The 69,480-nt window shown below is 36.4% G+C and overlaps 2 protein-coding genes and 1 long non-coding RNA gene across 6 annotated transcripts; all 3 read left to right on the top strand.

Annotated features, from left to right (window-relative positions):
- The first annotated feature begins 34,555 nt into the window (after window positions 1-34,555).
- Window positions 34,556-48,606, top strand: LOC145160598 (serine carboxypeptidase-like 11). Of its 4 annotated transcripts, XR_013738165.1 has the most exons (15): window positions 34,561-34,787; window positions 34,893-35,038; window positions 35,109-35,248; window positions 35,875-35,997; window positions 36,863-36,965; window positions 37,046-37,083; window positions 37,165-37,260; window positions 37,344-37,436; window positions 37,527-37,652; window positions 37,726-37,797; window positions 46,435-46,556; window positions 46,632-46,745; window positions 46,835-46,880; window positions 47,009-47,162; window positions 48,263-48,606. XR_013738165.1 is itself a non-coding variant. In XM_079079868.1 (14 exons), the coding sequence occupies exons 1-14, from the start codon at window positions 34,669-34,671 to the stop codon at window positions 47,090-47,092; spliced, it is 1,422 nt and encodes a 473-aa protein (XP_078935994.1). In that variant the 5' UTR covers window positions 34,561-34,668; the 3' UTR covers window positions 47,093-47,289. The 4 variants fall into 4 exon arrangements, 3 of the variants coding, with proteins under 3 accessions (XP_078935996.1, XP_078935994.1, XP_078935995.1); XM_079079868.1 differs by lacking the exon at window positions 48,263-48,606 and having other exon boundaries at window positions 47,009-47,289; XM_079079869.1 differs by lacking the exon at window positions 48,263-48,606 and having other exon boundaries at window positions 34,562-34,787; window positions 35,172-35,248; window positions 47,009-47,289.
- Window positions 48,607-48,977: 371 nt separating this feature from the next.
- Window positions 48,978-60,025, top strand: LOC145160599 (serine carboxypeptidase-like 2). The gene is made up of 14 exons (XM_079079871.1): window positions 48,978-49,192; window positions 49,272-49,417; window positions 50,138-50,214; window positions 51,816-51,938; window positions 56,686-56,788; window positions 56,885-56,922; window positions 56,994-57,092; window positions 57,179-57,271; window positions 57,361-57,486; window positions 58,502-58,573; window positions 59,054-59,172; window positions 59,244-59,357; window positions 59,638-59,683; window positions 59,766-60,025. Exons 1-14 carry the CDS (start codon window positions 49,065-49,067, stop codon window positions 59,847-59,849), a joined length of 1,368 nt encoding a protein of 455 aa, XP_078935997.1. The 5' UTR covers window positions 48,978-49,064; the 3' UTR covers window positions 59,850-60,025.
- On the top strand, window positions 52,870-53,637 carry LOC145160600 (uncharacterized). Its single transcript, XR_013738166.1, has 2 exons — window positions 52,870-52,999; window positions 53,131-53,637. It is a non-coding gene; the product is annotated as an uncharacterized LOC145160600 (long non-coding RNA).
- Window positions 60,026-69,480: the final 9,455 nt, after the last annotated feature.

Raw genomic sequence — 69,480 nt, 5'->3', positions numbered from 1 at the left:
AATCTTTGGTAGTGGAAGGGTGGAGTGGTGGAATGAAGGACCAATAGCATTACAACAACATTTACGCGGGTGGAATTTTCGTCGCGCGGGTACCCGCGCAACTGCCCAGTTTGGGCATTTTGGTCATTTAGCTCACCATAACCTTGGGGGATCAGATCTAGCAGCCATAACTTCGATTTGACACCATTGGAGACCTAGAGGAGGCGATTTTTGAAGCTCAAGACTCATTTCTCTTCATCTTTCCAAGATTTTTGGTAGTTTCTTTATGCAATTAGACTTTTGTGATTGTTGTTCTATTGCCATGAGTGGCTAAACTCTTTATTTTGGTTAACTTTGGTTAAAACCTTTGAATGTTTGTGGGTTTTTGAAGGATTCATGCTAGATTATCAATTATCTTATGTTTATGGTTCTAGATCATATTTCTTATGCTTGTTTAATGCTTTGATCATGAGCTTGGCACTTGAATGATCTATTGTTAGTTTATTTCTTTGGTTTTGCATTGAATCATTGAATTAACTTAGAACAAGGGCTTTATGATGGTAAAAATCATCTCTAGTTTATGAATCATAGCTCCTTTATGGATGTGTAAGCATTGACATCCTCTAGGAATTGGGGATTCCTTCTTTCTTAAGGCTAATTAACTTCTTGGGTTCAATTGCTTCAATTAAACCCTTGATCTTGATTAAGAAGGTGTGTTGTGGGCTTCCCCAACCTCCATACTACCTAAGAGGAATCTTGGCATATCATGCTTCATGATTGCTATAACCAATTTGGGATGAATGATAAGCTTCATGTTGAATCCTAATGATAAACACACAAATGTTCATTATGTTGAATTGCCTTGGTTAACCAATTGTTCCCAACATTTGAGCATCTCACTATCTTGCTTAATTGCAAGTTTTTAGTTATTCAAGTCTTTTAGTTTTCAAGCAATCATAACACCTCCCCCCCCCCTTTTTAGTTTAATTGTAGTTAGTTAGTTTATTTACAATAGTTCTTTTAGATTGCATTGGTGATTGAATACAACCATTTCCCCGAGGATCGATACCCCTTTTTACCATTATATTACGTTTTATTTGCAAACAAAGGGTGTAATTTGCTTGGTGGACTTGACATCCCATCAAGTTTTGGCGCCGTTGCCGGGGAAATTGGTTATTGTTATTTGATTGTTTATGCCTAGGTCTACAAGAACCGGTGAACTACTCTACAATCCGGAAATTGAAAAAGAAGCAAAAAGGTTGAAAAAGTTAGCCAAACAAGCAAAGCAACAACAACTAGTTCAAGCTTCTTCCTCTTCTCCACTAATCAACATAGAAGATCAAGTTCACACTTCAAGTGATACCGACACCGAACCGAGTTCTCCAATTGTTGGTCATTCCTTTGAATACATTCCGTTTGAAAACTACATAGCCATGAATCACACTCCACCTCACAATCCTAACCCAAACCCAAACAATCAAGATGCCAATACACCACCCCAACAACCAAGACAACAACCACAAAACCAACAATTCCACCAAAACAACCAACCTCAAAAAAATGCTTTTCAAGTTCAACAAGTACATTACCCAAATCAACCCAATTACCAACACCCTCCAATGTACCAAAACCCGATGTACCCACCACAACAACCTTCCTACAACCAATACCCTAATTACCAACCTTATCCACCACCAATCTACAATCCCCAACAATACCCATACCCACCTTACCAACAACCACCCAATCACTTGCAACAATATCCCAATAACCCCAATCCACCCAACCCCCCTCAAGAGTTGACACTTCGACAAATGATGGAGACGGATGTTACTCATACACCTCTTGGTATTGTTTATCCCGCAAACCGCCGAGGGATTGAATTGAAGTCAAGTTTCATACATTAACTCACCAAGTTCCATGGTTTGGATAGAGAAGATCCTCAAAGGCATTTGAAGTCCTTTCATATGATATGTGTTAGCATGTTGCCCGAAAATGTGACATTGGATGATTTCAAGCTAACCGCCTTCCCGCTCACCTTGGAAGATAAAGTTAGAGAGTGGTTATTCAACTTACCACCGGGATCTATTCACACATGGGAAGAGTTACTCAAAGCCTTCAATAGCAAGTTCTATCCCACCTCCCGAATTTCAAGCCAAAGAAGTGACATTTTGGGGATTCGTCAAGGGGAGAATGAGACTTTTCATGATTTTTGGGAGCGATTCAACAACTTGTGTACTAGTTGTCCTCAACACAACATTCCCGAACAACTACTTCTTCAACAATTTTATGAGGGTATGAATGAAAAGGATCGAAGGATGATTGATGCTTCAAGTGGTGGTGACATCTTCAACAAGACACCTCAAGAGATAAGATCACTTTTTGGAACCATTTCTCAAAATCAAAGGAACTTTGGGACTAGAAATGACACGAAGAGAAATTCTCCACAAGTGGTTGGTGAAGTTAGCAACACTCAACACTTGGAATCAAAGCTCTTAGATTTGACTAATGTATTAAGTCAAATGGTGGTGGGAAGTGGTCAACAATTGATGGTATGCGGTATTTGTGCCATGACGGGGCATTACACGGATAAGTGTCCCACACTTGGAAGTGAACCGGAAGATGTGAATGCAATGGGCGGATATCAAGGTCAACCAAGACCCACGGGATTTCAAAACAATTTCAACCCAAATTTAAGGAATAACCCAAACAATCCATACCCACCAAAGCAAAATCCACCAAACATTTTGATGAGACCTCAACATCCGCAATATCCATCCCAAGAACCTCCATATCCACAAACCTCTTATACCCCTCCAAATTACCAACCATATCATCAACAAGGCCAATCAAGTGGTAACCATCAAACGAGCCTTCAAGAACTCGTCACTTCTCTTGCTCAAAGCCAAACCCAATTTCAACAAGAGACCAAGAACACTTTCTCAAACATTCAAGCACAAATTGGAAACTTGGCCACCGCTCTCAACAAGATGGAACAAAGGGGAAAACTTCCATCTCAAACCGAGAAGAATCCCAATGTGAATGCCATAACTCTGAGAAGTGGGAAAACACTTGGAGAAAGCAACCCTAAAAGAGTTTCAAGAGAAGAAGAAGATGAGGTTATTGTTGTTGAGCCTTCAAAGGTTGTAGTTCCTCCAAAGGAACTGGTTGTTCCAAACATTGAGCAACCTGAATATTCCAACAAGCCTATCAAGCCATTGGTCATACCACCACCTTTCCCTTCCCGGTTAGCCTTTTCCAAGAAGATAGAGGAAGAAAATGAATTATTTGAAACTTTCCGCAAGGTCCAAATCAACATTCCACTATTGAATGCTATTAAGCAAATTCCAAGTTATGCAAAATTTCTCAAGGATTTGTGCACCAAGAAGAGGAAATTCAAGGCAAATGAAAATATTCAAGTCAATGCAAACGTGTCTACAGTTATCCAAAAGAAGCTACCTCCCAAATGCAAGGATCCGGACATGTTTGCTATTCCTTGTACCATTGGTGACTTACATGTTGAAAGTGCCATGTTAGATCTTGGAGCCTCAATCAATGTAATGCCTTACTCGGTTTTTCAATCTCTTAATGTTAGACCTTTGGAAGAAACCGGAGTCATCATTCAATTAGCGGACAAGTCAAGTGTGTCTCCAAGAGGAGTGTTGGAGGATGTGTTAGTACAAGTTAATCACCTTGTTTTTCCCGCGGATTTTTATGTCATTGATCTTGAAGAGAAGACTCCTTCCACATCATCTATGATCCTCCTTGGAAGACCTTTCATGAATACCGCTCACACGATCATTGATGTCCATAAAGGGAAAATTACTATGGAGTTTGATGGAGAGATCATTCACTTCAACATCTTTGAGTCAATGAGGTACCCTAGCAACATTTCTCCATTGTACCGGGTTGATGTGATTAAGCCAATAAACGAGATAAGCCCTAATGTATGCACACACAAGATTCTTATGGAAGATTATTGCAAGCCTAGGAGAGAGGCTCAAAGAAGATTGAATCCTCCAATGATGGAAGTGGTCAAGAAGAATATAATTAAAATGTTTAAAAGGTGCAAAGAGAAGATAAAAGCGTTTCATGACAAGCACATAACCCAAAATCACTTTGTTTCGGGTCAAAAAGTTCTTCTTTATCATTCGCATTTAAAGTTATTCCCGGGAAAATTGCGATCTCGATGGCATGGACCTTTTATTGTTATAAACGTGTTTGATCACGGTGCGGTTGAAATAAAGAGTTTGGACACAAATCAAATATTCAAAGTGAATGGGCACCGCTTGAAACCGTTCTATGAAGGCTTCGACATGGGAGAATTCGACAAAGTAACATTGGAAAACCCGAATTACGAAGATTGACGGAGGCGGGGCTATGTCTTGGCAAAGACGTTAAATAAATGCATTGTGAATAAATAATCTCCGCTTGAAGTTTTGGGTGTTTCTAAACTTGAAGTTGGCCTAAAAATAAGCATATAGAAGTCTTCCAGTGATTTTGGTGAAGTTTGAAAAATTCCAAAAATTTGACTTCTGTGCGGGTACCCGCGCAACCTCTGCGCGACTTACCCCAGCCGCGCAGGTTCCGAGTTCCAAATTGCACCAACATGGGATGCAAACTGTGAGTTGCGCGCGGCCGGTTCCTCACCCGTGTAAATGTTTGCGCGACTGGCTGCCACCCTCGCAACCTACTTGCGCGGCTGCCTTCCACCCTCGCAGATTTTTGCGCGGCCAATGCCAAATCCTTCCCCTTCTTTGCGAGACCAATGCTGCTAATTCTTTATTTGCGTGACCCAGCAATCGCCTGCGCAAAGTTTGCGAGGGTACCCGTGCAAATTTGCAACTTCATAAGAAAATTTTGAGCCATTTCATATGCTTCCTTTGCGCGACCAAGCTTTCATCCATGTGTATTTAGGCATCCAAGAACTCCATCCACACATCATTGTACGACCCATGTGTTGCTTCCATACCGTCCTCGCGGGCCTCCTCCATCTTGATCCCGGTATGATCATTCCTTACTCTCATCCTAAGCATTGAGGATAATGCTAAATTTTAAGCTTGGGGTGAGGTATTCTCATATTTTATTTTTATTGCATTTAGGTTGTATATAGTTGCATTTAGAGTAAGTCATTTAGGGCATTCATAAAAATTGCATAAAAAAAATTTCAAAAATATTGCATATTTTATTTCTTTCTTTTCTAATTTTCATGCTTTTCAGGTGCATCCTAGTTTAAGTTCATGCATTTCTGTTCTCTCTTTTCTTCTCATCCCTACAGGTACCAGAGCACCGAGTCATAAGTATTGAATCATAGATTGGTCTCGGGTCTTGATATGGAATTCCTTGTATTTGATAAGTGGGACACGTTTCGAGCCTCACAGACCATTTTAAGACCGCTTGTGTGGGGGTCAGATGCAGGTAGCATGATTGGGTCTAGGTGCGGAGGGATGTGGTTGGTCAAGCCAATGTGTGCGAGCAAAGATTAGCCCGGTAAGGTATTTTGAAGACATTGAAGATATTGAAGACTCGCATCTTGGTTTTGGGGGGAGTACCCCTTAGTACTCCCGAGTCTCGTCCGAGCCTTACTTAGTTAGATTCTCACCACCTTTTTAAGATAGGTTATTCTTTTAGGAGTCTAGAGTAGATAGTTAGATAGATTTTGTTTATCACACCTTGCATTAAGGTGCTTGATGAACTTTGAAGTGGGTCCCCGAATTCACATCTTTTGGGACCAAGTCTTTTCGGTAACACCCATTTTTGAGTCATTTCCCACCCTTTTTAGTTGATCTTGGCACATTGTCAATGATCATTTGGCGTTCATGTTAGCCTCCATCATTTGTTACATGGTGAAATTCCTTAGACCTTCAAAGAAGAAAACACAAAAAAAATGAAGAAGTTGGAAAAGTGAAGACAAAAAGAAACAATGAAGAGGATTAAAGAAAAGCAACAAAATCAAAGAAGAAAAAATGAAGAAAAAGAGCAACACAAAAAGAAGAACAAGAATCCAAGTTCAAGGCTTTAGTTCAAAAAAAAAAAATTTTTTTGAAGATTTAAGAAGACTGAATATCAGGCAGCAAAGAAGACTGAAGACCAAATAAAAGAAGTTCAAGATTGAAGATTTAGGTTGTTAGGTTTAGATTTAGGTTAAGTAGAATTTTTATTATTTTATTTTATTTTTGATTTTTGGTGAGAAAAGGCCCCGACGATGAGACGGTAAACTGTAAAGGACAGTACAAGGGAGAAACTTCTGAAACCGGATGTTTGCCCGGAGGCCGCGCTGCAAAGCCCTATTTCGTACTATACACTTTAGCCTGACAAATGTAGGAATCATAGTGTGTGAAGATGCGCCTTTCCTTCGTGCACTATGGTCTACATTGGTGATTTAAAGTGCCCCCACTGGGCGCATCTCTGTTTCCTTTGTCTTGCACACCGCGACTACATCCAGCCGTGATCTATTCGCCCATCAAGTGGTTGAGAATGTGGTTTATGGCTCTAAAGCGGGGAACATTTTTGAGGATGCGTAGGGTCCATGAAGGACTAATTCTGACCATGTTGACTGATGTTGACCAAGTTCTATGGTACCTTTCTTTTTTCCTTTTTAGTTTAGCTCATCCCGAGCTTATTTTAGTCTTGTTCTAACTTGAGGACAAGTTAGGTTTAAACTTGGGGTGGTTTGATAGCTTATTTTATTTCCTTATTTTTATTAGTTTATTTTAGATTTTTAGATCTTTTTATCATTATTGCATTGTATTTTATTTATTCTTCTTTAGTATGGATCGTACCGGGTGTTTTTTATGTTGCATGAGGAATTTTGCAGGGTTTTGGAGCTTATCGCGATTGTGGATTAGAGTGAAGACGGACTTGTGGGCTCTCGAGGCGCTATTGGGCTTGGCGGATCCACCAAAGAAGATTTGGGCTTAAAAAGATAAAGGCTTGGATGAAGTGGGCTTGTGAAGATGGATCATGGATAATTAATTTTGGGTTTGGAGCATCCACATTTGAAGCTAAAAGATGATTGATTGATTTGAATCACATGGATATGGAGGGGACCAAAGGAATCTTTGGTAGTGGAAGGGTCGTTGTAGTAAAGCCTATTCAAATGAAGATTCATCTAGCCGACAAAACGATAATACATCCAATGGGAGTATGTGAAGATCTCCTTATCAAAATTGATAAATTAGTATTTCCGGTTGACTTTATAATATTAGACATGGAGGAGGACTCTAAAGTACCAATCATTCTTGGGCGGACATTCTTGAATACCGCTTGTGCCTTGGTAGACATGCGTGAATCTACACTAACATTAAGGGTGGGAGATGATTCGGTAGTTTGTGAAGCAGTGCAAAAGGAGAAGCCCAAAGAGTCAAAAGAAGATAAGGTTTCCTCAATAATTTTAGGTGATGAAGTATTAGAGAGAGAACTTGCTTACTTGCAAGAGGTCAATCCAAACCAATTCTTATTATCCTTGGAAGAGAATTCTGATGCCGAGGGAGATCTGGAGGAGATAGAAAGGCTGATCAAGGAAGCTGACTACAAAGAAAACCTCAAAAGTGTTGAAAACTCTCTGACTCGCCGAGTCGTATCTGCTGACTCGACGAGTACCTGCGAAAATTCCCAATCTGATGGACATGATAGTCTGCAAGCCATTAGTACCCTTTGTGAACCAGATGTGCAAGTTTTGCATGATTACTTGAAGAATCCTCTTAAGAGAAACAAGGCTGTTAAAGATCGTATCAACTTTGAGGATGCATATTTGTCTTTTCTTGAAGCAATGGTAGAGAATGATGCGGCTGTTCAAGAAAAGGATGGAGGGAGTTTGGAAGATAAAGGGGATCTTAAAAATGTGAATGGTGATACTCATACCTCTTCTATTAAATCACATATGCTAGATCGAGAAGAGATGACAATCAAAAGCAAAAGAACCAAGCCTCGTGCCATTGTCTCTACTACATGTGAAGTTTTCAATTTCAAAACACCGTATTCTGTAACAACCAAAAATGCAATCAAGAAAGATAAGAAAGGAAGGGAAACGATGGAGCGTGAAAAGGAAAGAGTGGAGAAAAATAAGCACGATTGTAACATCCCAAATTTCGAGTCCAAAAATTTCATTTTTAATTAACTGATTATAAAAACATTCATAAGAAAACTACGAAACAATATATCATTTTGTGAATCAATGTATCATGTTTGAAAACCCAAAAAATATAATAGCGACATGTCAGCGTACAATCCAAAAATATCTCAAGTGCGGAAAATTAATGTATGTGTGTATGATGTACTGCTACCGCGCCAGCTCCTTCCCCTTCGCTGAAGAGGTACCTAAAACCAAAACTGTAAACTGTAAGCACGAAGCTTAGTGAGTTCCCCCATCGTACCGCATACCATACAATCACATAACATACATATACTGTCAGGCATATCTGGGTGCCCGACCTACCCCTTCGGTCCTCTCGACCGGATACTGCCTAGCATATCTGGGTGCTGGCCTCCCCTTCGGTCCTCTCGACCGGATACTGCCTAGCATACCTGGGTGCTGGCCTCCCCTTCGGTCCTCTCGACCGGATACTGCCTAGCATACCTGGGTGCTGGCCTCCCCTTCGGTCCTCTCGACCGGATACTGGGGACTATTTCACCCCACTACTACTACCACATAACTCATATTCTATCTAGCATGACTGGGTATGACTACCCCCTTCGGCCCTATCGACCGGAAATCTCAGGGACTATCTCCCCTACTGCTAACATCATATCATACTAGCACATAACATAACAGGTAGTAGCAAACCTAGATGAATATCACAAAGACAATCATCTATCATACAACTCCTACTGGTGGACCGGCATTGTGGCCGTAGACCCACCGCTACTGGAAGGTAACTCACCTCGTACGAGTAGCTGCTGATAATCTGTGTGGGAAGTCTCTGTCTGCGGCTGCTCCGGAAATCCTCCGACTAAAATCCCCACAAAACACCCAGTCAGAATCTGATATCTACTTTTAGGGTAAAATGACTGTTTTACCCCTGATCAAGTCCAAGTCAAAGCCAAAGTCAACTTCCAGTTGACCCGACTCGCCGAGTTAGGCCGCCAACTCGTCGAGTCCCTATCTCTTCCACTGTCCTTATCCACGACTCTACTCGTCGAGTTTAGCAACGACTCGACGAGTTCTCCTTCTAACACCACCCCGGATGAACCTTCATCCGACTCGCCGAGTTGTATGAACAACTCGTCGAGTCCAACTTCATCCTATGAACACGTCCTGTCCTCGACTCGCCGAGTTGTATGAACAACTCGTCGAGTTCATCTTCAAGGGTTGGGAGATTGCCTTGGACTCGCCGATTCAACTCATGCACTCGCCGAGTCCTATGAACTCCGGGACTAAGGCTTATCCCGATATGTTTGGGTCACTCTCCTGGACCCTCTAAAACCTTTCTTTCACTCAACTGGATCTCTTGGACCATAACAGAAGAAAAGGAAGTCAAGCCTCGGACTCGCCGAGTCCCAAGAATGACTCGCCGAGTCGATACAGTCCCAGGTCTATTCCTTCAATTTCTGGTGTACAACTCTTGTCCAAATGATAGATCTAGGCCCCTAAACTCGATCTAACACGTAAAGTTACGAACTTTACGTGCATGCATGGGAATTTGAGCCAAAAAGGCTCTAAAAGAGGCTCTTAAGTTGCATGGGGCTTCCATGGGTGCAAAAGCAGCCCTTTTCTGCCTTGTAACTCTTCCATGGGCCTAGATCTGAAGCCTCAACCCCCAACCATGCTTGCAATTATGGTTGGTTACCAAGAATGGCTTATAAAAGCCCTAAATCTCCCCAAAAAGGGATCAAACGAATAAGCAAGCAAGGTACAGACTTTATACCTTTCAAACACTACAAATGATGCACCAAAATCGAATCCTTCAGTCTCCTCTTGATCCTTCTATGCTCTTCCTTCTTCCTTGTGGTCAAAACCCACAAAATCACTCAAAAGCCTTAGATCTTGCACCAAAACACTTAGGGTTTTCTATGGAGGGTTTCTGGGAGCATAAAGGGGCGATGGAGGCTGTATAAGGTTGTTTAAATAGGGTGCAAACCCTCAGATTAGGGTTTTGTCCAGACAGAGCCTACTCGTCGAGTCCAGGACCCGACTCGACAAGTCCCATACTTAAATCCCGCGTCTCATCCCGCTTTTACTCGGCGAGTTGGGCCTTCAACTCGCCGAGTCCCAGGCCAAAAATGCAAAATTACTTAAATAAAATACATACCAGGAACCAAGTGCTACAAATCTCCCCCACTTATTTTAGACTTCGTCCTCGAAGTCTGCTGCTCGTTCCTGGAAAATCTCTGGGTATTGCTCCATCATCTCATCCACCGGCTCCCAAGTCCATTCCGAGCCCTTCCGGTGCTGCCATTGCACCTTTACCAGCTCGACCCTCTTGTTCCTCAGATCCTTCGACTTTCGGTCGAGAATCGCTACAAGCCGCTCGATGTAATTCAGGCTGTCATCGACCTGAATATCCTCTAATGGTACCACTGCCGAATCGTCCACCAAACATTTCCGTAACTGGGAGACGTGAAAAGTGCTATGAATCTGACTGAGTTCGGCTGGAAGATCCAACCTATATGCCACCTTGCCCACCCGGGCTATAACCCTGAAGGGTCCAATATACCTGGGACCCAACTTGCCCCGCTTCCTGAATCGGATGACGCCCTTCCATGGCGACACCTTCAGGAGAACCATATCCCCGACCTGAAACTCCAGGTCCGATCGGCGCTTGTCGGCATAACTTTTCTGCCGACTCTGAGCAGTCTGAAGTCTGCTCCGAACCTGTTGAATCCTCTCTGTCGTCTTGAGCACCACTTCGGTGCTCCCCATGACCCTCTGGCCAACCTCACCCCAACATATCGGGGTTCTGCACTTCCTCCCGTATAACATCTCGAAGGGAGGACGGTCAATACTCGCATGATAGCTATTATTATACGAGAACTCCGCCAACGGAAGGTAGGTATCTCAGCTACCTCCGAAGTCTAAAACACATGCCCGCGACATATCTTCTAGCGTCTGGATGGTCCGCTTGCTCTGACCATCCGTCTGCAGGTGAAAGGCGGTGCTAAAATGCAGACGAGTACCCAGCTCGTCATGAAACTTCTTCCAAAACCTGGAAGTGAACCGCACATCCCTGTCGGAAATCACTGAAACTGGCACTCCGTGCCGAGCTACCACCTCTCGGATATAGATGTCGGCCAACTTTTCGGCCGAAATGCTCTCCTGGATCGGTATGAAATGGGCACTCTTGGTCAACCGATCCATGATTACCCAAATCGAATCCACTCCCCGTGCAGTCTTGGGAAGCTTGGTAATGAAATCCATGGTAATATCTTCCCATTACCACAAGGGAATATCTAATGGCTGCATCTTGCCGTGTGGCCTCTGGTGCTCGGCCTTGACCTTCCTTCAGGTCAAGCACCGCTCCACATACTGTGACATACCCATTTTCACGGCCAGAAAAGACCGATTTTGTTTATGCTTTATAAAAATCAGAGTACCTCTTTTAATAAAAATGTTGCGGAATTTGTTCCCAGAAAAACATGATAAATACGTTATCAAATCATTTCCGAAGAAATGTATTTCATTCATTTTCAAAACATCGGGATGTCATCGTCAATACAGAAACATAAGCATAAACAGAACTTACATTCATTTACACTAGTGATCTACATCTCTTTTAAATCTCTCAGTTTAAAGTAGCTTCATATCGACACCTGTGATACAAATAAGCTTGAGTGGGTCAGGTTGGGAAACCTGGTGAGTACATAGGGTTTTCAACCCACAATAATATAATTATTATGTTTAAACAATCAAACAATCAACCCAAACACCATCCCCATTTTCTTCATTTAATATTCCCTAAAGAATTATCTTAAGGGTCATCTCCTATGTCGTATTTACCTCTCATCTTTTTACATCACATTTCCTTATATGCTCGTTCCTAAGGCATGAATACGTAGTTACAACGTCGCCTGGACTCGTAATTCATAGTAAGGGTTAGAGTATCATCACATGAATATACAGTCACAACATCACCTGGACTCGTAATTCATCACCTACAGGTTATAAGTCTGCTGGTGTTTCCACGCGTAGGTAAAAATAAGATCTACAACTTTCATTTTGACTCCGTCGGCTAATTCTCGACCGATCTTAAATTTAACAGTACGAGGAGATTATACTGTTAAATGTCCGCGTAAAATTCATAACTTCTACATACAGACTCCGTTTTCGTCTGTCTTTTTACCGTTGAGTTCCTATTAATGAGATCTTCAATTCTCCTTTAGGTCGCGTAGGCCAAAAACCGCTCGATCTAAAATTCGAGTTTCGGGCCGTGCACTGCTATGCCAAATCTTAGAAAAATCATAACTTCCTCATACGAAGTCAGATTTGGGCGTTCTTTTTATGGATGTTCTCGGTTTAACATATACTACAACTTTTGTTTAGATCACTAAGGCTAAAAAGTCCTCTATTGTAAATTCACTATTTACGTCTCCCGGTGCCGTGCCGGTTTTGCCGAAAAACTTCGACGCGCCATAACTTCTTCGTTATAACTCGGATTTCTGCGTTCTTTATATGTACGGAACCCTTGAGACATATTCTACAACTTGGTTAAGATTATTTATTCTAAATAATCTTTTGTCGAAAAGTCATTTTCGACCCCTATTATCTCTAAATTGACTAGCCCGGATCTACGGGAGTTACACATACCATGCTACGTCCCGCTTCATGCAGGGCCACCAATAATCAGGACGAAGATCTCTATACATCTTCGTCGCTCCGGGATGGATAGAAAATCTGGATTTGTGTGCCTCCTCCATTAGGATCTGGCGCACGCTTCCATGATAAGGGACCCACACCCTACGGTGAAGAGTCAATAACCCTCGGCTATCATAGTCGAAGGAGGAAACCTGGCCCACTATACGCTCGCTCTTCTGATGTTCCTCCTTCATAGCCTCCTACTGAGCCTCCCGGATTCGCTCCAACAGTGGAGTCACCACTGTCATCCTCAGACAGATGTCCCTGATTGGCGCTGCCTTGCGGTTAAGCACATCGGCCACGACATTGGCCTTCCCCGGGTGGTAGAGGATCTCGCAATCATAATCCTTCACCACATCCAGCCACCGACGCTGCCTCATGTTCAGGTTCGGCTGATCCATGAGGTACCTCAAACTCTTGTGGTCCGTGTAAATGGTACAACGAACACCATAGAGGTAACGACGCCAAATCTTGAGGGCAAAACAACAGCCCCCAGCTCCAAATCATGCGTCGGGTAATTCGCCTCGTGAGGCTTCAGCTGCCTCAAAGCGTATGCAATAACATGCCCTCTCTGCATCAGTACCGCGCCCAAACCTGAGATGGACGCATCACAATATACCATAAAACCCTCCATGCCCTCTGGCAGGGCTAAGATTGGCGCCTCGCACAATCTCTGTCTCAGTGTCTCAAATACGGCCTGCTGCTCAGGCCCCCAGCGAAAGACCACGGCTTTCCTCGTCAGCCTGGTCAGGGGCACGACTATCTTGGAGAAGTCATGAATGAATCTCTGATAGTAGTCTGCCAATCCCAGAAAGCTCCGAATCTCAGATGGAGACCTCGGAACTTCCCACCTCATCACGGCCTCAACCTTGGCCGGGTCCACCGATATCCCGTTCTGGTTGACAAGGTGCCCGAGAAACTGCACCTCGCGCAACCAGAACTCACACTTGGAGAACTTAGCATACAAGCTCTCCCTTCTCAAAGTCTCCAGAACCTCTCGCAGATGCTCCTCATGCTGCTCTCGCGTCTTGGAGTAAACCAAGATATCATCAATAAACACTATCACAGACCGGTCTAACATCGGTCTACACACGTGGTTCATGAGGTCCATGAACGCGGCAGGAGCATTGGTGAGCCCGAAAGGCATCACCACAAACTCATAGTGGCCATAGCGCGTCCGGAACGCAGTCTTCTGTACATCCTCCTCTCTGACCCTCATCTGATGATACCCTGATCGCAAATCAATCTTGGAGAACCAAGATGCTCCCTGCAGCTGGTCAAAGAGGTCATCAATCCTCGGGAGTGGGTAACGGTTCTTCACCGTTACCTTATTCAGCTATAATCTATACACATCCGATGCGACCCGTCCTTCTTCTTCACAAACAGAATCGGGGCTCCCCAGGGTGAACTGCTCGGTCTAATGAAACCCTTGTCTAACAGCTCCTGCAGCTGTGTAGACAACTCCTGCATCTCAGGAGGAGCCAACCGATACGGTGCCTTGGCTATCGGAGCCGCACCAGGGACTAGTTCAATCCTGAACTCTACCTGCCTCTCCGAAGGTATCCCAGGCAACTCCTCGGGGAATACGTCCGCAAACTCTCGTACCACGGGCACATCGCTCACCGTTGCCTTACCTATCTCCCGGGTATCCATCACATATGCAACAAATCCTGCGCAACCCTGCTGAAGGTAACGCCTAGCTGTCGCTGTTGAACATAAAGCTGGTCCTTGCTGTGGCCTCTCGCCCATAATCACCAGCTCTCCCCCACTTGGGGTCCTGATCCGCACCAACTGCTATGCACAGTCAATCACCGCCCCATTGGGGCTTAGCCAATCCATGCCAATAATAACCTTGTTGCCCCGCAAAGGTATGGGAACCAAATCTACCAGGTAGCGCTCCTCGAATAATCTCAGCACACAATCTCGGAATACCGCTGATGCTCGCACCGATCGATCATCGGCAATCTCTACCTCTAAAGGGAAATCCAACATGCTCGAAGACTCGGGAAACCTCTTGCTGAGCACAAGAGAAACAAAAGATCGAGTGGCACCTGAATCAAACAACACCTGCACTGGAATACCGTTCACATGGAACGACCCTAAACATGTATATACAGAGCATATATCAATATCATAAACATCATATAAATAGATCAGATGGGAAGAATCATACCCGTCACCACATCGGGTGCGGCGCGTGCCTCCTTGGTAGTCAACTGGAAGGCCCGGCTCCTCACCACTGGAGCCTCTGCCTTGCCCTGCCGGCCATCAGTAATCCGCAGGGTCGCTGGAGCTGGCGCCTTCACTGGCGCTGCTGCTGCTGTCAACTGGGGGCAATTGGTCTTCTTATGGTCCCTCTGGTTGCAGTGAAAACACAGCAACTCGGATGTCTGAATAGTGGGTGCAGGGGAGGTACAATCCCTGCTGAAGTGCCCCGTCTTTCCGCACTTGTAGCAGCCCGACGATCCCAACCGGCATGCTCCCTCATGTGACTTGCCGCATTTCCTGTAGCGGCCTCGGCCTTGCTGGCCTTTTGGCCCAGCGTCTGATCCCTTGGGCTTCTTCCCCGAAGCCCCGGTCGTCTGTCCCTCCTCTACCTTCCTCTTCCGGATATGCTCCAGATCAATCTCCCTCTCCCTTGCCCTGGCAATCATAGAATCCAGGGTAGGGCAAGCTGAAAAACTAACATGCTCCCGAATGTCAGCTCGTAGCATGTCATGGTAGCGGGTCCTCCTCATATCCTCATCTCCCGCATACTAGGGCACCAGTAACGCCCTCTCCCGGAACTTGGCGGTGATCTCCGCCACAGTCTCCGTAGTCTATCGCATATCCAAAAACTCCCTGGCCAGCTGCTGAAGCTCCACAGCTGGCGCGAACTCACTCCTGAACCGGGTCACAAAGTCCGGTCATGTCAGAGCCTCAACAGCCGAGGCTCCCAGAGAATCACCAACCGACTCCCACCAATCCCTGGCCCTGTCTCTCAAGCACCCTGCTGCATATCTCACCTTCGACCCCTCGGGGCAGAAGCTGGTCAACTGTGCAGACTCAATGTCTGCAATCCACCGTCTGGCCACAATGGGGTCCTTCGCCCCATGGAAATCTGGCGCACCACTGCCCCTGAAGTCCTTAAAGGACAGTGTGTGTGATCCCGACTGGCTGGTCGCCATGTCGCTCCTGAACGCTCGGAGGCGATCCTCCATCAGCTCGACAATCCCTTCCTTGATCGACCCAAAGATGACCGGGGTCGCATCAAGGATGCCTCTAGTGATCTCGGACACGATGAACTCGCGTAGCCTCTCATCCCACTGGTTCGGATCCTGAGCCCGAACCCGATCCCTCTCCTGAACTGCCAACTGTTGGCCTCGAACGTAGTACCACCATTCTGTAATACATAATGGCAACCGTCAGTGATACTGATACATCTAGAGGGATCACACCCATCACAAGTTCCCTGGTCTTGCCTCAGCCTTCCTCGATTCAAGTACAGATCCTCTGCTTTCAGTAGTATGGGCCCATACTACCTTCCACATCTATCCGTACTTTCCTCAAGAACCGCCTCGACTCCACCAAGTCCCTTCTACTACTACTGATCTCTGCTACTCTCATCCTAGGCTTGCCCTAGGGAAATCTCTGACTTTACCCAAACCAGTCCTCAACTGCTAAAGGCCTCCTCGTAATGCAAATTAGTCATCACCTGAATACCATCGCATGTAATGAGGCTCAGATAATCCTTCGAGTAAAAGACTCGTCCCTACAACGGTTAGACTCAGACAAGAGCTGCGCAATAGGGCCAAATCCAACACTCTGAGATTATTCAACCCTGATCACATGTGACGTGACGTATCCACCTAATGGCTAACTCCCATCACTCAGAGTCCCACAAAGCACAAAGCAAGCAGCATTCGGACGCAGGAAACTACTCAAACAAACCTGTCCTCATAACGAGAAACTGTACTAGCATACAATGCTAAGCTCATACTATCAGGCATAACCTAAACAGGCTATCCTACTACTGTCTACTCAATACTAGCATACAATTCTCATAAAGCTCAAACACATATAACAGGCACATAAGGCATCATTCCTAGATCCTTAGTCCTACTCTAGCATGTTGTTCTACTGAAGCTGATAAACATAACATAAACTTGTATGGGTACTTTAGGGAATACTTACTTGAGCTCGGTCGGTCGCGCACATCACACACTTCTCTCTTTCTCAAAACTCTTTTAACTTATCTTTTAGAAAACCATTTTCTTGTAAAAAGCTTTTAATCCCTCGATTTGAGTCCAGACACCCCCGAGGGTGTGTACGAATCCCTCAAACCAGGGCTCTGATACCAACTTGTAACATCCTAAATTTCGAGTCCAAAAATTTCATTTTTAATTAATTGATTATAAAAACATTCATAAGAAAACTACGAAACAATATATCATTTTGTGAATCAATGTATCATGTTTGAAAACCCAAAACATATAATAGCGACATGTCAGAGTACAATCCCAGAATATCTCAAGTGCGGAAAATCAATGCGTGTGTGTATGATGTACTGCTACCGCGCCAGCTCCTTCCCCTTCGCTGAAGAGGTACCTAAAACCAAAACTGTAAACTGTAAGCACGAAGCTTAGTGAGTTCCCCCATCGTACCGCATACCATACAATCACATAACATACATATACTGTCAGGCATATCTGGGTGCCCGACCTACCCCTTCGGTCCTCTCGACCGGATACTGCCTAGCATATCTGGGTGCTGGCCTCCCCTTCGGTCCTCTCGACCGGATACTGCCTAGCATACCTGGGTGCTGGCCTCCCCTTCGGTCCTCTCGACCGGATACTGCCTAGCATACCTGGGTGCTGGCCTCCCCTTCGGTCCTCTTGACCGGATACTGGGGACTATTTCACCCCACTACTACTACCACATAACATGTAACACGTAATCATATTCTATCTAGCATGACTGGGTATGACTACCCCCTTCGGCCCTATCGACCGGAAATCTCGGGGACTATCTCCCCTACTGCTAACATCATATCATACTAGCACATAACATAACAGGTAGCAGCAAACCTAGATGAATATCACAAAGACAATCATCTATCATACAGCTCCTACTGGTGGGCCGACATTGTGGCTGTAGACCCACCGCTACTGGAAGGTAACTCACCTCGTACGAGTAGCTGCTGATAATCTGTGTGGGAAGTCTCTGTCTGCGGCTGCTCCGGAAATCCTCCGACTAAAATCCCCACAAAACACCCAGTCAGAATCTGATATCTACTTTTAGGGTAAAATGACTGTTTTACCCCTGACCAAGTCCAAGTCAAAGCCAAAGTCAACTTCCAGTTGACCCGACTCGCCGAGTTGGGCCGCCAACTCGTCGAGTCCCTATCTCTTCCACTGTCCTTATCCATGACTCTACTCGTCGAGTTTAGCAACGACTCGACGAGTTCTCCTTCTAACACCACCCCGGATGAACCTTCATCCGACTCGCCGAGTTGTATGGACAACTCGTCGAGTCCATCTTCATCCTATGAACACATCCTGTCCTCGACTCGCCGAGTTGTATGAACAACTCGTCGAGTTCATCTTCAAGGGTTGGGAGATTGCCTTGGACTCGCCGAGTCGACTCATGCACTCACCGAGTCCTATGAACTCCAGGAATAAGGCTTATCCCGATACGTTTGGGTCACTCTCCTGGACCTTCTAAAACCTTTATTTCACTCAACTGGGTCTCTTGGACCATAACAAAAGAAAAGGAAGTCAAGCCTCGGACTCGCCGAGTCCCAAGAATGACTCGCCGAGTCGATACAGTCCCAGGTCTATTCCTTCGATTTCTGGTGTACAACTCTTGTCCAAATGATAGATCTAGGCCCCTAAACTCGATCTAACACGTAAAGTTACGAACTTTACGTGCATGCATGGGACTTTGAGCCAAAAGGCTCTAAAAGAGGCTCTTAAGTTGCATGGGGCTTCCATGGGTGCAAAAGCAGCCCTTTTCTGCCTTGTAACTCTTCCATGGGCCTAGATCTGAAGCCTCAACCCCCAACCATGCTTGCAATCATGGTTGGTTACCAAGAATGGCTTATAAAAGCCCTAAATCTCCCCAAAAAGGGATCAAACGAATAAGCAAGCAAGGTACAGACTTTATACCTTTCAAACACTGCAAATGATGCTCCAAACTCGAATCCTTCAGTCTCCTCTTGATCCTTCTATGCTCTTCCTTCTTCCTTGTGGTTAAAACCCACAAAATCACTCAAAAGCCTTAGATCTTGCACCAAAACACTTATGGTTTGCTATGGAGGGTTTCTGGGAGCATAAAGGGGCGATGGAGGCTGTATAAGGTTGTTTAAATAGGGTGCAAACCCTCATATTAGGGTTTTGTCCAGACAGAGCCTACTCGTCGAGTCCAGGACCCGACTCGACGAGTCCCATACTTAAATCCCGCGTCTCATCCCGCTTCTACTCGGCGAGTTGGGCCTTCAACTCGCCGAGTCCCAGGCCAAAAATGCAAAATTACTTAAATAAAATACATACCAGGAACCAGGTGCTACAACGATAAAGGGAAAAAACGTAAAGTTGAAGAAATCACTGCAAGGACGAGAATGGAGGAATTGAATAGGGCATACAAGAGAAAAATCTGCTTGTACAAGACAAAATACAAAGTACAAAAATTAAAGAAGGAGATCCCAATGGAGGAAGAAGAAGAAACGTAAAGCGGGAAGGAGTCCAGCTATGACTCCTTAAAAAGAAGCGTTTAACGGCAGGCATGATGGGTTTTAGGTAAAACAAATAAACTAGAAAACAATTCCTAAGTTCACATGCAACCTACTTTGGATCTATGTTTTAACTATTGAATATATAACTTTGAATTACAAAACAAGAACCCTAGAGGAGAGAGGCTAATTTCGAAATTAACAAACTAGGGTTTAGGAGTTACATACCTTTCAATTGTTATAGCAAACAATTGATAATCCTCTTGATCTTGATGTTGATCTTCTTGGAAGCTTAGCACCACAAATGTAATGCCTCTAATGGAATCACACCCAAGAACTAGCAAGAAGGAAACTTGGAGGAGAGAGGATGGAGAGAGTATGCAATTTCGGCCTTAGGGTTTCTTCCAAAGAAATCAGTGACCTCAAATGTGAGCCAGGAGGCTCCTTAAATAGCTGAGGGATCTAGGGTTTAGGGAAAACCCTAGTTATCCTTTGCTTAGGGCCTAAGCAAGATCCAAAGGCCTTATTTGGACCCCTTGGACGAAATCTCTAGGGTTTCCCCTAAGAATTTCGTCCACCTCCTTCCAAGGGGGTTCTGGAACCTTCCACTCAACTATTAGTTAATTGCAAACTAGTCCCTGCACTTTATAATTAATTCTTTTAACCCCAAAATTAATTCTGATTAATTTCTGGCTAACTATTAATTAAACATAATGATTTCTAATTAATATATTAATCTTTTAACATATTAATAAATCATTTATATTAATTCATTAATCTTATAAATTAATATCTCTCCTTTCATAATTTCCTTGTCCAGTTGCTAGGTTAAGGGCAACCCAAAAGGACTGTGCTGCTATCAATTCAAGTACATACCAATTATAGTTATGAGCTTAGACACCTAATCCAACAGTCTCCCACTTAGATAAGTCTGTAACTATAATTGCTAGTATGCCTTCTAAATTTGACCAGAAAATTGTAGCTTCCAAAAAGCTGCTGCCGAACTCTGACCCAGTCAGTTACGTGTCCTAAGATAAGTGATCATATAATCCTTCGTTCTGCCAGATATCCCTAGACAAAAGACATGGGATGTAATCAATCTCTTTGTCCAGAATCTATGTTTCCCGATTTCTGATTTGTGATAATGTAGGACTTCTAATCGAACACATCAATCTAGTCCTGGCTGGGACCAGCACATAAGTCAACACCAAATCATCGAGGGGCCCACAGATATCACTTTTCCTATTAGGGAAAAAGGAACGAATAAACGTTGACTCATATGCTTGTATCTTTTACTCATCAAATTATACATGACAATACGTTTTATAACACCAAGTTACTGATGCGTTTTCGTATCACCAATGCATGACCGACTTGTAAATTGCAACTCATATATCTTCGTTTCAAGATTAAAAGATATTATCGTCTCAGTATTACTCGTGATGAATTCCATGAAGTGATACTCTGAGCGAGGGTTTATCCAGTACTCAAATCTCAATTTCTGAGTACTCATGAACGTTGCAGCAATTCTATTGCCATGTCTATCCTTAGACAATCTACAATCCAGTTCATGACAGTCTTAATTCACTACTTACTTCCAAAAGTATGAGTGACTGTGGAGTTTGAATAATCTTATTATTCGGGAAGTAAAACATGCAAAAAGGAAACACAATAATAAACAATTGACAAAAGGCAAAAACCAAACTTATAATAATACTTTATTATTTAATCACCAAAAGTCAATTACATTTACTTTGTTACAAGTTTCAGAATAAAACTAATCTAACTACTAAAACTAATATCATCTTTCAGTCCTATGCTCCGAGCATGCTGAATATGCTTAGCCCTACTCAGACCCTTTGTGAGGGGATCTGCTGGGTTATCTTCAGATGACACCCTCTTTACTATAAGATGGCCTTCTTCAACTCTATGTCTGATGAAATGGTACTTTCTGTCGATATGTCTGGTCTTACCATGATCTCTCGGTTCCTTTGTCAAGGCAACCGCTCCTTCATTATCGCATAACAGTTCCATAGGCTCCTGGATGGTTGGAACAACTCCGAGATCCCCGATGAAGTTCCTCAACCAAGCTGCTTCTTTCGACGCTTCACTTGCTGCTATGTACTCTGATTCACAAGTAGAATCAGCCACCGTATTTTGCTTGGAACTCTTCCAAGTAACTGCTCCTCCATTCAGTAAAAACACCCAACCCGACTGAGAACGGAAGTTATCTCTATCCGTCTGAAAGCTGGCATCACTGTAACCATCTACTCTCAAAGTATCACTGCCACCAAGCACAAGGACCCAGTCCCTTGTCCTTCGCAAATACTTGAGTATATTCTTAACTGCTATCCAATGAGCTCTACCTGGGTTTCCCTGATAGCGACTGACCATGCTCAAAGCAAATGCCACATCAGGGCGAGTACATGTCATAGCGTACATGATCGATCCGACAGCGGAAGCATAAGGTACACGACTCATGTCATCTATTTCAACATCTGTACTCGGGCATTGAGTCTTACTCAATTTGGTATTGCTCTGGATAGGTAGCTCTCCCTTCTTGAAATTTTCCATACTAAACCTCTTTAGTACCTTATCCAAGTATGTGCTCTGACTAAGTCCAATTAGTCTCTTCTTTCTATCTCTCAATATTCTAATCCCAAGAATATAGGCAGCTTCTCCAAGGTCTTTCATGGCAAAACACTTTCCAAGCCAAGACTTAACTTCTTTCAAGGTTGGAACGTCGTTACCAATGAGTAATATGTCATCGACATACAACACCAGAAAAGTTACTATACTCCCACTAGCCTTGATATACACACAGAACTCATCTTCACTTCTAGAGAAACCAAACTCTTTGACTTTCTCATGGAAGCAAAGATTCCAACTGCGAGATGCTTGTTTCAATCCATAAATGGATTTCTCAAGCTTGCACACTCTATTGGGGAACTTTGCATCAACAAAACCCTCTGGCTGACTCATGTAAACATCTTCAGCCAACTTCCCATTAAGGAAAGCAGTTTTGACATCCATCTGCCAGATTTCATAATCATGAAAGGCAGCTATGGCGAGCAATATCCTAATAGATTTAATCTTAGCCACTGGCGAGAAGGTCTCATCATAGTCAACCCCTGGGGTTTGAGTGAAACCTTTTGCAACCAGTCGAGCCTCGAATGTGTGCACATTTCCATCCATGTCTGTCTTCTTCTTGAAGATCCATTTGCACCCAACTGTCTTACGACCTGGTGCACTATCAACCAAATTCCAAACTTGGTTGTCATACATGGACTTAATCTCACTGTCCATTGCCTCTTTCCACTTGGAAGCCTCTGGGCCTGCCATTGCTTCCTTATAAGTGACTGGTTCATCTAAGTTTACCAGTGTTCTGTCACTTATGAATGTGTCACCATCTAAAGTAATATGAAAACCATACAACTCAGGTCGCACATTCACCCTAGTGGATCTTCTAAGAGGTAATGAGTTATCGATTGGTTCAACAGGAACTGTTTCCTCTGGTTGAGTGCTAGTGTCATCTAAGGTTCCTTCATTGGCTGACTCTTGAATTTCTTCAAGGTCAATAGTGCTCCCACTGTCCTCTTTGAATATGAGCTCTCTTTCAAGAAAGATTCCTCTTCGTGCTACAAAGACCACGTTCTCACTAGGCCTGTAGAACAAATATCCAAAAGACTGCTTTGGGTAACCAATGAAAACACATTTCTCACTTCTAGCTGCTAGCTTGTCGTGAGTCTCTCGTCTTACGAAAGCTTCACAACCCCAGACTTTAATATGTGCTAACGAGGGAACTTTCCCTGTCCACATTTCGTGAGGTGTTTTGGCAACCTTCTTTGTAGGGACAAGATTGAGGATGTGGGCGGCTGTCTCTAAGGCATACCCCCAGAAGTGAATGGGAAGCGAAGCCCAACTCATCATAGAACGAACCATGTCTAACAAGGTTCGATTACGCCTCTCAGCTACACCATTTAACTGTGGTGTCCTAGGAGGAGTCAACTGCGAGACTATCCCACATTCTTTCAGATAGTCGTTAAACTCGATACTAAGATACTCCCCGCCTCTATCGGATCTAAGTATCTTTATCTTTCTGCCCAATTGATTTTCTACTTCATGCTTAAACTCTTTGAACTTTTCAAAAGTTTCTGACTTATGCTTGATCAAGTAGATATATCCATATCTGCTATAATCGTCAGTGAAAGTCACATAGAATCGATTAGCATCTCTTGTAGTTGATCTGAAGGGTCCACACACATCTGTGTGTATGAGATCCAACAAACCTTCACCTCTTTCACAAGACCCTGTGAATGGTGATTTTGTCATCTTTCCCAAAAGACAAGATTCACACATATCATCTGATTTTAGGTCAAATGATTCCAACACTCCATCCTTTTGGAGTTGGGCTATGCGTTTCTTGTTAATGTGTCCAAGACGACAATGCCACAAGCATGCCTTGTCTACACTATTAGACAAGTCAATATTAAGTACACTATTTCCTAAGTTATCAACACAAGTCACTGTTTCATACACACCATCACAAGGTAAAGCTTCAAACATAAAAACACCATTCTTATAAACAGAAATTGAACCATTCAAATCATTAAAAGAATATTTGAAACCTTGTCTGAACAATGCATGAAATGAAATAATGTTTCTCGTCATCTCAGACGAATAGCAACAATTTATTAAATCTAATCTAACATCATTGCTAAGCAGAAGCTGATAAACTCCGATCTTGGTCACTGGTGAAGACTTTCTGTTTCCCATGATCAAGTTTATCCTTCCTCGCTCTATCTCCTCACTTTCCTTTAGTCCCTGCAAATCAGAACAGATATGAAAACCACATCCTGTATCAAGGACCCATGAACGAGAAGATAATGAGTTATTAGCAGAAATAGTGTAAATACCTGCCGAAGATGGCTTCACTTTGCCATCCTTGATATCTTGCAGATATTGTGGGCAAGATCTCTTCCAATGCCCCTTTTGATTGCAGTAAAAGCAAACGGCCTCTTTTGGATCAGAAACATGGGGAGTGGAACCATTGGGCTTAGCCTTTGGGCCATTACTAGACGACCCAGCTTGAGCCTTGCTCTTCCAGTTTTGCTTGGGAGGACCTTTCCTCTTTTTCCCCTTTCCCTGTCCAATAGCCAACACAGGGGCACTTGTAGGCGTAGAGGGTATACTTTTACCCTTCATTCCTGCCTCAGCTGTCTGCAACAAGTTGTGCAATTGGGCCAAGGTTTGCTCAGTATTGTTCAAATGGTAAGTTAGAATAAACTGACCATAACAATCAGGTAGTGAGTTCAAGACCATGTCAATGGCCAATTCCTCATCAAAGTGAATGTTGAGCTTGACCAAACGCTCTATGTAGCGTTGCATTCTTTGCACATGTGACACAACCGATTCCCCTTCTTTCATCTTGCAAGCCATGAGTGACTTGACTACTTCAAAATTTTCTTGACGAGCTCGCTTATGGTACTTTTCCATAAGGTCCTTGTTCATCTCAAAAGGCCAGTAGTCCTCATAGTACCTCTGCAGTTCTGGGGACATGGTTGCCACCATGATGCACGCCACTTTGGTAGCATCATCGTAATGTTTCTTGTAGGCAGCAAGATCTTCAGGAGTAGCTTCAGACTCATCAAGCTCTTTGAGCTCCTTTTCAAGAACATATTCTTTGTTCTCAAAACGAAGAGCCATCTTGATGTTGCGCATCCAATCGTTATAGTTTGAGCCATCCATAACGACTTTGGAGCAGATATTGAGCAAAGAGAAGTTCTGGTTGGAGGAGGATGAAACAGAAGTGTTTCCAGGAGTAGACATCTGAAAAGAAAGAAAGTTTTAGTTAGATTTCAAGATACCTCAATATAATAACCCAAAGATAAAATATCAAGGTTAGGATCCAACTATGAAGATTCACAACTTAGAAATGGGATGCCGAGATCCAAGTGTAAATTTCATAAAGGTAGGTGAATGACGATTCACCAATTCCACCATTAGCGAAACAAACGAAGTGAAATTCCTAATTCTTTTGAGATACATTGAAACTATTCAATGACATGTTTTAATCTCAGATTATGATCTTCTATTTGTGACTGGGATGCCGAGGATCACAAACAAGATGTGAATAACCATGCAAATGTGCTTGGTAACCTCATTGTCTTTATCATTAACTATTGATGTGCTGGTAAACCACACACGCTCCATCAAAATGACAATTATGAGATACCCATTACTACTCTTTATTAGTGCCTTTTAGTGTGCTGGTTAACCACACACGCTCCACTAACGACCAATAAAGCATAATGTGCAATTTCATGGATTAGCATACTTTTCACATTTTTCCTAAAGTAACTAGAGTTGGGATTTTAAAAATAATGTTCTAGTACTTTCTTTAATGTCATTATACTTTTAATGAGAAGTAGTTGTCCTATCAAATTCGTTCTGCTAACGACCCTCCACTAATCAAGGAAGCGGTGGGTGAGAGTGGACACCCATTCAACTACTATTTTATAGGCAGTTTCCTTATACCCCCCTTATAGATTAGCTTCGTGAATGAGGCATACTAGCGATTTGACTGACCATATTCTTATACATATATAATATTAAACTTTTAATCATAATACATATATAGGGTGTGTTTTAAAATATTTTAAAACTTCAAGGGTTTATATAAATTTCGAAATTCAAACTATTAAATTTAAATTTAAATAAACCAATTAACTAGATTTAATATTTATCTTTTAATTAACTATTAATCAAATTATTAAATCTTGTAAGGATTATCTAATTAAATTAATCAATTAATTTAATCCTAATCCTTATCCCTCTAAATTTCGAAAAATAGGGTAAGGATAATTATCCAATTAATCTAATTAAGTAACAATTATCCAAAACAAGAAACCCTAAAACTTCTAGCAATTTCAAAATTTACAAGGGAGGAGGCTAGGGTTTTCAAAACCCTAACCCTAATTTCGATTAGGGTTCTTTGGAGGCTAGGGTTTTCGAAAAAAAAACCCTTTTATCCAAAACCCTAGAAATCGAAAATTTGGCCTTTAGGGTTTAATAGCTATAAACCCTAATTTGCAATTCAACAATTATAGCAATTCAATTTAAAACAAACAATGGCTCTGATACCACTGATGGGTTTTAGGTAAAACAAATAAACTAGAAAACAATTCCTAAGTTCACATGCAACCTACTTTGGATCTATGTTTTAACTATTGAACATATAACTTTGAATTACAAAACAAGAACCCTAGAGGAGAGAGGCTAATTTCGAAATTAACAAACTAGGGTTTAGGAGTTACATACCTTTCAATTGTTATAGCAAACAATTGATAATCCTCTTGATCTTGGTGTTGATCTTCTTGGAAGCTTAGCGCCACAAATGTAATGCCTCTAATGGAATCACACCCAAGAACTAGCAAGAAGGAAACTTGGAGGAGAGAGGATGGAGAGAGTATGCAATTTCAGCCTTAGGGTTTCTTCCAAAGAAATCAGTGACCTCAAATGTGAGCCAGGAGGCTCCTTAAATAGCTGAGGGATCTAGGGTTTAGGGAAAACCCTAGTTATCCTTTGCTTAGGGCCTAAGCAAGATCCAAAGGCCTTATTTGGACCCCTTGGACGAAATCTCTAGGGTTTCCCCTAAGAACTTCGTCCACCTCCTTCCAAGGGGGTTCTGGAACCTTCCACTTAACTATTAGTTAATTGCAAACTAGTCCCTGCACTTTATAATTAATTCTTTTAACCCCAAAATTAATTCTGATTAATTTCTGGCTAACTATTAATTAAACATAATGATTTATAATTAATATATTAATCTTTTAACATATTAATAAATCATTTATATTAATTCATTAATCTTTTAAATTAATATCTCTCCTTTCATAATTCCCTTGTCCAGTTGCTAGGTTGAGGGCAACCCAAAAGGACTGTGCTGCTATCAATTCAAGTACATACCAATTATAGTTATGAGCTTAGACACCTAATCCAACAAGGCAGCCCGTCAAAAGAGTTTGCTTTTCTTTTCTTTTTCGTTTTTCGTTTTTTGTTTTCGTAAGGATTACTTAGTTTTTTTTATTTCAATCTTCATTCTCATCCATAATTAATTGCTTGAGGGTAATTAAGGCCTAAGTGTGGGGTGCGACGTTATTTTTAATAAAGAAATTTTATTTTTTAGAAAATGAAAAATGTTTTCAATAGAATAATAAACTCGTCGAGTCTATACATTAACTCGACGAGTCCTTACGCAGATGTGAAAATAATTTCGCGACCTGACTCGCCGAGTCGGAACGATGACTCGACGAGTAGATTAAAAATTACTGAAAAAAATAATTTTTACATTTCTGTAAAATTAGGGTTTTAACCTAATTGTTAAACATTTTCACTTCATACGGCCGACATTCCAATACTCGACGTGCCAAGATTCTCTCAAGCAACCCATCCCATTTTTCTTGATTTCTTCCACTTTCTTCTAACAAGGTAACATCTTTTGTTTATACTCTTCTTAAAGCTTTAATTTTTGCAGAATATTGATCCCAATTTGTTGCAACCGGTTTCCTTTGACTTGATTAGGATTCTAGGGTTTTTAATCTTTGTCTAAATAGGATGTTATAGATGTAATTGATTATCAATTTATACTTATTATGCATCCCAAGACAAACCCCTGGGACCAATTTTGAGTTTTGTTGGATGAATTGATAAATCTCAGACATTCGACTCCAGCAGTTCTTGCGACACGCCGAGTCTGTTCGTGGACTCGACGAGTCGGTCACTGAAGGCAGTCCCAGATTTTGGTTTTTAATGTTTTTATGTTTTCTGGTTTGTATGGTTTTCTTATGTTGCAGAAAATGTTTTCGAGAGGTGGACAAAGGTCCAGGGGTAGCCAAGGAGACCATCCTTGGTTAAATTTTCCAAGTATTGATTCGGAATCCACAATGAAAAGATGGAAGAAGAAGCTAGTTGAAGTTAAGAAGAAAGAAGTTTGTGTACCCAATGCAATTGATTGGGAATGGTTGGGAAGAGTTCGTTATGAAGAGGAGTTGGCCCTGTATCTTGTCAAAGTCTTTATGAATGATGGGGTATCCATCACTTGTGATGGATGGAACCGGCTATTCCGCATTCAAGAACCGGTGTTCAAGGAGCTTTGTTGGGAGTTTTTCTCAACCATCAATTTCCGTGAAGGGAACGATTATTACAACCCGGGAATTGTCACTTTTTGCCTTGGTGGTGAATTCCGCCGATGTAGTATGGTGGAACTAGCTTATAGGTTGGGTATTTATGACCAACAATTGGTGTCTACTGAGGGTTTTGGCACATTTCTTGAACATTGTCATAAGGAGTTCCCGGAGGGTGTTGTGGGTTCCACTTGGTGGAACACCATTGCTAACAAAGTTTATATCCCTAAGTCCGCTCAAGAGGGGAGTATTCGATCACCCACTCATACATTGATTCACCGCCTCATCGCGAATACAATCAACATGCGGAAGGATGATGAAAAGGTTCCTAACCTTGATGTTTTCTACTTATGGAGTATTATTACTCCGAATACTTTTTGCAATCTTCCGTACTGCATGACGTCTTATTTAGCTGGGGGCGGTCAAGGATCGCAAAACTTCAAAGATCAATGGCGGGATGTTTGTGACCCGCCTAGCCAAATCCTATGGGTTAATGGAAAGAGGAGCATGGAACTTGATGACGATGGTCCCGACCCCTCCTTTTAATCCCATTCTTTTTAGAAGAGCCCGAATTATTGAAGATTATGGAGGGGGCCATTATGCTATTCCTCATGATGATGCGGTGATAGGACCCGAGGAGTCGGGAGGGAGGGTAAGGCCGAGACGCGAGCAAGCACATCCCGATCCACCGGTGATCCTGGTCGAAGATGATATACCCCCGGAGTGGATAAATGAGGAGGGGAGGAGATATCAAGATGATTTGGGAAGGGGTGAGAATTTTGCCAACCGGTCCTTTATCCAATTGTTTAATCACTTCAACATTCAACATATGGACGGGGGTCAATTTCCTTATGTGCCTACTTGGGAGGAGAGGATAAACACAAGACGGAGCGGAGCGAGTGGGAATGGAGCGCGGAATGATGATGGAGAGGATGAGGAGGAAGAAGATGAAGATTGAAGTTCTATCCCTTTTATTTTGGTTGTGTTAAAACAATTTTTGCTTATTGTTTGTTTTTTTTGTTTGTTTGTTTTGTTTGGTTTGAACGAGTAATTTAGGATTTGTTTATGGTTTGTTTTTCCTTTTTATTACGTGTTTGTTTTAGTCTTTTCAGAATTTGGATAAAGGGTTTGCAAACGAAGAGTCTAGAGAGTCATTTCATAGAAGCATCGAGTCTAGGCGAGCGAGAATGGAGTTTAAGTATCGAGTCCGGTTTTAGAGAGGGTTGAAGAGTGCGTAGATACTTAAGAAGAGAAGGGCATAAGTGTCTTTTTGATGATTACTTCAGCACACCAGAAGCCGGATTTAAAGCAGAATATATTTTCATTACACAGCGATGGACTCGCCGAGTGCACATACTAACTCGACGAGTCCCAGTGTGATTTCACGATTTCTGCCTTTTCCCGCTCCTACTCGACGAGTCTCCATTCCACTCGACGAGTTGTTTATCATTGCACCTCTAAAGTTACTGATTTGATGTTATACGATTGATTCCTGGAACTTTCCAAGGGATTTTCCTGCATATTTGGAGCTAACCACACGAGATTTGACACCCAAGACATGGATGAGCTGTTCCCATGTTTAAAGTCAATTGAAGATGGAGCTTTCAAAGAAGAAGATCAACCTCGCAACTACTATCCCAGGGGAGTTTGTTCCAATTCCCTCTTTATTTTATTGTTCTTTATCATGCATAATATGCAATGGGGACATTGCATAAATTAAGTGTGGGGTAGGGGGTTGGTTACATTAGTTAAATTTTAGTTAAATTATGAAATTTTTGAAATTTTTGCATAAAATTGCTAGGCTAAATTAGAAATTTTGGTAAAAAGCAATTAGGATTCCATGCTAGTGTTATGTTTGATGATTGCATGAAGACCCAAATGTTTAGTTGAGCCTATACACGTTCTAGTGCATTTGTGGCTCCCTTTATTCTAGTGAAATCATGGGACAAAAACACAACCTCTCTTAGTTTGAGGGTCGCAATATGTTTAGCATCGTGTACCAGAAATGTATCCAGGAAAATTTTTATCTCTAATCAATAAAGGTTGAAGTTGAGCGCCCCTGCTTAAGCATGTAGGTATTGAGTGAAAAAAAGTGAGTTACATGTAAAAAAAAGAGAGAGAATTACAAGAAAAGTTGTAAGAATTTTGGAGCAGTTAAAGTGAAGATCAAAAGATCAAAATTCTGAAGAAATCCAAAAAGTTGAAGATACCAAAAATCAAACAAAAAAGGTGGTGAATTCAAAGAAATCAAAGCAAATATCAAAGAAGAGATGAATTCAAAGAGCTCCATTGTGGTATCAAAATTTGTAATTTTCTAGTTATGTATGCTTGGGTTGCTCAACCAAAAATACCTTGAGGCTAGGAGGTGTTCTGCGGATGGATTCGGAGGGATGCATAAAATGAGCGTTGTTCAAAAGAAGTGGGCAAGTGTTTATGAGGATTGTGAGTATTTAGAATTGAGGGGGGTCATTAGGAAAAACTTTAGACACAAATGCATGCGTTGCAGTCTTGACATAATGGCTGGGTTTGATTGGGATTGTCTTATGTAAAATTAGTGTGCTAAAATTCAGTTTTGCTTGGGGGCAAGCAAAAGTCAAGTGTGGGGTATTTTGATATGTGCATATTTAGCTATATATTTAGTATAGATTTTCATTATTTATTAGCTAATTATTTACATATTATGGACAAAAGGTACTTAATAGTGTTCAAATTGTATTTTCAGTCCAAAAGATATGCTCAGAAGCAAAAGGAAGCACGAGAAGCAGTTGGAAGTTCAGGAGTTGAAACAGAGAAGAAAAATGCCAAAAACAAGAAGGACTCGGCGAGTCAAAGCCTGACTCGACGAGTTGGATCGAAGATTCGAGAAGCTCTAGAAGTCCTTGCCGTACACGGATTTTTAATGAGGGACTCGACGAGTTGGGACCTTGACTCGACGAGTCACCTCTGTTTCCAGAAAAATATAAATAGGGACTTTGAGATCGAGATGGGGACTTCTCTGGAACCGTAGGAGGCTCAGATTGCGATTGAAGATACTGCTAGACCGAGAGAAGCTGAGGAATCAACCCTAAGTTCGTTTTTGAAGAGGATTAAGGAAAATTCTAATTCATTCTTAGTTAAGCTTTTGATTAAATCATGTTTGAACTAATTGAATTCGTTTTTGAGTTTGTTTTTACTGCAATTATGAACTAAAAACCTTTGTCTTCTGTTTAGGGTAGATGATTTTGTGAATATGGATTGAATTTATGGTTAGAATTAATTTTAATTGGTGATATTGTTTTGCTAAGCTTGTTAAAGAACCTCATAGATTAATAACAACTATAATCTGTTAATAAATCAATAATTAAGTTGTATGAACATCTCTTAGTTATTAATTTCATATAATTTATGTGACCACATAGTTATATGTCTAGGAATAACGAATGTGAAACTAGAATAAACTAGAAGATAGGTAAATTAATACGTGAGCTTGTGTGATACACCATCAACAAGAGGTTAATTGAATCACCAATTCAATTAACCATTACAAGTCTTACTTAACCCGAATTAATTAACTAGGGAACTTATTAATTTAGACAACTGGTCGCTGCTTGAATTAACCTGTTTTCTAAGGATTAGCAATAACGAACGTGAACCTAATCATCTAAATCGGTAGCCAATGAAAAGTTAATCCGATATATTTACCATAAAATCAACCATAGGATCAAATGACTCGAACCTAGACAGAAGCCCTTTTTATCATTGAATTTAGTTGCAATTTAATTGTTTAGCTGCTTAATTAAGTGCTAGGTAAGTTTTAGTTAAATTTCTAGTCTTGTAAAACTAGAGAAACCCCTCCTATTTTATTATTTGTTTTAGATAATATTAGTAATTAGTTTAATTTCCGTTCCCTGAGTTCGATACCCTACTTATTTAACTATACCACAACTGATAGGTTCACTGCCTTTGTGTGTCTAATTCATAAGTGAAGAGTAGGATAAAACTTAGTTCGTTTCACACACATCAATATATATATATATATATATATATATATATATATATATATATATATATATATATATATATATATATATAATATTAAAATATTTTAGGAGATTTAATACCATTTCCAAATTTCAAATTAGAGTTTAGCGGATAGGATTATGTGCAAGGTAGGGTGCTTCTTGTTAGTTCTTACATGAGAAGCTTGAAGGGCTTAAATAACATAAGTAATCCAAATCAAATATGAACTCTCATATTCTCTAGTGTCGAATTCCTTACTTAATGTAGTGATAAGCTTCTTCAATGTCAAAGGCCAAAGGCATTGTTTTTGAAGTTACATGTTGGGCATAATGATTCTAAAATAGGTGATAGAAGTAGGCTGTACATTCTATGATTGAAGTGGACTCATAGAAGGTGAAAATGACTGAAATAAGACAAAATTGAAAAAAAAAACAAAACAAAACAAATCGTGAAGAGCATATAATAACTACATGTAAAAAGTATCATTTCAAAACGAAACCCTAAATTTTTAAAAGAATGTACTACAGGGAATAACCAACCTCATATTTTTCTATTCTTGCCAATAGCATACTCATTTCACTTGCTCTATAATCGGATTCTCCAAATCCTACAACTGGGCAATATTCAACACTAAAGGAAAAAGTTATAATGACAAAAATGCAAATTCTATGCAAGTTTAAAATTGAAGTTTTATAACAATAAATGCATACATACACCAGGGGAGAATAAAAACCAAACAATGCAGGCTATACAAATGTATAAATGAAGACTAATAAACCAGAAATCAAAGAATCTTAATCACCAAAATTGAAAAAAATACCTAGGATGGATGTTCTTCAATATCCATTTGTTTGGTAGATTTCTGGATGATCGTTAATTATAGGAGCAATGAAAGGATTCAAGTAAGAAGCATAAGAACAGATGAGATGAATCTTTTAGGTATTTCGATGATCAGAGCATCTAGGGATTCCAATTTAATGGTGTCGGTAATAGCCATGGATCATGGGGCAAAGATATTGGCCAGATGTGACATCACTCCAGATCGCAACCCGATTCCTTAATCAAACTCTTCAATGTTCTATTCATAAATGTATTGAGATACATAAACAAAAATTGAAACCTAACATAACAAAGAAATTGAACGATTCAATCAATTATGGCAAAAATTATGGTTGAAGAAACGAATTAAAATCTGAAAGGACAATTATCGAGAACGGAAGTACTTTCACAAAAGGGAGAGAATCGTACCTGGATTCGAGGTCGCATAAGAGAGAATCGATCGAAGCAAACTCTTATATAGCCGGGACATGTAGCGAAAATAAAACCGATTTGCAGTTTCTGGCTTCGATCTTGACGGAGGTTGTAGAACGTGGGAAGAAGACAACGTGGGGAGAAGAAGGAGGAGGGTCGTCGAAACCGATTGCTGGAACTGCAAAAAACTGCCAAAATCGAGTTTATGCGGCCGAGATTGAAAGAACGTGGAGTTTAGACGGCTGAGATTTGGACGACGGCAGTTAAACTCACCGTCATCAATAGTATTAATAATATTGAATATATTTATTAAAATATTTTTGTAAATGAACATTTTTATTAACTAAAATACATACCAAAAAGTATTAATACTTAATTTATCTAGATTTTATCCTTAAATTTCGTTATAAATTTATTATAAGTTTTATTTTGAAAAAATAAAAAACTTTTAGTCTTTTATTTTATAATTCAATGTATCCATAAGTTTAAAGGACCGATGTGAATCGGATGGACGGTGGTAAATAAGTGCGTGTCTATCTCCTTTGACATAATCTTTTATGGATAAAATCCATGTCAGAATATAACATTTTTAATGGTTTTAAAAGGCGTGACAGGACAAATAATTTGTTAGCTTATATATTTATTTATATTCGTATTAAATCCCAGGTTGCCATATTAGTGATTACAGACTCTAATCTTTCTTCAAATACAATACATATATCATATCATATGTGTATATATAATACCAAAGATCGATGATGTATCGGTTTCTGATCATCCTCCTTTGTTTATGTACTGCAAATTTAACGTCAACAAAGAGAATCGAGTATCTTCCGGGTTTTGAAGGACCTGTTCCGTTCCATCTCGAAACAGGGTATTCGATCATTCATTAGATCTACTTCACTTCTTCTTCTTCCTCAGTTTGTTTATGTGATTTTTAACCACCAAATTGAAATGAATGACATATATGTATATGTAGGTATGTGGGAGTGGATGTGAATGAGGATGTTCAACTGTTTTACTACTTCATTCATTCTGAGTCAAATCCCAAAGATGATCCTCTCTTGCTTTGGCTTACCGGTGGCCCCGGTTGTTCTTCAATCTCCGGCCTCCTTCTGCAGATCGGTATCTATTATAATTTACTATTATTTATTGATATTTGATTGATTTCTTATCAATAAGTAAATAAATATAGATCAGCAAACATTATTTAATAAGGATGAAACTTCGGTTCCTTATCCCAATCCAAACAAAATAGGTCCAATTGAGTTTCGCGCGATGCCTTACAATGGAAGCTTGCCCACCTTGATTCCGAGACTATATTCATGGACCAAGGTCTCTCTCTTTCTCTCTCTCTCTCTCTCTCTCTCTCTCTCTCTCTCTCTATATATATATATATATATATATATATATATATATATATATATATATATATATATATATGTTTACAAGAACGGCGGATAAGTTTTGTGTGGAAGGCGGCTTTCGATGCAATGCCTCTCGATGGACCTACAGGGGGGCGGTGATTAGGTGCAACATAACTAAAAACTAAATATATACAAACGTGTCAATACGATTGATCATTGGATGCTATGGAAACTAGATCTAGTCAAAAGGTAGGACAGATAGGATGGTATATTTTGGGTTTGTTTATTTTTATAAAAAAGTATACATGGTGTCTCTATTAATTAGTGTCACACTCAACATTCGAATGTGATTCATAATGTCATTAGAGCAAAGTGCAAAGATGGTGGTGCACCTCTTCTACAAAATTCTTAAACCCTTACTGCTATGCTACTTATGGAGGTACTTATGTACAAGTAATGGCTTAAGTATGATACAAGAACTATATTATTACAATAGTAATGTAATTATTTTAATAAACCCTAATTTTGATTTATTATAGATAGAACGTGTATCAAATTGACTACTCTTATATAACACATCTTTTTTGAATGCAGATGACAAACATAATTTTCTTAGATATTCCGGTAGGTACAGGGTTTTCTTACGTAAAATCGACACGTGACGTTCATTCTACCGACATCCAATATTTTGACCATGCCTACGAATTTATGAGAAAGGTACATTTCTCAAACATTATTTTTTATCTTGCAAATTTAAAAGACGGTGAATTAATTTCAACTCAAAAGAACTAGGATACTTATGTATAGACTTGTTTTTTTAGATGCGGTTAGAAATACGTTCCTTTTAAATATCTATTTACGTTTATTCAAAATTAAACACCACAATGAAAGGATATTTGTCATAAATTTTGGAAAAGTAAAAGAAAATATTTACAAACTTTGCAAATAGTATTTATACATATTAAAAATATAAGTTTTAAGAGATGCATTTTGTTTTTAAAACAAGTATATTTTTAATCGATTTAAAAGTAATTACCTAAGTATGTTAAATGTGAAAAATTATGAGTATAAATGTAAAAGAAAGTTATATGAATTTGTAAAATAAGTTAATAAAAATGTTGTGGAAAATTATAAAAAAAAGATTATTTTTTTTTAAATAGTTTCTACAAAAAGTTTTCTAAAAGAAGTTTAAAAAGATTGAATTTGTGAAAACAAACTAATTTTGAGGCAAATCTATAAAAAAAATGTTTAGACCATATTTATAACAAAATCTAAAACTCTTGCAAAATTATAAAGTTAACCTATGGAAATCATGTAAAAAATGTTTTACCCTTTGATAGTTTGATGTAATAAAATGCGTCTGTTGATCATTTGTAAGCCACTAGACCACTAGAATAGTCTTTCCAATTAAACATAGTGTTGGCCTTATAATAAATAAAATAGAGATCCTTATTTTGTTGCCTTGCTTTTTTATATTTGCTTGTCGTAACATTTCATCAAACCAATGTACTAAATATGAAACATGTTGTATATGATATCTAACCGTGCAAGTCTTCTTACTATACTTGGATACATTCCATAGTGGTTTAAGCGTAATCCAGAGTTCACTTCCAACCCATTCTATGTTGCCGGAGACTCGTACTCTGGAATACCTGTCCCCGTAATCACGCAACTAATATCAAATGGTATGTTATTAATGTTTTTTGAAAATGTTTGGGCATTAATTATGTATAATCAAATTTAACATAACTTTTGTCATGTGTAGGAAATGTCGCTGGAACTAAGCCTTACATTAATCTCAAGGTTTCATGTTTTATCCCATGTAAATTGCAATTATGTATTACAAAATCAGTTTACAAATGATAGATGAATCTTGTGCAACAGGGTTACATACTCGGGAACCCTATTACTTTCCCTGCTAACAATTACCAAATCCGATTTGCAAATGGTATGGGACTTATTTCAGATGAGCTCTATAAGGTTTGTCCAGCTTACATCGTAAGCATCTCCTATATTTCAATACTTGTTTAATTATCTAATGATTTTCATTAATGTCTTTATAGTCATTGTTACAAAGTTGTCATGGAGAATATCAATTAGGTTATATAGACCCAAACAACGTAGAGTGTCTTCGAAACCTTGAGTTATACCAGGAGGTTTATTACTTATTCCTCATTCATTCTTTGTTAGTTATAAATTTATTTACTTGACGCCATGAAAAAAACCGGAATATTTAACTTTTGTAGTGTATTAATGGTATTGAAAAGGAAGACGTGTTAGAACCGTATTGCAGTGCAACCGTTTCGCCTATAGAACTGCCTAGCCAAATACGATCTAAAGAGCGTCGGCCTCTTTCTGCATCTTATTGTCAAGTATGTCTACTATATAATCCTTGTAAAATCCAGTTACATGAGATTTAATTAGCATGTGGTTTTGACGATGCAGTATGATCCAAAAGATCTAGTTAATTATTGGGTGAATGATGATGACGTCAAAGAAGCATTGCATATCCGAAAGGTAATTATACATTTAAAGTAAATATAATCGTAGTTATAAGCACTTGAACAGAAACTAGCTTGTACTCTTTTGAATTGACTAAGTTTAGGTTACAGTATAATTAAGCACATATTATAGAGGAAATCGAAGCACATATTATAAGACTAAGAAACTCAATATTGTTATTCTCAACCAATCATTTTGTCAAAGACATAAACGTCAACCCATTTACTTGGTCGGGACGCGTTCGCACGCGACGCACACCCGTGAAACGTAATACGACCTAGAGGGAATAATCATGTGCGACGAACGTCTATAAAACGTCATTTAAATAGGTTTTTTTTTTCTTTTACGTTTATTTTGGTTCTTTTTTTTTTATTTTTTTCGTTAAAAAAATTCAAAAAAAAATAATAGATATATGCTCGTTTTAACGTTTTTTATTTTTTTCGTTTTTTTTTATTTTTTCGCTTTTTTTTTTCTTTTCATTTTTTTAATATCTTTACTGCATACTTGAAAATAGTAGGGTTTTTTCTTTTTATTATTTTTTTTTGTTTTTTTATTTTTAAAAATATATATCGGTTTGAGTTTTTAATGTTTAACAATTATTAAATACTAAATAAGAAGAATATTAAGGATCATAATATTTCCGTTCATATTTTTTTTGGATCAAATTATTTATTAATCATAAAATTTGGAATCAAATTATTTTGTATCATACATTTTTGTATCATATTAATTTGGATCATAATATATTAAATTAAATAAAGTTTTTGTTCAATACAACATTTGGATCATTATATTTTTTGAATCATTTGTTTTTGAATCATGAAAAAGATAATAATAATAACGATCATTAAATATTTGAATCAAAATATTTTTAGATCATAACAAGTTAAGAATCATAAATATATTGAATCATAATATATTTTGAATAATCTTTATTTGGATCATATCATGTTCAACATTTTTTTAAAACGTTTAATCTTTTAAAATGAATTTTGGTATCTGAAACACCTTATTTTTTAAAAATTCTTTTAACAAAGTCATTAGAATTGTGAGTAGAAGTATTCCTTAAATTTTTATAATTTTTGGAGAATTTTTTTTCTGAGTTTTTTATAAATATAAAAAATAAAAAAAAATAAGTTTTTTTTTTCAAATTTTCATAACCGCGAGGACAATTCTCCACCAATCATTTCGTCAATGACACAAACGTTAAACTCATTTACTTGGCCGTGACGCGTTCGTACTTGCATGAAACGTAATACGGACTCGAAAAAATAATCTTTTGCGACGAACATCATTGAAACGTCATTTAAATGAGTTTTTCTTTTCTTTTTCATTTATTTTGTTTTTTTTATTTTGTTTTTTTTGTTTTTCGTTAAAAAAAGTTTATTTTTTTTAAATAGATATATGTTCGGTTTTAATGTTTTTAATTTTTTTTTTCTTTTTTATTTTTTTCGTTTTTTTAAATATCTTTACTACATACTTGAAGATAGTAGAGATCTTTTTTTTGTTTTTATTTTTGGATTTTTATTTTTTGATTTTTTTTACTAAATATCGGTTTAAGTTTTTTAATGTTTAACAATTATAAAATTTTAAATAAGAACAATATTAAGGATCATAATATTTTCCATTCATACATTTTTTGAATCATATTATTTTTGGATCATAAAATTTTGAATCATAACGATATTATGCATCATACATTTTTGAATCATATTAATTTGGATCATAATATATTGAATTAAAAAAAGTTTTTGTTCAATATAACATTTGGATCTTTATATTTTTTGAATCATTCAACTTTGAATCATAAAAAATATAATAATTAAGGATCATAAAATATTTGTATCAAAATATTTTTAAATCATAACAAATTAAAGATCATAAACATATTGAATCATAATATTTTTGAATCCTAAATATTTTGAATGATCTCTATTTGCATCATATTATGTTCAAGATTTTTTTAAAAAACTTTTAACATTTTAAATCAAGTTTGGTATCTAAAATACCTTATTTTTTAAAAATTCTTTTTACAACATCATTAAATAGTGAGGTATTCCTTAAATTTTTATAATTTTTGGAGAATTTTTTTCTTGGTTTTTTTATAAAAATTATTAATTTACATATTTTTATTTAATTTTTTCGATATAAGGTAAGCTCTAATGTCATAAAAACCTTTAAGTTTGCAGGTCTTTTTAACTGACATATTTTTAGGACTAGTGCTGACATGGAAATAAGTCACTCTCTTTATAAAAAATAGGAAAGCAATAGGTGGCTAACAGGATTCGAACCTGGACACATTCTGGAAATCAACCCAACACCTTTTCGATTGAGCTAAATCAATTCTTTGTTTATCTACCCTTACATATAATATATATTTATATACGGAAGCTAAAAATAAGTATTATTATGTATATTTTTTTCCTGTATATTTTCACATATTATTGCATATAAATATAAATATATTATTTTCGTCTATTCTATAAATTTGTATTTTTTTTTGTATTATTAGTGTATCAAAATATTTTTGTATTATTAGTGTATCAAAATATATTTTTTTTGTATTATTAGTGTATCAAAATATTTTTATAAATATATTATTTTCGTCTATTCTATAAAACGTTATTATATGTATAAAAATATTTTTATATGTTTAAATACATTTAAAAAATGTATTTACATATTTAAAAAGTATAAATATATATTTAAAAACAACGTATTTATATATTTGAAAGCGTATGTATAAAAGCGTTTTTTATATGTATTTATACATCTACACATACATACATCAAGATGCTTTAAATGTATTTATACATATAAAAATATTTTTATACATATAATAACGTTTTTATACGTATTTATACATATTTAAACATATAAAAGCGTTTTTATATGCACTAAGACGTTTTTATATGTATTTAAACATATAAAAATGTTTTTTTATTCATATGTATAATAATTTATAAAAAAACAAATATTTATATCGTATATATGTATATGGTATATTTAAGAACGTATTTAATAATAATAATAATAATAATAATAATAATAATTATGTTCCCGGAAGATACACGTTAAATAGTATAAGATACGTCGTAAAACACAAATGTTCTTCCAGCTTGGTGGAGAAATCTCATCTTGTGTATGTAGGAGACCCGGGTTCGAATCTTCCGAGCCTCCTTTCTACTCTCTTTTTCCGTTGAAGACCCAACTCAGCGAGGCTGACGTGTCATCCCAACATCTTTGTTCAGGTAAGGTGTGTAACCGTCTACTAAAGGTTAAAACCGGCTACGGGCTAAAAACGAACAAATTAATGCAAGTTTGAGGCATAAATAAACATAAAATTCAACTTTGGGCAAAACCGACAAAATGCTGAGAACTTAAGGGTTTTTATAGCATTAGCTCATATATATATATATATATATATATATATATATATATATATATATATATATATATATAGTTAAGATCAAATAAAAAGAAAATATTTGGTAGGAAAGGTAAGAAATGCATCATTTGCGTATATTTTGGCGAACCAACCAAATGAATCATTAGATGATACAAAAATAACAAGAGTTGCAAAAAAATCCTGAAAAAAAAAATTAATGATTCAATTTTTTTAGTGAATCATGTTTTGATTCACTTTTCGGACAACTTTAGTGAGTCATAGCACTAAGAAACTCAATATTGTTAGTGTATACAGATGATAATAGGCCTATGTTTTAAACTCTTTTATATATATATATATATATATATATATATATATATATATATATATATATATATATATATATTCCAAATGGTTGGTAACAGGGATAACACCACCACCTCTATAGAAAAACCATTCGGAAGTACAAATATCAAGGTATGCATTCCCTTTATTTTAGATATTGATCAATTTAATTACGATGTCTGACGCGAGTTGTTCAAGATGCATTGTCGCGGGTATAGCATTCTAGATCGCATCAAAGACTCGTGTGATTACCGTAATTTCGCTCGTGGTGATCTTCAATGGAAGAAAATTGAATATATTGTGAAGCTTTGGATTTAAGGAACGATCTCTTAGCCTCTTCTTCAAATGATCCTTAAGAGATACGCCCCAACTCGCAAAGTTTGAGTTAACTTGGAAACATTTTCCCTCGATAACAAGGATGTGAAAATCATTCAACTCGTTAATGAACTTTATAATATCGACACTGGTGACTCGCCAATCACCACTTATTGCAGCCTCATCAAGAAAATCTCAGACCATCTCGACAACATAGATGTCACTGTACCCGAAATAGAAATCATTACCATATGATCAACAAGTTATCACTGGAGTACAACTGCATAGCCTCATAATGCATCATTCCCCTCTCCCAACTTTCTTGGAGACATGTTCAATGCTTCTTCTCAAAGAAAAATGTATGGCTCAACTTCGCTATCAACATTCGATGAAACTATCCTCATATTCTAACGTTCTAAATACTAAGTTAACCAACCGAGGTAACTACCTTGGGAACAATCATATCCACCGGGGAAGGGGAGGCTGAGGAGGTGTCCATTGGCAGTAGCAATAACCACATAAAACACGCCGCCAACGGGGTTTTGGCATGAAACATCATCAGTTGTAGGCAACAAAGCAGGAGCAACATTTTTCAATGATGTCGACATAGTACTGGTAGCGACCATGGTCTGGACAACCCACGTATCAACAAGTTCGGGTCAGCAACACAATCCCTTTTATCAACCCAACAATAGCCCCCACCTCACTGGATGTGGTTCAATAACGGTGTAAATGATCAATCCATGACCCTTGCTTAATTTTTAACACTATGTCGGTTAATGACCAAGGAGATAAGGGTGGTACATGGATACTATGACCACCTCCCAACTCCACGTTGACACACGTATGAAAACCCGTTTGTTCCAAAATACAATTGTTTGAAAATCATAGTAATATAAATATTGAGGAATCTCCATTGTTGTTGTTGAGTGTGTACAATCATGCCTTCGCCTTCCCACGATCACCAATGGTACCTGAAAAACATTTAATCCAAAATTGTAAGCCAAAGCTTAGTAACTTCCCCCAAAATACCACACCACCATACACATACAATGCATGCACACATGAGCCTTCAGTCTGTCTGGCCGGCCTCGCAAGGCCTACAACATGTATGGACCGCTCCTGAGCCTACAGTCTGATTGGCCCTCCGTGTAAGGCCTACAGTACACCTGGATCTCTCTCTCAGCATACAACTGATCCACACCTAGCCTACAACACACCGATGACCCGCCCGTGTATCTTGTCCTACAACACAAAACAGGACCACCTCAACCCACCACCAAATATGTCGACATATATAACAAACAAGCAATCAATTAAACACATAAACACCGCATACCAGGCCTCATACAGTAAACTACACCGCCACCGGCAGATCTCCAAGGAATGCATAGCTCTATGCAATCACAGGTGAGATAGACATTCTAATAAGTGATCCCACTCTAGAGCCACAACCAAACAAGGAAAAGGCAAGAAAGCCTAGATCAATAGTTCTCAAGCTATCCTACATGACTACAAACATCCCATAGGGCACTCCACTAGACGATCACTAACCTACGGGTACTCTAACCAGCATACTGCTACTCCTATATCCTGACACAAAAGGATATATATTGTAACACATAGTATAGTGAGGAAACTCACCTGAATCGAAGACCTAAGGAAACATAGCAACACGCTTACTCCCTGCACGTATTGCTCCCTTAAACCGACTAGCACCAAACAAAGGTGAAACCTTGATCATTAACACAATTCCTTCAAGTTTGACCCAAAGTCAAACTGGTCAAAAGTCAACGGTCAAAGTCAATGTCATTAGTCAAAAGTCTCATAGCCAGCCGCCACTTCATGGCCAAGATTCTGCCACGTCGTGGTGGCCTCAAGACAAAATAGTCGCGGAGACTGCCTTTTCTCACGTCGTGAAGGCCAATCCTTCATGTTGTGAGAACTGCTCTGGCCTTCTTAATGCATTAAGTTCTTAATCACCAAGGCCACCTATCTATATGTTCCAGAAGGATTTCCTTCACCTAATGCATCATAAAAATCGGTGCTTTATGGACGTGCATGTCCAATGCATGTCTCTTTTCATTTTAGGTCAAAAACATGGAGGAAATGAACTCAAACTTGTGTATGTGACCAAAAACACCATAGAACTCTAGATCTGGTACATATAACCACAAATGGACTTCAAGGATCCATAAAGTTGCTTACTTTATGGAATTTACTCATCCAAACCAACAAGAATATGAAGAACAAGCCTCTAAATCTAGATTTAAAAGGTTTGCACACTAAAGATAGCAACTTGAGGACTTACAAAGGTCCATTAGGTGTGCAACAAGATGATGAGGATATTTGTTTGATGGATCAATACTCAAGAACACCTTCTTCTTCTCCTTTAACATCACAAAACACCTCAAAGCTTCAAAAAGGACTCGATGGAGGCTAGGGTTTATTTGAGGGTGAAAGGGAGGTGATGGAGGTCGAGGGTATGCAAACACTAGCCCTTACTTCCCTTAAATAGGGCTCAAGGCCCGGAAAATTATGGTTTTGCAGGCAGGAGGTTGTCACGTCGTGACCAATATTTTGTCACGTAGTGGCACTCAAAGAGATACGCATTCATGCATTTGGCATGCCACGTCGTGGTGCTCCATTCACCACGTCGTGGCACAAGGTTTTTCCCAAAAACCTTACCTTTGATCCCTTTAAGTCCTCAATCGACCTATTCCGGAAAACGGGTGTTACATATAAAAAAAATCAAAGTTCTTCGTGCACTTTTGATTATGTTTTAGTCAGGAACATATCCTCAATACTAGTAACACAGACCGGACGCACAACCCTAGCCTATCCTTATCGGTAGGATCTCACATACATTCTTCAATACATTTGTCTTTATATGTATGATCCTTGTGAGCCCTATTTTCGTGATCTGAAGTGCATCATGTGTCATGTCCATGGTACCACTGATTATGACATGTATCCGCATACTCTAGAATCATTACCTACTCAAACGACAACTTGAACTGATATAGTGTCTTCTTGGGGAACAATCACTTCACCCGATGTGAATTTCATATCTAGTTTCGAAGATGAATACATAGGCGTCGCTGCTGCTAAGACATGTTGGTTGTGTAATATCCTCAGAGAACTTCATGCTTCACTCACTAAAGCAATTGTTGTTTACTATGACAATGGTTGCTAAAATACATGTCCTCAAACACAATTCAACATCAACAAACCTAATATCTTGATATCGACATACACTTTATTCTCTACCATGTTGTTTTAGGGAGAGCTCATGTACTTCATGTTCTATCATCGTCTCGGTACTATGATTATCTTATTCAAAGGTTTTCCATCATCTTTATTTCTTGAACTTTGGTTCAGTTTTAATGTGAGTATTAAACCCCAATCAAGTTTTGGGATGATGTTAGTATACAAATAATAGTTTAATAGGCCCATGTTTTAGGCCATTTTTTTTTGTAAAACACATGTATTGTAATATATATATATATATATATATATATATATATATATATATATATATATATATATATATATATATATTCCTTGAATGTGAAGATATAAGTTAAGAAAAATAAAATGTCCAAAAACACATAAAGAAAATATTATACTAGGAAACAATGAATAAAATTGATAACTAACTAAATGAAAACAAGGGTTAACTTTGTGAAAGGATTGGTCCTATAGAGAGGTGTGTGGTTATGTATACGAGTAGAAGTTGAATGGGCATTGTGAGGTGTTATGATAGGACGGTGAAGATGATAGGGTTTATTGAGGGTCGATGACGACATTGCATATTGGTGGAAGGAGGTGTGAGGAATTGACGAAGACAAGATACATGAGGTGAGTCAGATGCCTGAATTAAAAGTTCGACCGCAGATGGTTTTAAAAATAATAAAAAGTTTGTTATAGGTATAAAACATTTTAATAAAAATTTGAGTTTAATTGAATCGATAATACTCTATATGCATCGATGAAATGAACACTTGGAAGAACCCAAAATTAGATTTTAGCATGTAATTTATCCCTTTAAAAGTTTACAGCTACTTTTGCCGAACTATTCTACACAAACAAAACTATATGTAATTTATCCCTTTAAAAGTTTACAGCTACTTTTGTCGAACTATTCTACACAAACAAAACTATACTACCAATTAGTTTTGAAAACATACCCTTAACGTATGATTATTAAAATTGTCATTAATGAGTTCAAAAAATATTAGTTTTGTGTGTCGTGTTTTTGGAACGGTTAACTCACACCCTCTAAATCTTACTCCCAAAATTACATATTTTCCATCACGAGACTTGAACTCTCGTAACCTTAGAGGAGATATACATTTTCAAACACATGATATTGCTTGACCAAGAGCCCTTTGGTTCATATGTATCTTAATGTTAAACAACTTTATGGATAACTAATAACAATTCTTATATAGTTAGTGTAGATATAACTAATAACAATTCCTATATATTTATGGTAGATATAACTAATAACAATTCCTATATATTTATGGTAGATAGAGCCATAGTTTGTTTACATATCCTACAAAAACCATAGTTAGTTTACATATCCTACAAAAATGCAGGGAAGCATAGGAAATTGGATAAGATGCAACCGTGATTTTTTAAATTTCACAACAACATTATATGATGTCAGACCTTATCATCTCAACCTTAGTAGCAAGGATTACCGCTCACTCATATACAGGTTCTCTTCGTTTTACAACATATTATATGGATTCATTTGATCTTGGGATTGAAATTTGGTAATAATTTGGCACAGTGGTGATCATGATATGCAAGTTCCCCATCAGTCGACTCAAGCATGGATAAAAGACCTTGATTACAATGTCACCGATCAATGGCGCTCATGGAAGCATCAAGGTCAAATCGTCGGGTAATGTATCATTGTTGTTATTAGTCATGCCATAACATGATACCAAATCTATTGAAGTTAGATTGTCATGTTTGTCATGTTTTGTACAGGTATACACAGAGTTATTCGAATAGGATGACATTTGCTACTGTGAAGGCAAGTAACCAGAATGTTATTGTTTCCTATGTTTATAAAGATTGTTTTTATTTTTGAACGATAGGTCACTTGAAGTTGAAGCTTGTGAGATTTGAATCTGGATCGATGCATTTTTTTGTGTGTTGCAGGGTGCAGGGCACATCGCAACTGTATATAAAACCGAAGAATGTTTTATGATGTTAAAGAGGTGGATTGACTATCGACCACTGTAACCAAAAATACCGGTTGCATAGCCTATAGGGAACTAAAGAGATTACATAGCACTAATAATATCCAGAAACCGTAAGAAAATTGCTATCATTTTACCGATACCATTAATTTTCAGAAAATGTAATCGATATTCCACATAATCTCTATAGCCTTATAGGTTAAACAAATGATGCAATATGCAAACAGTATTCTTCGGTTATATAGTTGTGAATCATTAATTTAACCACAATTAAAAAATATAATAATTTCAATGGACCTAAAATAACACTATGAATTGTTAAGCATCAAAGGATATTAATTGTTGAGTTTTTCTAGACTTTTTCCTAAAATATACAAGCATCGTAGATTTAAGCTATGAGTTTTGGCTCAATTATCTTAGAAAGCTTTGCGGCTTGCTTGGATATATAAAAAAATGTTGAGATATACATGATTAATTTTATATAGAGTAAATTACACGAATGGTCCCTATGGTTTAGGGTAATTTGCATGTTTGGTCTTTAACTTATTTTTTTAACTCGGAAGGTTCCTACTGTTTGTTTTTGTTACGCACTTGGTCCCTGTCTTACCTAAAAAGACTATTTTGTCATTGATTTTTTAATTTATTTAAATAAACACACCTCCAACCCTACCCCTTCACCTTACCTTACCTACCCCACAATTTTTTCCTATTTAACGATTAGTCTTTTTAGGTAAAACAGGGACCAAGCGCGTAACAAAAACAAACAGTAGGGATCAAACGTGTAACAAAAAAAATAGTACGGATCTCCCGAGTTAAAAAAATAAGGTAGGGACCAAACACACAAATTACCCCAAATCATAGGGACCATTCGTGTAATTTACTCTTTTATATACAGATAAGTACGTAATCTTTAACAGAAACGTTATATATAGCCAATTAAAACATTAATGCAAGTTTGGAGTTTTTTCCTCGTAACTATTTTATTTTGTTTCTATGTGAGATTGTCAATTGTCAATGGCATGATATCAAGGTTTCCAAACAAAACACGTTATTTTAACTTAATTTAAAAGTTCAAAGATTTAGTTTAAAATAGAGCCGTTTTAGATCAATATACCCATTTATAACCTTATAAGTAATTTTTCTTTAACACGTGACGTGATTAGACTTTATTTTAATTTTGCTCCGCCTAATTATGTGTTTGGTGTTGGTGTAGAATTTGGGGGCTTTTGTGGACTTTCTTGGCCAACAAGCTAAACGACGACCATTTTTGAGTCAGAAGAAAGGACTATACGACAGAGATGTGTGATTAAGGAGAAAAATAAGTTTTTTTTTTTTTTTTTTTTTTTTTTTTTTTTTTTTTTATAAATATTTGATGGGATCGGACATTCCTTGAAGCAATATTGGATAAAAAGGAAGAAAAAGACATTAATGTCTTGTGTATAAATGAGAGATTGACATCAAATCGTGTTTGTTGTTCCACTTTTTTTAGTAGGAAAAAAAACATATAATGTTTGTTTCATTCACATAGTGATTAGTCATAGACTTCAATATGTTCCATCTTTTGGTTTTTCATTAAGAGTATCAAATGAAAATTAAATTGATTGGTTGGCTTTAGAAACCCTATTTCTTCTATGTAATTTTTCTTGTTATCTAGCATCTTCTTAGGTTTTTGGTATAAATCATGTTCATACAATAATACAACATGTTATACGATGTTCAAATGGGAGGAATGAAAGGAGGGCTGGGTTAAAAGAAAATGTCTACTTTGACTTTTAAATATATGATGTCGTTCTCATTATAAAATTGTCACGCTATTTTATCTTAACGTGTTGTTATTGAATTTGTCTATTGATTTGTGGAAAAGCATAAAAGGACAAATATATAATATAAGATAAAGTTACTATTTAATATTACGTAATGCCATAACCCAACTAATTCTTCCTATCAAATTTGAGAGTGCTAAATAGCTTAGAGTTACCTAACATTTTTTTGGTTGAAGGGAAGGAAATTAAATCATGCCCAATATCATGTATCGTTTTTTCATCATCTCCCTTTGTTTGTGTGTTGCAAGCTCAACATCAAAAGGAAGAATAGAGTATCTTCCAGGATTTCAAGGACCTCTTCCTTTTTATTTGGAAACCGGGTATCCATGTATTCATTATATTTCTAGACTTTGCATCTTAGTTATCATGTTTTATGTTAAACATATCCATAATGTGTAGCTATGTTGGCGTGGATGTGAATGAGGATGTTCAATTGTTTTATTACTTCATTCATTCTGAGTCAAATCCCAAAGACGATCCTCTCATACTCTGGCTTACCGGTGGTCCGGGTTGTTCCTCCATTTCTGGCCTCCTCTTTGAAATCGGTACTTTTATTTACTTTTTCTTGGATGCTTGTGATTAAAAGGATGGATTGCCATTATATAAAGAATGTCATGTTAAGGTTAATAATGATTTTATTTCGTTAATGATGGATTGTTGATGATAATTGATAAATAATATAAAAATAATCAAAGCTAATTTGTCCTTTCTGTAGTTTAGCCTTTCGATGATTGGCAAATTTAGAGAGAGGGAAAGGAGAGAAGATCTCTGAGTTTTGATTATTGAATCAAGGTTAAGTTACATACAATCTCAACAACAGAAAACTAATAAAACTAACTCGACTAACTTCTAACAAACTTGCATGTGTTTCAACTTTCAACTATCACTCATACACTAACATAGCCTTATCGGCCGGCCCGATTTAGCAAAACCTTCACATTTTGTGGTGGGATCCCAAGTATACAATAAAAGTTTCTTTGCAATATATCACCCTTTTTCATTTATATCATGTATAATCCAACGAATTGTTATACGTTTTCTTAAAATTAAAAAAAAACATGTCACTTTGATTCAATAACTTTAAACGTGCACCCTAAATTTTAAAATATATATATATATATATATATATATATATATATATATATATATATATATATATATATATATATATATATATTAACATTAACACACCTTTTAGCACATATATAATAATTTAGACATGTATTTTTAATATTTGGTTTTTTGATCCGATCGGAATAAAATAGGTCCAATTGAATTTGAGGCCGTGGCTTATAACGGAAGCTTGCCGAGTTTGATTTTGAGATCCCGTTCATGGACCAAGGTCTCTCTCTCTCTCTCTCTCTCTCTCTCTCTCTCTCTCTCTCTCTCTCTCTCTCTCTCTCTCTCTCTCTCTCTCTCTCTCTCTCTCTCTCTCTCTCTATATATATATATATATATATATATATATATATATATATATATATATATATATATATATATAAAAAGATCTATTTTGACAAATGTAAATCTCTCATTAGTTTTGTTACTTGTCATTTTGTGATACTTTTGAAAATTCTCCCTAATAAATCAAAATTTTTTTATCACATGTCCTCTTCTCCTTCACTAGTACACATGGCATTTTCTAGAATTTTTGAAAATTTTTATTTTTCATTTATCATTTTATTGTATTTTTCATTTTATTAAATTAGAATTCCACATTTAATATATAAGGTAATATATATGTAAGGTATTTATTAGAAAGGGTTTATATATGTAATGTATTTGATGTATTAAAGTCTCGTTAATTTTAATAATTCAAAATTTTGCTCATTTTTCTTATAAATTCAAACTTCTCTAATTGTTAAAATTTCATATTTAATTTTTTTTAAATAAACTCATGTAATACATGGGTCTCACACCTAGTATTATACTAAATGAAGATAATTTTGCCACATGTCAATCTCTAATGAATTTTGACACTTGTCATTTTATGATATCTTTTAAACAAATGATATCCACATGTCAATTTATGATTTTTTTAAATTTTAAAATTAAAAAGTCACATTATACTTATATTTATATATGTAAACTATCAAATGTAATAAATGTTATACCTAATTGCAATTAATATGTTTCTTATTTCAAAATTTCATTATTTATTTCAAAATTTTATTTTAAATAATACTTATTATTTATATTATAATATTTTATTTATTTCAAAATCAACCCGTATAATACACGGGTTTTACACCTAGTATATATATATATATATATATATATATATATATATATATATATATATATATATATATATATATATAGAGAGAGAGAGAGAGAGAAAAAAAAAATGAGTTTATACTTTTAAAAGAATTGGTTTTACCATTTTGGAGCCCAATGCCTGGTTCTTATCCAAACTAGAGATGGAAAGAAGATTGTGGATGTGTGTTATGTTCAATTATACATTAGGTTTGGTATATGGAAAGTCAAAAATGGAAACGGACAAATGAGATATTAACCGTCACCGTATGATGGTTGAATAGACGTGTAAAGAAGTTAGAATGGCTAGTTCAGTCATTCGGCATTGATCGAAAAATGAAAAGAATGTGCCGAATTTATGTGTGAGCTCGCACACATAAAAGCTCAGACATGTTTTTGTTGAAATTTCGTTCTTTTCATTTTTCGTAACCAACAAATTGATGGCGTGTTCCATTATGACTTTTTTAAAACGTGATTTTGTTTAATGTTTATGGATCGGTTACAGGTTTTCTATATAAATACAATATTTTTTTGAACACTTAAACGTTTTATTATATCACGTTCTAGATTTATATTTTGCATCATTTTTGTCTATGTTTTTTGCTTATCTTTTTATCTTATATATTTGAATCGTTATAAATAACATGTAATTCAAGTTGATTCTAATAAAACTTTGTTATGATACAGATGGCAAACATAATGTTCTTAGATATTCCTGTCGGTACTGGGTTCTCTTATGCTAGAACGACACATGCTTCTTGTTCTAGTAACATCCTATATTCCGAGCATGCCTACGAATTTATAAGAAAGGTATAGTCTTAAGGATTAGTAACACATTTTATAATTTTAAAATGTACTTTACGAAAATAATATTTCTCTCATTTTAGTTCTAACTCCAACATACATATAAGAGTGCATAGTTAGATAGTCTTTTTCGAAAAATTAGCGTGTATAATAAAATTTCAACTTCATGTTTTTACAATAATTTTATATACTTATTTTTATTATTATAAAATGGTTTTAAAATATCTAATTTACTTGTTTATAATTTTTATAAATGTTAAAGAATCCAACAACTTAGGTTGTCAGATCCATGCATGTAAAGCATTGTTAAAAATCTAATAAAACAATAGTAGTCTTTACAATATCTTAAAGGATCAAATAAGCTTTTGAGTGTAAAAAACTATATGATAAAATTTCATAAATGGTCTTAATGTTTTTTAATTTTTTCTTAAAATAGTTTGGATTAAACTTTTTTTTTGTATGGATGGTCCTGCACACAAATGGTCGACTCTTTTTTTTTCTTTATCTCTCTCTCTCTCTCTCTATATATATATATATATATATATATATATATATATATATATATATATATATATATATATATATATATATATATATATATATACCTCTCTCTCTCTCCACCCCTCAGCTTCTCATCTTTCCATATCTTCAAAACACACACAAACACACAGTCTCTCTTAAGAACAACCTCACACACTCTCAAGAACATACACATCCATCTTCGACTGCCACCACCTTCAACCATCTCCATCTTCGCCTATATTTCTTCTACCATTTCCATCTCCGCCAGAAATAGTTCCAAATCTCCTCTCCTTTCTCTCATTTGAAATCAATTCAGAAACTCAAATTTCCCTTTCATTTTAAATAAATTCAAAATGTCTACCCCTCGCCCTCCTTAAAATGAAGAATATCGGTTCGAGATTGCAGGTGTGGTTTTAGAGAAGACAAAAATGGTGCAAACCCCGATTTCGATTGTCGGATTTCAAAGCAAACAACGCCATCGTGTTCCCTTTGATGTCTCCTACAAATCCCACCCAAACTCGTCTCTGATCGATCTTCGGAGCAAGGTATGCCAACTAACCCTTCATCATCGACTTCATGGCATTTTTGTGGCCACCTCCAGCTGCCATTCCACAAAAAAAACCACCACCCTCTTAGTCTATGTCTCTGTCCTTCCCTTTAACTTTACTTCATACAGAGGATCATAATCGAACGGGATGAAGGAGTTATTGGTACAGTTTTGGCGCCGGCGGGTTTCCAATAAACATTACTTGATTCATCTGTTGGATATAGAGGCATTGATGTGTGTGTGTGTGTTTAATCAGAATTTGTCATCTTCCACACATACATGTTCTTGTAAGTGGGGAAAGGGATCTCGATTTTCTAGAGTGTGTGTATGTGTGTGTGTCTTGATTTTTTGGGTCTCAATTTTTTGCAAGGATTTGTGGTGGTGGTTAATGGTGATGGTTGTAGGTAATGGTGATTGTTTTGGTGGCAAGTGGTGTGGTGGTAGGTGATTTGAAAAGTAATTGTAGTAGGTGGCAGTAGGTGGTGGTAGGCAGTAGACACTGGGCGGTGGGCGGTGGCAATAGGTGGTGTGATGGTGGGTGGTGGCAGCAGGTGTATGCTCTTGAATGTGTGTATCTTTTTCGAGTATATTTGTTTTTTATATAAAGAATTAAAAAAATAAAAAAGGTATTTTCATCATTTCACAAACACATAACATAATTTGTTAACAAAGTTAGTGATAAGGACCATTTGTGTGAAATGTTTGTTCTCTAGAGACCATCCATGCAAAAAAAATGTTTCATAAGGATTATTTTAGGAAAAAATTGAAAAGTATTAGGATCATTTGTGAAATTTTATCAACCTATTTTATGAACTTATTTCGTGCAAAGCTTTTTTAAATGATTTGCAAATGGTCTAATTTTAGGTTTGAAAGAAATGTTTGATTTTACCATTTTACGTATTTGTGGTTCATTAAAGTCTAAGAGGGTGGTGTTCACTTGGGTGATAAGAGCCCCCCCCCCCCCCCCCCACACACCTTTTGGTTTTATTCTGCCACCTTATTTCCCCTTGCTCTTCAAAACCAAAGAAACCGTCGCACTTCACTTCCCTGCACTTTAGGTTTGAGTTGATGGTGGTTTTCCTATGTTGATTTTTAACCACCACAACACTCACCATAGACGACTCCAAAAACAATTTGAAGCCCACAATTGAAAAGTTAATTTTAGGCCTTTTGATTCGCCTGGACGAAGAACAGTTCTAAGCATTTAAAACGAATCATGAGATGTGTGTAGAGGTACTAGTGATAATGCTTTACTTTTCATGGTGTTGGGAGTTACATATTTCATGTCATAGCCTTGAGTTAGGTGACAATGGTGGTGACGGTTGTTCATAGGATCACTAGGGGTGGACGGGGGTCTCTTTTGAAAGACAAATACATTAAAATAAATTACTAAATGGTAAAATGGTAGTTTAAGAAAGATAAACAAGCCAAACCTTAGAGTTAACTTTCTTTTTTTTAAACAAAAAATATATTAAACTACTTTTAAATTATTTCACATATGTCCACTGCGGGACTTGAACCCTCGACCTCAAAGAGGAAGGACAACACCAGATATCACTGAGCTAGAAGCTCTTTGGTCCTTAGAGTTAACAACTCAAGAACTATCCTTTGAAAGAAAAACCCACATGGTGCAATAAAAAAAGTTAGACTGAAATTGTTTAATCTAGTATCACATCAAGAAATCAGGAACCTTTGTGTAATTTACTCTTTTATTTAGCAAATGAATTTGGTTTTTAATTTAGTAATAATTTACATGTATTAATGTATTATTATACTAGGTGTGTGACCTATGTATTACATGAGTTTATTTAAAAGAAAAAAAATTAATATAAAATTCAAAATATTTGAGATGTTTGAATTTATAAGAAAAGTGAGAAAAATATTGAATTATAAAAATTAAAATGTTTTTTTTTTCTCTTTTAAATTTAAACAAATGATTTAGATAAATAAATAAAGGAAATTAATGAAACTTTAATTTACTAATTTTGAAATTAGAAAGAAAGCCCATTAATGAAATTGATATGCATTTATTATTAGATTTAAATAATATATGGAATTTAATAAAATAGAAAAACCATAAAATGACATGTGGAATAAAAATTAATTTAAAATAACCATAAAATTACATGTGGCAAAATGAATAAGAATGTGACATGTGGAAAAATGATCTTTGTTTATTATTATAACTAGGTTATAACCCGTGGAAACCACGGTCGTTATATCTAAATAATTTATATAGATAAAAAAATAATAAATGTCAAAAAAAACAAAGATCTTGTCGATTGTAAGTAATTATAAATTAATTTGTTAAGCAAAATAAACATAATAATGTTATTAGGATTTGATTTTGTATTTTCAAAATTTGAATTGAATTTAATTTGTTACAAAAAAAAGGAAATAATAAAAATAATAGAAAAATGTCACGTGTCAAATAGGCATTCTAAAAAACTGACATATGTCATTTTTAGATTTCATTTATTAGAAGAGGTAGATAATAATAATAATAATAATAATAATAATAATAATAATAATAATACCACTTCAGCAAAAGCGATTACTTATTTCATAAACATTAAAACATCGTTGTCTATGTTTACCAACTTAATCTAATTAATGTGCATGCTATTACACACCAAACAACATATTCCAAATTCCAAAATGGTGTCGTCTAGAGGTGGCAATGGATCGATCTGGGTTGGGTTCAGGTTCAACCCATTTAATAATTGGGTTGAAAATTTCAACCCAACCCAACCTGTTTATTTAAATGGGTTGATATTTTCATCCCAACCCAACCTTTTAGATAAATGGGTTGTCACCGGGTTGACCTGTTTATGTAGTTCCCGATCCAACCTATTAAATAAATGGGTTAAACTTGGGTTAACCCATTCAAAATGAATTATATATATTATATAGTTAAATATTAGACCAATAAATTATAAAATATAAATAAAACTTCATAATTATGACAAAAACACAATTCTAATTCATAAATACAAATAAATTGTTCAAATAACATTAAAAAAATTTAGTTTCACAGTGATTTTGGAGAGTGACCAGTATTATCAACGCTAAAAAAAGGATGAAAATTAGGATTGAATTTTATTAAACATAGATAATAATAATGCAACATTATAATTTACAAATTAATAATTTGATTAATACATGATAATATTCAAATAATATTAAATTATATATATATATATATATATATATATATATATATATATATATATATAAGTTAAATGGGTTGGTGGGTTGAAAACAGGTTGATAATTTTTACCCAACCCAACCTATTTAATTAAATGAGTTAGACGGGTTGACCTATTTAAGTTAAATGGTTTGAAAATCTCAACCCAACCCGCTAATTTTGGGTTGGGTTCGGGTTGGGTTGGTGGGTTGGGTCGATTTTTGCCAGGTCTAGTGTCGTCGCATGCTCAAATCCCACAACTTCGAGCTTAGGAATGCTTGCTATTCGAAGAAAAAAAAATACTAAATGACTATTTATGTTTACGAGAAACATAACCGAATATAATTACTTATTTATCATTATGTTTATATCATTTGATTGTTATTTTATTTAATGCGAGCAAACATATATCCTAAACATGTTAGGTACTATAGATTGAATTCAAATGTCTTGCAAGTATTTTTTTTTTTTTTACTATACTTGAAAGCATTATGCAGTGGCTCGAAAGTCATATGGAGTTCATTTCCAACCCGTTCTACATTGGAGGCGACTCGTACTCTGGAAACCCAATCCCCATAATTACACAAATAATATCAAATGGTACGTGTTGTTGGTATGTTAACAAGTGTTCGTGAAATAGTTGCATCATAAATCTTGTGCAACTGAATTTACCATAAAGTATGTGGCAATGTGTAGGAAACGAAGTTGGCATTAAGCCTTGCATTAATATAAAGGTATCAAGTTTTGTCCTATGAAAAAATGCACTGTTTGATTACAAAACGGTTAAGTGAACCTTGTGTGACAGGGATACGTACTCGGGAACCCTTTGACATTCCCGGAAGAAGACAATTATAAAATACGATTTGCAAATGGTATGGGGCTTATTTCCGATGAACTCTATAAGGTTTGTTCTGCACAAATGGTAATCATCTCCTAAGTTTTGTTACTTGTTTTATTATCTAATGCTCTTAGTTTTCAATATCTTTATAGTCACTATTCCACAGTTGTCAAGGCGAGTATCGATCGGACTACATAAACCCAGACAATGTAGAATGTCTGCAAAATCTTGCGTTATACGAGAAAGTGTGTTACTTATTTCACATCCAATTTCTTTAATCATAATTTGCTCATATTTACACCATAATGAAAGCCAAAATATATAACTTTTGTAGTGTATAGACGGGATCCAACAGCCCCAAGTATTGGAACCATATTGTGGTGATACTGAATCGCCAATCAAACTACCTAGCCAAATGTTGTCTAAAGAGCGACGTCTACTTTCTGCATTTTATTGCCGGGTAAGTTTGTATTATAAATCTTGCAACACGACGCTCAAGGGGATTTAGGTGCTGTTTGTTTTTTCTGAGGCAAAATGTTTGCAGTCTGCAGACCACATCTGTAGACCTCTGCAGTAGAAGAGGTGGACCAAATGTCTGCAGTCTGAAAAAAGAAGACTGTTTGTTTTTTTAACATCTGCGGGCTACTAAAATAAACTGAAATTTATATAAAATGATTTTTTTAAACTTCAAAATGATTTTTTTAATATTTTTATGACTTTGTTATAAATAATTAACGAATCTAGATCAACTTTTATGTATTATTGTATAAAAAATAAAAATAAAAATAAAAATAAAAATAAAAATAAAAATGGTATGAATCAAAGTATATATTTGATAAAAACCAACAACTTTGGTTGCAAAGTTATAACTAAACATTATAATTAGTGATCAAAGAATTTGATACATAAATGGATGAAAATAAACTTCGATTTTTTCAATTAAATCCATTAAAAACGTATCATAAATATTTTCTCGAGAAATTGACGAGATACTGTATTAAATAATGTTTTACAAAATTTGGCAAAAAAATATAAGAATATATTATGATTTTTTTCATATTTATATAAACAACTTCAACGACTATTATTGTAATAAATCTTTATTTATAAATTTGTCAAAAATATCATGTTTCTATCGTCGAACGTTTTTTTTTAAGTTTTGTAATTTTTTTTTTTCAAATTGTTTATCATTAATAAAGTTGGAAAAAATATAAATTAAAAAAAAAACTTAAAAAATTAAAGATATATATGTTTTTTTAGGCTAGAAAATGTCTGAAGATGTTAGAAGACTCTGGTCCACATCTGCGCCAAAAAGAGAGCGCGCATACATTTTTAGGTCTGCAGTCTTCAGAAAAACAAACAGTCTGCGAAGGCTAATGTCTGCACGTGGTCTGCACGGCGCAGACAGAAGAGGCTACGCAGATCTGCAGACAAAAAACAAACACTACCTTACTGTTTTTTGAGTATTGTTATAGTTTGATGAAACACGTCTAGCTTATTACTGGGCAAATGATGTCGGCGTTAGAGAAGCATTGCGAATCAGAAAGGTATTCGTGCAAATTTCTAGAAAATAAAATTTTAAGTTGGTTTTGTTTACTTAATAGATACTTGATTTGATCCGGTTAGCTATATATAGATATATGTTTGACTTAATTATGAAACAGTCGTTGAATAAAGAAAACTGGGATGGGGGAGAACTTCCTTTAAATCCTGCTTTTAACAATTTTTTCTCATCTTTTTACTTATGTTTATCCAAAGTACCTTCATTTTTTTAAATTAAAGTTTAAACGAATATTCATCCAAACAACAACTTTTTTTAACGATTCATATTGTAATCCTAAACTACACCAATATCTCCGATGAGACTTGAACGACTCATAATCTAATCCTATCTACAACAATAATTATTTTTCTATACTCTTTTAGGATTAGAAAATTGATAGAGTAATATTATCATATGTAACTTTATAGCGAAATTAATAATTTAAAATTATGGTGTTACTAAACATATGCTACGAAAAATGAAGGAGAGCATTGGAACCTGGATAAGATGCAATTATGATTTAAATTTCACGACGATAGTAGATGATGTCAGACCTTATCATCTCAACCTCAGCAACAAGGATTATCGATCACTTGTATACAGGTAGTCTTTATTTTATAACACACATTGACGTTTGATCTCCCAATTAATTACATTTCAATAATTTGGCATAGTGGTGACCACGATATGGTTATTCCTCACCAATCGACTCAAGCATGGATAAAAGACCTTGGCTACACTGTTATTGATCAATGGCGATCATGGAAGGTTCATGGTCAAATCGCAGGGTAACTTACAATTGTCGTTATTTGCCATTGCACAACTTATCCTTATGTGATATCAAGGCTATATTTTGTGTGCATAAATTAGTTTACAAGTTAACTTATTTTTTGAGCTTATTGTAACATAATGTTCGATAAGACCATAAAAGCAACTTATCTTAGTTTGAAAACTAGCTTTTTGATAAGTTATTGATAAGTTGTTGATAAGCTAAAAGATAACTTTTCAACTAGTACACAAACCGAGTCCAAATGTATCGAATTTAAGTGAATTATCGTATTTGGGCAGGTACACAGAGACTTATTCCAATAGAATGACATATGCCACTGTAAAGGCAAGTACTTGGAGTGTTACATAATTGTCTCGTGTTTTAATAAGTGTTGATGTTAACTGAATATAATATTTTTTCATTGCAGGGTGGGGGGCACACAGCCCCCGAGTACAAGCCCGAAGAGTGTTTTGTGATGTTCAAAAGGTGGATACACGATCAACCATTGTAATCCATCAATGCACATTAATAAACATACGACTTGGAAGATATATGGTCTACAAATCTTGTATTGTCTATTCATTCAACAAATACCAAAAATAAAAAAGGCAATTATATTGTATAAATGAGATGTCTATCACGATACCATGCATAATTTGAAAGAGGCTAACTTAATTTATGGGTGTTTGGATGTGTGTTTTCAAAAACTTTGTGTGTTCTCAAACTGGAATATTAATTAAGATGATTAGTTGTAATAAAAAAAATAGTGTAAATAATGTTTCGATATTCTTCCACACCGTAAAGTGTGTAAAGTGTAATAAATAAATAGAGATAATGTGAATGATAATGGGATATAAGATATATTTTTTTTTACTGATGATTAGACATAGAACCTATTGAAAAACTATAGATGAGAGAGACTAAAAAAGCCTATAGAAAAACCTATTAAAACCTTTGATTCAATGTCCCGATTATAGTTCGTATGATCATGTTACTCGTAATCTAGTATGTATACTTATACTTCTAAAACATAAAAAATACATATTATAATTTCTAAAAACATATTTATGCTTCTAAAAATATATTTATGCTTCCAAAAAAAACATATTTTTTATGTTTTAAACCATATTAATAAACCAAAAAAACATATATAAAAATAGCATTTAAAACCATGAATATTATGTTTATTTAAACATTTTTTCGCATATAAATACATTTCTCTGCATGTATACAAGCTTAGGGTTTTCTTGTGAATTTTATTTAATGGCAACCTTAAATCTATGATAGGAAGTCAAAAGGATAAAAGTATAAAAAAATCTTAAAAAAGTTCCGATTATAATGACTTAAAAATGATTTTAGTATAAAACCGTATTTTTTTAGACAAATTAGAGACTTATCATGTCATATCCTTTTTTTCTTTTTTTCCTTTCTTTTCTTTATTGGTATGGGCACTTGAGAGCTTATAAACGAAGGCATGATCTCTCTCGATAGTCGATACCACCACAATTCATTTATGTGAGAAACTTTATAAAAATCGTATCAATTTTTACTAAAGAAAAATATGATTAACCAAAATTGTTCAAATGGATAGAGGACAACTAAATAGTATTACCATAACATTTGGGGTGATTTTAGGTTATGGGATAATACGGGATCCATAATCGATATGTTGTTAATGCTAATGGGAATAAGTTACATTTTCAACATCATTTTTTTGTCACATTATATATCATGTTATTCTTCACACCACATCATTTTTACTAGGAAATTTTCACAACACACCACACTATTTTAAAGAGTAAACTTTTTGTTTTTTACTTTCTTTAAAATGACCAATCATATGACCTTACCTACCTTCAATCAAAGGCGTTGCTTGGCGTTATATTCTCCATGGAAGACCATAGGGGTTAAGGCAGGACGGTATTCTTGGTGTGGCTACAACATGGAGGAGGTGCATCTAGGCGCTCTCTATGTCGTTTAGTTCGATATTGTATAGCCTAAGGGGTTGTTTGTTTTTTTTGTGCAGATCTGCGCAACCATTTTTGTCTGCGCCGTGCAGACAACGTGCATACATATGCCCTCGCAGAGTGTTTGTTTTATGGAAGTGCGCATATCAAAAAACGTCTGCACGAGGTCTTCCTGGCGCAGACATGGGCCACTGTCTTCAAAAGTGTTGGATTAGGTATCTAAGCCCATAACTATTATTGGTATGTACTTAACCCGATTATGAGCATGGTCCTTTTGGGTTGCCTTCACTCATGCAACTTGATAGGATGATAAGAGGAGAGAGAGTAGAATTTATTATATGAATAATAAATTAGTACTCAAAATGGTTTTATTAATATATTACAAGATTAATATATTATTTGGAAATCATATTATTTAATTAATATTGATCAAAAATTAATTTGGAATTAATTTAGTGGTCAAAAGAGACTGATTAAATAAAGGGGACTAATATTGTAATTATCTGATAGTTGCTAGTTGGGTTATGGATTCCTAATAAAAAGGGATTGGAAGAAATCTATGGAAAGCCCATAATGATTTCGTCCAAGGGGCTTTCTAGAAGGGCTCCATGGATTGCTTAAGGCCTAAGCAAGGAAGTTAGGGTTTCCACCTTAAAACCCTAATAGCCTCAACTATAAATTGACCCCTTAGCTAGTGGAATTCGTCCCTATGAGTTTCTGGGAAACCCTAGCTGAATTCTTCTTCTCTCTCAAGTCATTCTGTTTGTATTGGGTGTTTGTGACTCCATTAGAGGTGGAACACTTGGGGCACTAGCCTTTCAGAAGTCAAGATCAAGAAGGATTAGTCTTGTTATTGCTACATAACAAGAGAGGTAAAGTTTCTAACCCTTTTTCATTTGTAAATTTCGAAATATGTATGCTAGTCATAGGGTTATTGCTTTGGTTTTCATAGTTGTATGTTCAAATAGAGAAACCTAGATCCAAAGCAATTAGGGTTGCATGTACACCATAGGAATGATGTTATGCTCAAAACCCAACAGTGGTATCAGAGCCTAAGTCGTTTTTTTATTGAATAGATGCAAAAGTGAACTACCAAAAGGATCAAAAAGTCGAAAATTTGTTGTCTGACTGACTCGTTCGAGTCCAGTTTTGGACTCGACGAGTCCATAAACGGACTCGACGATTCAGTTCGGCTGACAGCATATTTTTCGAATTTTTGGCCAGATTTTGATTAGGATAATTACCAAAACTCGTTTTTCTTGTCTAAAATCGATTTTTATGATTGGTAATGGATATCCTTATCAAAATTAATGGATTTGGTAAATATGGATAATATAGGATTATTTTGATTCAAATATTTAACCTAGTAATTTTGAAAAGGTTTTAAATTACACCATATTGGTTTTATTGTTTAAATTTGAAATTAAAAGTTTAGTTTTTGAAAATTTAAATAGTTGGACCATATTATTTTGAAAGGTTTCAAAATTTGTCCTCAAGTTTTGGAGATTAAAATTTAATTAAAAAAGTATTAATTCTGAAATATTAAATTCTAAAACACTAGTGTTTTGAAAAGTTAAAATTACACCCTTATGGATTTTATTAAGTTAATTAAGTGTTTAATTAAAAGAGAGAATTAATAGTAATATGGTTTAAATTAAATTAAAAGTCTAATTTATAGTTTAAACCACCTAGTATTTTAAAAGTGTAAAATACACCCTTATACAATATAAAAACTCTAATATATTATATATGTATAAGTAAAGAGTCAGTCTTACCGTTAGTAGGTCTCATTCACGAAGCTGGTTTATAAGGGGTGTTTAAGGAAACGGCCTGTAAAATGACCACCATTAGGTATCCACTCTTACCCACCGCACCCCTGACTAGTGGAGGGTCGTTAGCCGAACGGGTAGGATAGGACACAACATTCCATTATAAGTATAATGAAATACGAAGTAACTAAACACTTTTATAAATTCCCAAAATCTTAGTTACTTTAGGAAAAATGTGAATTTGGTGCTAATCCATGAAATTGCACATTGTACTTTGTTGATTGTTAGTGGAACATTTGTGGTTAACCGGCACACTAATATGGGACTAATGAAGGATGACAATGGGTAGCTCGTAGATTATCATATATCAATGGAGCGTGTGTGGTTAATCGACACATTGATTAGGTGATAAACGTCTTCGAGAGTACCAAGCTAATTTGCATGGTTATTCACACATTGTTTGTGATCATCGGCATCCCAGTCACAAACTTGAAGGGCATAATCGAGATTAAACATGCCACTGAAAATTTCAATGAATCTCAAAAGATCTAGGAATTTCAATTCATTTAAAACCTAATTTTTCATTGCGCTTTTCATGGTGGAAATTGGTAAATCGTCATTTACCTACCTTCAAATATTCTGCAATTGGATTACGACATCCCTCTTCCGAATTGTAGAATATTGTGTTGGGTCCTAGCCTTGATATTTCATTTGGGTGTTATATTAAGGACTCTTATCAACTAACTTGAATTTCTCCCGTTTTGTAGATGTCAAAATCTAACAACTATGGTCTTCCTGAATCCTTTGGAAAAAGCTTTCCTCATGAAGATGATGTTCCACGATTGGATCGTGGAAACGAAAATCATGCTTCACTTCCTCCACCTCCTCCAATAGTTCTCCCTAACCCACGTGTTCGAAGACTTGAAAAGTTCAAGGTCACTCAAGGTTTATTGGCAAGCAAATACGAAGATGGAAAGTCTATGTGTGCACACGTATTGGAGATGAAGTCACACATTGATAGGCTGTGAATGTTGGGTGTCAATGTCTCGAGGAAGCTGGCTGTTGACTTGGTTCTTTAATCACTTCCTGAATCATATAGTGAGTTCATTAAAGATTACTATATGATGGACCACGACGTGACCCTCATTGATCTCACCTATTTGCTTATTGTTGCTGAATCGACAATGATTTGGCACATTGGTTGTAACATCCCAAAAATACAGTACAAAAATTTCGTTTTAAACCATTAGTCAAATATAAAAACCATAAGTCATGTATCAAGTCACATGTCAAAATAAATCAGAGTATAAACATCCCAGGCTAAACAAATGGTGTGTGCACTGCAATCTTCCCGAGCTCCTCTTTTAAAATCTGAGTACCTGAAACAAAATCTAAAAACCGTAAGCACGAAGCTTAATGAGTGTAACATACACGTTTTGAAATCGTGTTATGTAATTTGAAAAGTTAATAATATTATGAAATATTATGTGAAATTGAGTGTTGAGTTCTAACAGATAGTTTTTACTAGAAATGAAGTAAAACTATGTTTAGAATCACTCAGAAAATATTGGAAGTCTTATGAGATTCCAATTAAAAGCCAAATAGTAAAATTTAGCGAAAACATAAAATTTGAAATAAGTAAAATTTTATTATTGAAAGTTGTAAAGAATCTCATTAGAAACATTTAGGCGAAAACCTCGTCAAAATCCGAGTTATAACGAAGAAGTTATGACCAATCGAAGATCCGCGACAAAACCAACACGGCACCGAATGACGTAAAAAGTGAGTTTTTGATAAACTACTTTTTAGCCTTGGTGATCTAAATTAAAGTCGTAGTATTTGTTAAACCGAGAATTTTCATAAAAAGAACGCCAAAATCTGACATCGTATGAGGAAGTTATGATTTTTCTAAGTTTCAGCTTAGCAGTAGACAACTAAAAACTCGAATTTTAGATCGAGCGATATTTAGCCGACACAACCTAAACGAGAATTGAAGATCTCGTCAATAGTAGTACAACGGTAAAAAGTCTGACGAAAACGGACGTCGGATGAAGAAGTTATGAATTTTTAACGGATTTTCCTGTCCCGGTCTGTTAAAAATAATAATATTAAAAATAAAGTCAAAATTAGCCGACGAAGTCTAAACGAAAGTAGTAGAATATATTCCCGCCTACGCATGCATATAAAGAACGTCAAAAACGAAGTTCGTATGCGAAAGTTATGAATTTTAGAAGGTTTGGGTGCAATTTCCGAGAAATTCGCATGAATTGGAGTCGGCCACGTCACCCACGCGAGATCATGCCTCGTGTCCGACATACGTCGTAGTCCGGTTCGACCAGAGCTTCGGTCCCATACGCGTCCGACGCGCCTCGCCCGTGTCACACTTCCGAGCCTCGCACCTGGCCTCCTCGCATGCGTGACGTCTGGCGTCCGAACCAAGCCCCTGCTGCCGCGTGGCCTTCGCATCTGCTGACTCCCCTAGACTCGGATCTGAACCTTCGGATCTCACCCTATAAATAGGAGGGATGCGAACCCTCCTGAGAGAAATGGGAAATTAGCCATTTTCACCCCCCTTTTTAATATTTTTATTATTTTGACATCCCCTGAAGCCCCGATATCATTTTTAACACCCGAAACACGCCCCGAAGTGCCCGTGAAGCCCGAGAAATTTATCTTTTTGGTTTGAAGCTCTACCTTCGCAAGGCCCGGTTTTTCAATACCCGGTTTTCAACGAATAAAGTCATATTTAGAGCCGAAATGCTGCATAAATTATTATTTTGACCCCCGGTTATTCAAGGTGAGTTTAATATATAGGAACAATTGTATGTTATGTGTTATATGTGCTATGTGCTTTTCAGTGTTATTATTCCGGTTTATTTTCCCGTGTTATTTTTATTCGCTATTTTTAATAGCAAAGTAATACCTTTGACCATGTGATCAGTGAAAGGACTTAGATTCATATTGGTACTGGTATGTAGCCTCTTGCCATGTAGAACATGTCTCCGTAAGAGAATGATTTCTATTCTATGGTATTGGCAGAAGGTTAGACAGGGCTATAAGCCTGAAATCTACCAAAATGTTAATCCGAAGTTGGATGTCTTCTATGCCATTTGGGTCAAAGCTTTATTGATGTATATCAAGTACGGAAATTATTATGTCTCATTGATTGTATATTTTTGAATCAAATCAATGATTGATATGGAAAGTTTGTCACATGATTCACATATGCCTTTGTTGTTCCTTGTTCCTCTTTGCTTCTGCCATATTGAAGTATATATATATATGGCATAACGTTATATTGTATCTATTATTGAACTCACTAAGCGTCACCGCTTACCCTCTCAATGTTTAACAAATTTGCAGGAGATAAGTAACAAGTGTAGTCATATACTGTTGAAAGGTTTAGAATAGTTGTAATATTACTTTTGTATTTAGGGATCATGTATGTATAAAAGTATAGTATCATGGGTAGTTGTGTAATATATAACATTTTGTAATAGTCGGTTTGTATCCAATCGTTTGTAATCACTTTATCAATGTAAAATATTGTTTTTATGAATATGCAAGTAGCATGTTTTGGAGTAATTATATTATCAAGTATGAAAGTTTGGGTCTTTCAGAAATACGAAAGTGAGGGTCTTTCAATCATGGTATCAGAGCGGTGGTTTAAGTGAACTAAATTCCATGGATTGGTATTTAGACTTAAACTATTGGAAGTTCAATATATGAACTGAATCATTGTAAATATATGGATACAAACCATAGGAAATACTTAAGTGGGGTATTGGGTAGTGATAAACCCTAGTATTCTAAGATATTAAGTTACTTCAAAAAATTTAGAGAATTAGTTTATGTGAACTAGGAATTTTGAGAATTTCTAGATTTAAACATTGATTGTTAAGTAAAGATGATACGATATGTATCTAGTATACTTTAGGTTGAATACCTAATGGGGACAAGCACTAGAATATTAAGAGGAGATATGCCTTATATTCTATTAAGTGCTAAATGATAAGTAAATATAGGATGCTTTAGGTTTCATACTTATATTGCTATTATTTGAGAAAGTTTAAGGTCTGTTGCCGACCTTGGTTTAGAAAATTTTATGTTCATAATTCTAAGAATTTTCGTAATAGAATTTACATGAAACTTTTCGAAATGATAAAAAGACTTATGATAGTTGACATCGATAAGTTTATAAATAAACAATCGCGGGATATCGTAAAATAATAAATATGAAGTGTTATCGTAAATAGTGTATTAATACCAATATAGTGGTAATATACATTTAAAGTATGTTTGATATATAATAACATCTTTGGAAGAAAGATGTGCGTTTGAAACACGTTTGGGTGAGATAAATGTGTTGGTACAAATCCATGAAGTTGTTCCATCGTTGTTCCGATTGAAGCAGTGATTGTTTATAGAGTCGGAAGAACCGAAGCTGGTGATAAATACTTCGACAGTATCGAAATTTATGTGGTACAAGATTTAGAAGAATTAAATGAAGATCAAAGGAAAGGCTAATGAAGTTTTCAGACTCAATAGGCCAAGGCTTTGTGATGTAGTATGTAGTTCAAGTAGTAACATTATACAGGATGCTCAGACTTAGTATTTAATAATACTAAGTGATGATTCACTTCTATCAAATCCTTATGAAAGTTCCATTGTGTGTTAAGCCTACTTTAACATACATGATTAGGATGGTGAATTAAGTAATTTAGTAATAAAAGGTTAAGTAACTTACTTGTTTAAGTAAGGTAGAATGCTTAATTGAAGAAGCAATACACGCATAGTATTATATGAGAAGAAATGTTGTAGTTAGGAATGACAGAGAACCAAGTTGAAGCTAGTAGAGCTTGTTGAGATGCAGCTATAATACAGACTTCTTAGGATAGACTCCTATGAAGAAGACTTAAAAGATACAACCATGAGAAGAAAACTTACTCATATACATGAATGACGATGTCATGAAAGGATAATGAAACCAACAAATGTGCATGATGGTTTGCATGAGTTAGAAAATGATGCAGGTAGTTGAAGACCGTTTGTCTCCATGCTGCTAGAGTAAATTTTGGTTTAGTGTGTCTTGTAGAGTAGACACTACTCGAGAAAGAATTTATATGAAGAATTGGAAGTAAAATTTCTATCGACCTATTAAAGAGTATTAGAATATGCTAGATCGATCTTATACATAAAAAGAATTCTAGAAGGTGAATTTAAGTAATCCAAGATATGTTTGATAGAAACGTGAAAACCCTAGTTGAGTCTAGGAGAAATTGTTGTATGTATTTGTTTGAACACATTCATGTGTAATAAGTTGTTTTGTGATTTTGAATGGTGACTTGGAAAACTGGTACACAATACTTGGGACGAGTATGAGTAGGTATGAATGATAGTAGAGGCCTATACTATCGGAAGCATAGGTCTCACGCTTGGATCAGGGAAAGTCACAAGGTTACCAAGAAGCTAGTAAATGATTCTGTTTTATTCATGTGTGTCGTTACCTTCGTTTCGGTAATGACTAAGAAGATAATTATCGTTCAAATCTTAATGTCATAAAGGGTGGAGTCCGATTAATATAAATCTACAAAGATAAAGTTGATTGGTTTAAAAAGCCATGTATTGAGTAATGACGAAACTTCAGTCAAGAAGGAGATGGTCGAGATGGTCGATAGAAATATAACGATCTTCACTAAAGAATTAAGCAACCATTAACTAGATATGTTACCTGTTATGAAGGCGATGAAGAATTTAGTAATCAATCGAAATATTCTGTCATTTGACAAAATTGATGGGTATGTCCGAAAGCACGAATTAGAGATACGTGGTGCTATTCTTTATGTTCCGAAGCATCCACGTGTTGATCAAACTCTTTTTGTTTTCTTTATTCCATCGGCTTGATTTATTCGATCTGATTTTAATACAAGAGTTTGGTTCGTTATGTGTCTTGTGCGTTATAAAATCAAAGGTCATTAGAATAAGACCATTCGAGTTGTTGTTATAGCAAAAGTAAAGGCCTTATCTTGGGTTTAGTCTATAAACCAAGAAGGAGCAGGAGTCTGCAATGAGAATTGAGTTTTACTCAAAGATTAGGATCGAAGGCCCAATAGAGAATGATGAGCGGGTACAGGTTTGAGCACCGCTAGTAACTAAGAAGTTTGAAGAGTTTGACAATCGTTTGGCAAACCAAAAGTTAAATATCGTACATTTTAGATTACCACAAAAGAAGTAAGTTAGGACTCGAATGTTGTGACTAGTAATTTTCTCGTAAACTTTAGATCTGCTCACATCTTATTTGATTGTGATGCCTCAGATTCTTTCGTGCCTTATAAATTTGCACATTCTTTTCAAATTGCTTGTTACGCAATTGTCCAATCATTTCATATAGATAACATAGGAAATA

The sequence above is a fragment of the Lactuca virosa genome, chromosome 2, assembly GCF_052849685.1.
Source record: "Lactuca virosa cultivar CGN04683 chromosome 2, Lactuca_virosa_CGN04683_v6, whole genome shotgun sequence".
NCBI classification, from domain to species: Eukaryota; Viridiplantae; Streptophyta; class Magnoliopsida; order Asterales; family Asteraceae; genus Lactuca; species Lactuca virosa.
Note: the sequence above shows the minus strand (reverse complement) of the source record. Positions and strands in the feature narration are given on the sequence as shown.

What these genes read in the sequence shown, in the direction of transcription:
- LOC145160598 (XM_079079868.1), top strand. Translation starts at nt 34,669, where the DNA reads ATGATGTATCGGTTTCTGATCATCCTCCTTTGTTTATGTACTGCAAAT. An exon ending in AGCCTTACATTAATCTCAAG is followed by an intron (nt 37,084 to 37,164) that starts GTTTCATGTTTT and finishes CTTGTGCAACAG; the next exon opens with GGTTACATACTCGGGAACCC. An exon ending in AAGCATTGCATATCCGAAAG is followed by an intron (nt 37,798 to 46,434) that starts GTAATTATACAT and finishes ACAAAAATGCAG; the next exon opens with GGAAGCATAGGAAATTGGAT.
- LOC145160599 (XM_079079871.1), top strand. Translation starts at nt 49,065, where the DNA reads ATGCCCAATATCATGTATCGTTTTTTCATCATCTCCCTTTGTTTGTGT. An exon ending in CCTTTTTATTTGGAAACCGG is followed by an intron (nt 49,193 to 49,271) that starts GTATCCATGTAT and finishes CATAATGTGTAG; the next exon opens with CTATGTTGGCGTGGATGTGA. An exon ending in CCTACGAATTTATAAGAAAG is followed by an intron (nt 51,939 to 56,685) that starts GTATAGTCTTAA and finishes AGCATTATGCAG; the next exon opens with TGGCTCGAAAGTCATATGGA.